The sequence below is a fragment of the Nuphar pumila genome, chromosome 11, assembly GCF_984573655.1.
Source record: "Nuphar pumila chromosome 11, dmNupPumi1.hap1.1, whole genome shotgun sequence".
NCBI classification, from domain to species: domain Eukaryota; kingdom Viridiplantae; phylum Streptophyta; class Magnoliopsida; order Nymphaeales; family Nymphaeaceae; genus Nuphar; species Nuphar pumila.
In genome coordinates this window covers 114144686-114216774 of record NC_143259.1, presented here as the reverse complement: position 1 = coordinate 114216774, position 72089 = coordinate 114144686, and the positions used below count along the sequence as shown (strand labels likewise).

At 37.9% G+C, this 72089-nt stretch overlaps 2 protein-coding genes and 1 pseudogene across 2 annotated transcripts; all 3 read right to left on the bottom strand.

The window, feature by feature from the left end:
* Positions 1 to 5865: 5865 nt before the first annotated feature.
* LOC149822935 (MDIS1-interacting receptor like kinase 2-like) lies at positions 5866 to 7033 on the bottom strand. The gene is made up of 3 exons (XM_089980413.1): positions 6610 to 7033; positions 6320 to 6472; positions 5866 to 6182 (listed from the first exon to the last, which is right to left on the bottom strand). Exons 1-3 carry the CDS (start codon positions 7031 to 7033, stop codon positions 5866 to 5868), a joined length of 894 nt encoding a protein of 297 aa, XP_089836539.1.
* Positions 7034 to 48330: 41297 nt separating this feature from the next.
* Positions 48331 to 51360, bottom strand: LOC149822934 (lysine-specific histone demethylase 1 homolog 2 pseudogene; annotated as a pseudogene).
* A 3122-nt stretch (positions 51361 to 54482) lies between these two features.
* LOC149822933 (oxidoreductase, zinc-binding dehydrogenase family protein) lies at positions 54483 to 71596 on the bottom strand. Its single transcript, XM_089980232.1, has 6 exons — positions 71280 to 71596; positions 70586 to 70765; positions 62941 to 63022; positions 62752 to 62859; positions 56208 to 56366; positions 54483 to 54961 (listed from the first exon to the last, which is right to left on the bottom strand). Exons 1-6 carry the CDS (start codon positions 71529 to 71531, stop codon positions 54765 to 54767), a joined length of 978 nt encoding a protein of 325 aa, XP_089836358.1. The 5' UTR covers positions 71532 to 71596; the 3' UTR covers positions 54483 to 54764.
* Between the last annotated feature and the right edge of the window lie 493 nt (positions 71597 to 72089).

The following is a 72089-nucleotide window of genomic DNA, read 5'->3' as shown; positions in this document are numbered from 1 at the left end:
TTGAGTTCATGTTATAAAAAGTACCTCTTCATAGATAGTTATAATGATTCAAATTAGGGCCTCTCAAACATAGGTTCCTCAACGTTAATTTAAAAAAATAAAAAATTATCAAAATAACCTCAAAACCATGTCAAAACTTTTTTTATAATAACTAAAGGTTTGTACATCCATTGACAATAATTGTTGTCATTTAAAAGTGTCACAAGTACATAAGCAAAAAAATAAAAAATATACAATAAACAATATTTTAAATATTGTGTAGTCTGGAAGTAATTGAGTCAAAAGTCCATGATTAATTCCTTCTATTGGTAGCAGTCATTCAACCTACAATTATAATCAAGAGAGAGAGAGTGAATCTACAATTCAATACGTTTTCATTTATAAATTAGACATGACTGTTATAACTATAATGAACTCTAAACTCCTAATCTTAGTTTGTTCTGCTAACTAAGCACACATGTTTATAGATTTTATCTCTTTTATTGTTTCTCTAACATGAGTCTCAAATAAATATTTGCATTCTACTCTAATCGGTTATTTCGAAAATAACTTTCTTGAGCGTAACAACTCATATAGACAACTCAAAGTCTACGGTATTGGCCAGACATATGAACTACTCATAACAACATAGTCCAAACTGGCCCAAAGTATAGACTCACAAATGATGCAACTGCTCACCAGTTGCAAGTTGATAGCCACAAAGTGTTCATTGGTAGCTAGCCGAAGAGCTCAAGAGGCTATACTTGCCCCGAAGGTACTCAAGGAGCTATACGTGCCCCTAATACATCGAGGAGTTATACCTACCCCCAAGGTTTTGTGGTTCATGTTATATCCTACATGTGTCTAGTAGACAATTTTTTAACCCCTAAGGGTCACTTAGTAATTTTTGAGTAAATCCTAAGGTATGAACGAGGAACATACCTTAAATAATGTCATAGACCATGTCTCACCTAGTAGAATTCTTTATCATGCACTGTATTGTTATCATATGCACATTATTTATTCAACTTTCATTTCTTAAAGTTAGTATCTTATACAATCATCAATGTATATCCAATAACTCTTTTTAACACATATACACATATCGTATATTTAAGGATAGCATTCTACTGCATAGTCAAGTCATCACATCATGGCACTTATAATGTCCCTCCCAAGGCATAAGCATGACATTCTTAGGACAGATCCTATATCGAAACTCTGAAACCCTACACTCATTTCTCAAATTGATACATCAATCTTTTATATACAGTAATGTCATGATTATTTTCAGACAGAATACATTCATAACTTAAATCATATAATAAATCAGGAAACATGTAACATGTATCATTATATTTAAGCATCATACAGAATATCAAAGATATGGATTCTTAAATATGCTAATCAGTTTTTCTATTTAAAATAAAATAAAACTAGCACACTTAAAACACTTGAAATCATATTGTAGGATGCCTAACCAACTAACATATATTTTGTTTAACTAAGAAGGTTTTTGCAAATGTTCATTTACTTGCAATGCTTAAATTCTAAATCTAAAAAATAACCTTAGTCTTCTCACAAGTTCTGATCTGAAATAGACAAAAATCCTATATCATTATTTAAATTCTCGCCTTTGAAAAAATTATAAAAATACCCGTAGGCTTTAATGCTAAACTTTGACTCTGTTTCTTAAAGTTTGTCATCATATCCCCTGCTAATGGATTATACCCAAAGAGAAGATTCCATGCATAATATTTGCATTTTATTAATCATTATTTGTGCATGATCCAGGTTAAAATCGCTCTAAAAACCCATTTTTATCGTTAGTTAGAAAAACTGCATCAAAATTGAATTTATTGAAAAATTGCGTATTTCGAAGCTTTCCCTGCATTTGCTTTAGTTTTTTTTAGTTTAAGATTTTTCTTAGTTATATTTTAATTAGATTAATTTTAATTAGCTAATGTTAATTAGTTTAGGAAGTTTGAATTTTGAGAAACATGTTTTCTAAAGCAAGGCCTTTGTTGGAAATTATTGAAAATTCTTGGACAGGTTTTGAAAAATTGGTTTAACCTAATTATAATATTATAAATAGGAGGTGAGAAAGGTAGAACACGTTTTTTCCCAGCAGCTCACACCCTCCTTGGTTCTCTCTCCTCTCTCTCTCTTCTCTCTCTCTTTCCCTCACTCTCTTAAAGTCGATTCCTTCTTTCTTTCTCTTCTAGCCTCTTTCATCATCGGCAATCTCGTCTTCTTCGTCGGGAGGTGCATCTGCAGCCTGGGATTAACCACCTTCTTCTCCCCAACCCGTCAATCGGAAACGAGCCACGAGGTGACCGTTTCTTTCTCTAGCCCTTTTTCATAGTTTAGGATCATGGCATGCATCATTATTTATTTTTTTCACATATTCATGGCATGTAGTGTAGCCTGAGTTTACTGCATTTAGTTTAGTATATCTGTTCAGCCATTTTATTGAAAAAGAAAAAAAAATCAGTAAAGTTAGTCATGTGCTATTATTCAGTTTCACAACAACGTCTATTGCATTCAGAAGTATGTAGTTTAAATTTCTTTTGTTCCTTGTTTTAGTTTAGTATTTGTTAGTTCAACAGTTACATTAATGCTCTTATAGATTATTTGATAGTTAGGGTGTTATTGATTTATTGTTTGACGCTATCAAAAGTATTGTAGCATATTGTTATTAGTCTTAACATTTTTCTGTTTTCGTGTATTTTATTAGTAGGTTCAGCAATAATTTGTTTCATTAGCTTCAGAGTTTTCTTTTAAATAGGTTCAACATCTTTTCCTTTTAGTGTCAGGTCAACGTCGTTTGTTAGTTTTTACACAGCATCAGTCTGTTTTTATTTTATTTTATTTGCAGCAATATTTGGTTTCAGGCGTCTTTAGCATAGAGCGTATGTAGCCTTTAAGTTCTTCTGTTTTTTTTTTTGACAGTTTCAGCATATAACATGTTAGTTTACTTGTTCATTAGACATTTTTTTTCTTAGTCGGTTTAGCCCATTGACTATTGAGTTTTAATGTATATCATTAGTGGTTTTTACATAGTGTCTTGGGTATGTATTTTTTTTTATAAGTCACGCATCTTCATTATAATGGCATCTTAGTTATTTAATAACATTCCATTAGTCATTAGCTAAGAGTTTTCATTGGTTGTTTACATTAGACGTTAGTTGTTTTGTTGGTTTATTTTAATAGTTTGTTTAATCATTAGTTGATTCTTGCTTTTTGCTTAAGCCCTTTATGTAGTTCATTAGACAACATAGTTATATAATGTGTTTTTTTGAGTCTCAGCAATTTGTTAGTTATTCTATCATTTATTAGTTAGTTTCTTGATTTCTTGTATTAGGCATTAGTTTGTTACATTAATTCTTGAATTCTAGTTAGTTAAATCTGTTTTGCTATTTGGTCTTTTAACGTAGGTGGTTATATTAGCTTGTTCATAGTTTAGTTTATGTTTAGTTTAGTTAATTTCATTCTTGTTTTTGCTGAATATTTTTAGGCATTAATCAGTAAATTCTTGTTAGTTTTCTTCGTACTGCTTTTGGTTTGTGTTTTGCTGGGAAGCATTGGAACGTGCGGTAGAGCTCTTTTCGTGCCCTAAAAGAGCCCTCTGAGGTCTCTAAAAGGTCCTCTCAAGGGACCCTCAGACCCTCAGAAAGACCCCTCAGGGAGCCCTCAGAAAAGCAAAAGTTCAAGAAAACACACATTACCTCCAGAAGGGATAGAAAGCCTCAAGCACCGAAGACTTGCTTTTCTTTTTAGATTAGGATTTTATTTCATTTAATTCAATTCATTTGGGTTTGTAATAAGGCACTTTAATTATTTGTTTAAGCACTATGCGTAGGATAGTACTCTTTAGATATTCATTAATTTATTTAATTATTTTTCTTTATTTTGGCAATAAAGAGTAGTGTAGTTGTGTGTTTGAATAAGAGTATTTCCCGTTCCCTGAGTTCGACCCAGACTCCACCACTCGTGCGAGCCGGTTTTTATATTTTTGGTGTCTGGCTTTCACTGGATTTTCATTAAAAATATTGTTTTAAAAAGGGTTTTCATAAAACTCACACCACCAAGGATCCAAAAATTACTTGAATTCAATATCGAGGTAAAAAGTTCTGCCAAATTTACTAATCGAGCATATCAAGGGCAAAATAGTTTTTTCACTCTTCGACCAATTCTAGGTTTATATAATTTTTTCCTGATTTGTTTTGTCTTTACACCACACCTAATTTGTATTCATTATAGTGCATATTTAGTTTAATTGAATCTTTTGATTGAATTCTAGATCCAGATCCACTTTTACTCTAAAGCGGAACATTTATGTTTTCAACTATAAAACCTGACTGAATCTTGGATCCAATAATTCCAAACCAAAATTTTTCATGATAGTTTGGTATATGTATGGTGTCAATGATGAAAATGACTTCGATTTGAAAAAAACTCGACTGGATTCAATTAGTTTTGGATCCTGTTTATGTACATGAGATCCTATGTGAGTTTGGATCCAAACCCGGATCTGACTTGTATTGAAAAACTTGAGATCTTTACCATCTCAATTTTTACCCCACTCCATGTACATGTCCATATCTGTTGATGCACATACATATATATTCATATATTCTTATATATATATATATATATATATATTCATTATTTATTATATAGTTTTTTTCTAAAATATGACCGACTCAATCTAGACCGATTTAGTTTGTCCCAAACATTGGCCCGACTTGATATGGATCAAGTCGGTCTACCAACAACAAACCTGACTCGGTCTGCCCCGATTATGGATCTGGCTCAGTCTGCCAAGAAAATGACTCGATTGGGTCTGTCTAAACTGAGTCGGTGTGCCAAAGATAAGTCAGACTTGACTCGATTTGTAGAAATAACCCAACCCCGAGTTGGTTTGTTCAAACCGACCGGCATGGTCGACTTAGTCTGTCGTTAAGCGCAGACTGAGTTTGCCCAACCCTCAGAGTCGTCTCTGTCTCCCTCCTTCTCTATTGTGCAGCTACCTCTAGCAATCTCACAGTTGTCGGCGATTGGGGCACCCCCCATCGTCCACCTGAACACGATGGCACTGCTGCGTTCTATCTTTTTTCTTTTTGAAATCTCAAGCCGTTGGCAAGCTAGTTATTGGTGGTGAGGGCAGAGGGACGAACCCCTCTACACCTCCCACTACGAACGGTAGGCAACAAGATTTGTCCCCTGCCCCTACCATTCTTTTTCCATCACCAGCAACCTGCCAATTGCCAGTTGTGAGGACAGAGGGAACCCCTTCTATGCCTCACCACCATTTTGAGCGGCATGTCCCTACGTCTCTGCAATCGTCGGCAATTGCACGATTGTCGGCCTCTTTTTTTTTCAAAAGGTTGGGGGAGGAGGTGTTTTCATGTCCAACGATGGCGTTCCTCGACACCGGTGCACCTCCTCTTCCATCTCAATCACTGCCTTTCTCTTTGAGTGTCCCCTCTTGGCCAAAATCGACCAGGGGAGAGAGGGGACCCATGGCTGCTCCTCATCCCCTTCCTTATTGAGGGAGGCCTTTCCCCCATCCCTTTCCCCACTTTCCATTCATGAGAGAGGGAGAGTGGTAACTGCCCTTTCCCTTGTAACTGCCCCAGGTGGGCTTAGCTCACTTGGGCAGTGTTACAGTAGTGTTGCACAATGTGCCTTAGATGAAGAGTTGCATATGAAACCCATTGCTTTTGCATAACCAATCTGCAGCATTATATTAGGTTGCTCAAATATAACTCAAAGATTGTGTACAATCAAAATACCTACCTGCCTATAGACCAATGGTCACTGTGCATCATATTATTGAAAGTGACTTTGTTGAAAGGCTTTGAAAGTGGGATTGTTTGCGTCTCAACAGAGATGTTGAGAAACAGCAGGCATTATAGGTCGCAACTCTGGATTTGTGTCTATGCACATAAGTGCAAGATTTGCAACAACAAGAACTTCGTCTGCTTCTTGGTCCACAGGCGGCCGAATGTGCTGGTCCGACATATCTCTGGGCTTAAGATCAAGCCTTTTCTCAGACAATAAAGATGACAGTAGCTCCCGCGGATGACTTCCCGGTAGGATTTTAAGAGCTAACACTCCAAAACTGTAGACATCACACTTCTCTGTCACTCTCATGGTGTATGCCAACTGTGCAAGGAAGTAGTCATTTTTAGCTAGTACTAGAAAATGAAACTGTAAGGTTTACTGAACTGATCACCTAGTATAAGGATTAAGGACAGTATAACTTGATTATTTTTCCTTAGGATTAATTAAGTTGAAGCAAATATCTTCTACATGTTGAAATTTTGTTGCATACCAGGTGCTATGTATCCATGGGTTCCTGCAAGCCTGGTCCAATTGGATGAATCTGGATTTAGTAGCCTTGCTGTTCCAAAGTCAGAAATGCAGGCATCAAAATTTGGATGTAGCAAGATGTTCTTGCTAGAGATGTCACGATGGACAGTGGGAACTGAATGATCATGGTGTATGTAAGATAAAACATTAGCAACACTATTGATGATGTTGATCCACTTTGTCCAGTCTAATCTTTCAGCCTGCTTCCTATATCATACTCATACACCAGGAATGTGCACTCAGGATGCTGACAGAATTCATAAAGCTTGTCTATGTACTGGTGACGAACTTCTGTCAATGCTTTGATCACATTTCTGAAGCCTAGATCAGTTAATGCATTGCCGTCCATCTGATCAAGCTTCTTTACGGCCACAATTTGGCCTGCAGGAAGTTCAACTCTGTAAACAGTACCATGCCCTCCTTTACCAACAATATACTTGTCACTGAAATTCTCTGTGGCATTGATGATGTGCTCATAAACAAGTCTACCAGCATGGTTACATACAGAAAAGAGTTTCCTGTGATTTTTTACAACAATGATGCCCTTTTCGTCATCCCTTTCTTGCACAACTTTATGACAAACAATGTAAATTCCAAAGATGATGCAAAGAAGCAAGACAGCTCCAGCAATTGGAGCAATGATGACCAACAAATTTATTTTTTTCTTCTGCTTCATGGCCCCTACGGAAGACTTGCATGGTTGTAAGCCTTGTCCAACTTCACATAAATCAGGTTTACCTGTAAATGACTGTGGTGGAGCATGCAAGAATGCAGGGTTGTTTGGAAGAGGGCCATACTTTTTTACAGGAAACATTCATTCAAGGAGGGTGAATGAATGTCTCCTACTAAGAGAAACCACTACCACCACCCACCATCCGGAAAACCATCATTCCCATGATGATTTACCACCATCCATCTCACCACGACCACTACTACCCACCATCACTCACCTCCCAAAAAACCGCATCAGAAAAGCTCCATCACTACCACCACCACCACCACCCCATTCCTCCTCTCTTATTTTTTTTTTTAAGATTTTCTATTTTATTTTTCTCATGCTACCCAAACAAGTGAAAATTTTTTATTTAAAAAAATTATCATATCAAAACTTCTCATAGGCAAAATTTTCTTTTCCTATGAGAGTTTTCTTGCTTCCAAACGTGCTCTATATGCAGTGGTGCCGCAAGATGACGACGATGATGATGACCCCTTTTCGCCATCATAGTGAAACCACATTCAACAATATGACGATGACCCCTTTCTGCAGCCTCATTTTGTTCGGGCGTGTGAGGGCAAGACACCCGATGACCAATACCATTGGATTCAAGAAATTTTGAGAGGCCTTAATACTCGTCTCTCAAATCTGAATAAAGAAACTTAATTTTAGAGCCCGTAACTAATTCAACATGGGCTTTGAATTTTTAAAAAACTTGAAATAAATCTGTTTTTTGCTTGAGTGAATATAACCAAAGTGTACTTAGAGTAGGAATCAACAAATAAAGCATAATAATGAAAACCTTCAATACTAGTGACCGGGGCCAGACCCCAAACATTAGAATAAATAATATCGAGCAAACCGTTTACTGGTGTTGCGGACTTGTCAAAGGGTAAATGATGGCTTTTTCCTACTTGACATGCCTCACGCACCTTATACTCAATGAAATCTTGAAAAGGAAAACCAAACTTATTTAAGGTTTTCACTACAATATCAAGTGCAGGATGTCTCATGCACTTGTACTAAAGTTCAATGGAGTTTTTTTCAGAAACACGTGCTGCTTATTTCCAGTGAGAGTCATTTTGTAGAGTCCTTATTCACTTTCCCCTTAAATAAGAGTTTTCCCTGTATTGACAACTTGGGTGAAATTCAAAAAACACATTGTTATCTTTAGTAAATGTCTGAACTGATAGAAGATTTTTTGAGATTTGAGGCATATGCAATATGTCATCCATCATGAATTTATCGAAAAGAGAGAAACTGATATGTTTGATACTCAAACCTGACCCGTCTCCGATTCTAATGTTGTCATCACCTTGATATTCTGAGTGAATCGAAAAATTATTCAAGTCATTTGTGACATGATGCGATGCGCCTGAATCTGGATACCAGTTGTTGTTGCCATTAGAATCATTGTGAGGAATCACATGTTAAGAATTAGGAGGAGACATTGGGTTGTTCTGAACATAAGACTGCAACCGATAACATGTCTGGGCTGAATGACCCAATTTTCATAAGTCTGGCATATAATGCATGATTTATCATTTTGGTGTCGACCACCTCTACCGCGAAAATGGCCTTGATTGCCATAGCCTCTTGGAGTAAATCCTCCACGATTTTGGTTTTTATATTTGGGTTTAAATTCCGTGTTCACGGATGCATTAATATGATCAAACTCAGTTTCATTGATGCCAATGCGATGTCTTTATTGAATAAGAAAAAGACTATAGAGTTCATTCAAAGAGATTTGATTTGGTCAGGTCTCTATAGATGTTTTAAAAGCATAAAAATCAGCGAGAAGGCCTTTCAATAGTTGCATAACTAGATCTTCTTCAAGGACCAATTTAGATGCAACGACCAACTGGTGAGATATGAACCTAGCCTGCTGAAAATACTCATCGATAGATTTGCTTCATTTCTTGAGGTCCTGAAGTTGACCTTTTAGTTGCATCACACACGATCTTGAATGAGCCACATATGACGTCTTGAGAGAGTTCCAAACTTCGAAGGAGGAACTTAACCCAATCACTTGATTGTGAACCAATTCACTTAATGAGGAGATCAACCAACTCATTAATAGTTGATCATGTTTTAGCCAAGCATTATATAAGAGATTTAATTTTGTTGATCCTTCGACATACCAAGGTTTACTACCATTGACATAGCCTATAAGATCATAGGCGACCAAGATGGGTTTGAATTGAGATTCCCATAATAAGTAGTTTTCGGATGTCAATTTGATAGATAAGAAATGGTGAAGATTAGTAGGAACCTGAAAAAAAACTAAACCGCTGGCGTTTGAGGAAGAATGTTGATTATTGGCTCCACTGGATTGAGAGGATGACATCGAACTTGAGGCCATGATCGCTGCGCTCGGATACCATAAAAGAAAATTCTTTTAACGTGGTTCAGTCGCAAGATGAGAACCTACATCCCCGGTGCCCTCTCTCTCTCTATTGTGTTTTTGAGAGAGGGTTTCCATTAATTTTTATAAGTCAGGATACACGTTTGATCCCTTGATTCAAGGGGTCGGTTAACAACTGATTTGCATGATAAAAAGAGCTATCATTTGCAGTTACATGTTTCAACAATTTTCTATTTGCGTCATCACCTTCTCTTCTTTTACCAGTGGTAAATGGCGTGAATGCTTGACCTGATCTGGAGTCCAGATCAGGTTCGTGATATCCGGCTAACAATGTGATTCATATGAATCAGATTCACATGAGGCTCGATAAAGCAACTCTAGTTTGAAAAGGCAAATGAGAGTTCAATTTGTAGAGAAATTAAGATAACAAAAATATGCGGAAGCAATATAGGATCTAACAAAGGCACAATCAAATCACAACACAAAGGGTTTACGCGGTTCGGTCAACACGACCTACATCCATGGGGCACGGAGAGAATAATCCACTATAATGAAAGTAGAGAGTACAATGTAGAGAGTACAAAGCCCAATAGCTTGCCCAAAGCTAAAGATAATAACAACAAAGAAATGACAGGAAGAAATGAATACAAGATTACCTCTCGGGTGCACAACCCGAGTCAAAGCCCACACCACAACCAACACCTCTCTCTGAGGATCAATGCGTGGTGACAAACCTTCTTCATTCCTTTACTTCTTTCTACTCTCTCTCTCTTACTCCTTCTCTCTCTGCACACTTCACACAACCACTCTACACTTCTCTTCTAGCACACAACCTCTACACCCCTATTTATAGATGGCATAGAGTCTTCTAGATATGAACCTCCTAGAAGTGAGCCTTCTAGACTCATTCCAGAAACCGAAGGGGTTTTAACCCTTCAACTTCCTGCATTAATGGGAGTTAAGTGACTATTCCACTTCCCCACATTATTAAATGAGGGGATAGGGCTAACCCTTCAACTTCTTCTACATTAATGACAAGTGGGTGGCTAATCCACTTCCCCATACCATTAATGAGGGATAGGGCTGGACCCAACAATCTCCCCCTCCAGTCCTAGGGGATACTTCAATTCAACTAATCAATTGAAGTTCATGCCGGCCAGTTGCCGACATGTATTTTGTTTCTCCATCGGTAAGGCCTTTGTCAGCATATCTGCACCATTATCATTTGTGGAGATCTTTGCAAGATGAAGCAAATTTTTCTCAAACACATCTCGGATCCAATGGTACCTGATATCTATATGCTTTGACTTTGAGTGAAAACTCGGGTTCTTGGCGAGATGAATGGCACTCTGACTGTCGCAGTACACCAAGTACTTGTCTTGCTCAAAACCCAAATCCATCAAGAATCTTTTTATCCACAACATCTCTTTGCAAGCTTCTGTAAGAGCAATGTACTCTGCCTCAGTAGTAGACAAAGCTATACACCTTTGCAATTTTGACTGCCATGACACAGCTCCCCCTGCAAAAGTGAGTACAAAACCAGATGTAGACTTCCTCGTATCAATATCTCCAGCCATATTTGCATCTGTGTAACCTGTCAAGACAGGTGATCCACCACCAAAGCTTAAACAAACTTTGGAGCTCCCTTTGAGATATCTAAAGATCCACTTTACTGCTGCCCAATGCTCTTTTCCTGGATTTGCAAGGAATCTACTAGCAACACCTACTGCATATGCGATGTCTGGTCTCGTACATACCATCGCGTACATCAAGCTTCCGACTGCTGAAGCATAAGGAATTTTCTTCATTTTCTCCTTCTCCTCGTCACTTGATAGACTCTGCTCCGAGTTCAGCTTAAAGTGACTTGCAAAAGGAGAACCAACTGGCTTTGCATTGTTCATATTGAACCTGTCCAACACCTTTTCGATGTATTTCTCCTGTGATAACCATATCTTCTTGGTTTTTCTATCACGAGAGATCTGCATGCCCAATATTTCCTTTGCTGGCCCCATGTCCTTCATTGCAAAGGTCTTACTCAGTTCCTTCTTAAGCTTGTCAATTATAGACATATCTTTTCCAAGGATAAGCATATCATCAACATATAACAAGAGAATAATAAAATTCTCACCGAACCATTTTATGTAAACACAATGATCTGCAGTCGATCTATTGTATCCATTTTTAGCCATAAATGAATCAAATTTCTTGTACCACTGTCTTGGAGCTTGCTTCAACCCATACAAGCTCTTTTTCAACCTGCATACAAGATTTTCTTTACCTTTGACTTTAAAGCCTTCTGGTTGCTCCATGTATATCTCCTCCTCCAAATCACCATGGAGGAAAGCAGTCTTCACATCTAGCTGCTCAATCTCCAAGTCCAGGCTAGCAGCAATACCTAGGGCAACACGAATAGAAGACATTTTAACAACAGGAGAGAAAATCTCATCAAAGTCAATACCTTGCTTTTGACCAAAGCCTTTCACAACCAATCTAGCTTTGTACTTTGGTTGAGAGCATTGTTCTTGAGTCTTCAACCTAAAAACCCACTTGTTCTTTAAGGCCTTTCTGCCTTCTGGTAGTTCCACCAAATCATAAGTGTGGTTCTTCTGCAATGCATCCATCTCATCGTGCATAGCTATTAGCCATTGCTCTTTCTGCTCACACTCTTGTGCTTCCTGGTAACTCTCTAGTTCACCTGCATCAGTAAGCATCACATACTCATGTGGAGAATACCTTCTGGAAGGTTGTGACTTTCTGGAAGATCTTCTCAATTGGGGTTCTGGAAGAGGTTGTTCTCTAACTTCTTCTTGCTCAACATGGCCTGCGGGTAAATCAACATCCGCCTCTGCATCATCTTCCTGCACTGTTCTTCCTTCAACTTGTGCCACTGGAGGAGTAACTGGATCTAAGTCGATAGATCCACCTGCAGAAGTCTGAATTGACACCTCTTTCTTGATATCTTCAAGTGTCTGGTCTTCAAAGAATACCACGTCTTTGGATCTGAATACCTTCTGCTTCTCTGGATCCCATAGCCTGTAGCCGAATTCGGCATCACCATATCCCAGAAAAATGCATTGTCTCGTCTTATCATCAAGCTTGAACCTCTCCTCCTTGGGGATATGTGCAAATGCCCTGCATCCAAATACCCTCAGGTGCTTGTAAGACACATCTTTTCCTGACCATACCTTATCTGCAACATCATTTGCTAAGGCATGAGCAGGAGACAAGTTGATCACATCAACTGTTGTCCTTAAGGCCTCGCCCCAGAATTTCTTTGGCAACTTGGATTGTGCAAGCATACACCTGATTCTTTCTGCAATTGTACGATTCATCCTTTCTGCAATTGCATTGTGTTGTGGGGTACCTGGAACTGTCAACTCATGGCGAATTCCATGAATTTTACAATATTCATGAAATGGACCTGTGTACTCGCCACCATTATCTGACCTGATGCATTTCAGTTGTTTTCCTGTTTCTCGCTCAACCATGGCACGGAATTGCTTGAATACATCAAGAACCTGATCCTTGGTTTTCAGAGGGTATGCCCAAACCTTCCTGGAAAAGTCATCTATAAAAGTAACAAAATAGAGTGCACCACTGAAAGTTTTCACATCAGTAAAACCATTAACAGTTTTTATTCTCAGAGGACCACAAACATCAGTATAAACTCGCTCCAGAATGTGAGATTTTCTATGAAAGGCATTTCTAACAAAGGATACTCTATGTTGCTTACCAGCTAAGCAATGAACACACGGGTTTAGACGTGTACCTTTTAACTCTGGGAGTTGCTCCCTCTTAGCAAGAATCTGCAAGCCCTTCTCACTCATGTGGCCTAATCGACTGTGCCACAAATCAATAGAAGAGTCCTCAGTTGTATTCAACTGTCCCTTGCATACCTTGCCTTGCATCTTGTAAAGAGTACAACATCTCTTTCCTCTGGCCTGAACCAATGACCCGCTGCTGAGTTTCCATTGTCCTTGGCTAAAAACACTGTTTCTGCCATCTTCATCAAGCTTTCCTACTGAAAGCAAATTCAACCTTAAGTCTGGAACATGTCTGACATCCTTGAGCACCAACATGTACCCAAGATTGGTCTGGAGATAAATATCTCCAATACCTACAATTTCTGACGTTCCTGTGTTTCCCATTCGGACAACACCAAAATTACCGGTCCTGTATGTACTGAAATATTCTCTCTGTGGTGTGGCATGGTACGAGGCTCCTGTGTCTATGACCCAATCTGTATCCTGACATACACAGATACATGGATCATTAGTAGTAGACAAAATCACAAGCTCACCTTCAACTGTGGCTGTGGTATCTTCTTTGGTTTCTGATGATTCTGTCTCTTTCCTTTTTTTCTGATTTTTCTTTGGCTCTTTGCACTGATTCTGGAAGTGCCCTTTCTTTCCACAATTGTAGCAAGTGATGTCCTTCCTTGACCTGGACTTGCTCCTATATCTGCGGTCATTTTTCCTGTCCTTTGACCGACCCCTGCCTTTGGATAAACTCGCCATCAATCCTTCACCAGAATCCTCATTCGGTGATGGTCTTCTCCTAATTTCATTGGAAATGAGCGTACCTGTGACCTCTTCCATATCCAATGTTTCTTTTCCATAAATTATGGTTGTCACAAGATGCTCATAAGATGGTGACAATGAGGTTAGTAACAACAAAGCTTTATCCTCATCTTCAAGTTTAACATCCAGACTAAACAGACCAGCAATAATCTTATTAAACACACTAAGATGGTCAAGAATGGGAGTACCTTCCTTCATACGAAGACTATAAAGTTGTTTCTTGAGGTGTAACTTGTTGGACAAGTTCTTGGTCATGTAGAGGCTCTCTAGCCGCAACCACAATCCCGCTGCTGTCCTCTCTTCCATCACGTTACACATAACTTCATCTGATAGACACAACTCAATCACACCAGCAGCCCTCAAGTCAAGATCATCCCATTCATCATCGGTCATGCTTTCTGGCTTATTCGCCTTCCCGACAAGAGCCTTGTGCAACCCTTACTGTGCAAGTAGAGCTTTCACCCTTCTTTGCCATAAGGAAAAGTTTCTTTTGCCATCAAACCTCTCCACCTCAAACTTAGAGCTAACTGATTTAGAAGACATGATTTTCCACGAACCAGCTCTGATACCACTTGTAGAGAAATTAAGATAACAAAAATATGCGGAAGCAATATAGGATCTAACAAAGGCACAATCAAATCACAACACAAGGGTTTACGTGGTTCGGTCAACACGACCTACATCCACGGGGCACGGAGAGAATAATCCACTATAATGAAAGTAGAGAGTACAATGTAGAGAGTACAATGCCCAATAGCTTGCCCAAATCTAAAGATAATAACAACAAAGAAATGACAGGAAGAAATGAATACAAGATTACCTCTCGGGTGCACAACCCGAGTCAAATCCCACACCACAACCAACACCTCTCTCTGAGGATCAATGCGTGGTGACGAACCTTCTTCCTTCCTTTACTTCTTTCTACTCTCTCTCTCTTACTCCTTCTCTCTCTGCACACTTCACACAACCACTCTACACTTCTCTTCTAGCACACAACCTCTACACCCCTATTTATAGATGGCATAGAGTCTTCTAGATATGAACCTCCTAGAAGTGAGCCTTCTAGACTCATTCCAGAAACCGAAGGGGTTTTAACCCTTCAACTTCCTGCATTAATGGAAGTTAGGTGGCTATTCCACTTCCCCACATTATTAAATGAGGGGATAGGGCTAACCCTTCAACTTCTTCTACATTAATGACAAGTGGGTGGCTAATCCACTTCCCCATACCATTAATGAGGGATAGGGCTGGACCCAACACAATTCTCACCACTTATGTTCACATGTCTTCTGCATGATGCAAGAGTTTCAATTGTTTGCATTTGATGGGTCTCACCACACTGTGCAGGCTTCACTTCTGTGTTAACGTTTTACACAAAATGTTTAGCCTGATCCATTGATCAAGAGGGACTTATTAGCTCCATAGTTCAAAACATCCAAAAATGTTTGCTGGACCTGGCATTGCCATTGTCCATGTTAGAATAGTCACTTTGCAAATTGTTGTCCTCCATGGATACAAAACTGTTTCACTACTTGATGGTTAAGTTGTTGCAGGCAATTTGAACTTTTACAACCATGTGAATTTTTCAACTCTCTCTTTCTCATACCGAGTTGGGACTACGCTCATTTCCGAACCTGGTCGAGTTTTGTGTTTGACATTCTTAAACTCTTTCCAGGATACAGACTATAGTGCAGAAATGGAATATAGTGGTAACACAAAGCTGGAGGGCGAAGACACCATCAAACAAAGAGCCATTGTGTGAAAGAAGACATGTTTACATGGCTACGGACCAACAGTTTACGGTGCATCATTCTGTTGTTGAATGCTCTTTCAAGTCTTCGAAATGGCGAGTGCTTGTAGCGCAGAGACCGGCAGGAGACGGGGTGCATTTTAGGGCATAACTCCAGGTTCTTGCATGTGTAAAAAAGAGTAAGTTTTGATTCAAAGACCACAACCTCTGCCTCTTTCATCCATTGGTATTGGAATGTGTTGGTCCAGGATATGCCAAAGCCTTGACTTGAGTTAATGTTGTCAACAAAGACTATATGAACACTCCTGGTCTGTCATACAAACTCCATTTTGATTCTCATTCTGTATCTCCTTACATACAAGTCATATTGGAAACTTCACAAAAATGGTCTTATCCCTGTATCTGCAGCCGTATCCATGTGACCTAGATCTAGGTTGCCTTCCCATCATCTCTTAATGGAGTGCCATTACTCCAAAACAGTACAAATCGCTACGCCCGCTCCCAGAGGAAAACAAGTCCTAATGAACAGTTTCCTAGTTCAAGTACAGTCAATTAGGATCCTTTTCCATTGTTAGCATTGGCAGCAATATTTATGCTGTTTAACCTCTTTGCCCAATCCAATTCTTTAGCCCCACTGTCATTGCTTGTCATCATACTCGGACAGCATGAACATGAACTGAATATGCAGACAAAATGCTGTGTTCCCTATAAATGCCTCAAGCAAGGAAATGCTGTTGTTTGGGAGAGGACCTTTCAGATCATTATATGATAAATCAATAGGAAACAAACTAACCTATGAGTTTGTAATGTGAGAGTTTGAGATTCTCCAATTCCCTTTGATTTCCACATCAATTTAGTAAATTCCGTGTCGGTGCATTCTGGCTAGATCTAGTAAAATCTGTAGATGTGCCAGATTTCCCATCTGAAATGGCATTGTTCCACTTCAGCTGTTGTTACTTAAGAAAACTTAAGTCCAACACAATCTCCAGACTGTTCAGGTATTTGTCCACTGAGGTTGTTTGATGATAAATCACGTCCAATCAGTTTGGCTAACCTGCCGATCTCAAGTGGTATACCATTACCACCTGAGATAACAATTTCTCATATTTGTCTTTGACAAGGATAGTGATTCCCCTGTTACGTAGCCGGCAGAAAGAATCTACTCGTGAATTTGTGCCACTATTTGAATCCCACCTTTGATATGGTTATTAGAAATATCCAAGACGGTTCTACAAAGCTTACACTTGCATATTTTCTACAAAGCTTCAGCAAAGTTAGATGAACCTACGAAATATGAAACAAAACTACATGCATACCACCATAATGTTGCTCATTTCTGCTGCATACTAAACGTGCCAACCGTTTCAAAGATTCTTCAGTGTCGTGAACATTCATGAAACTAAAGCTAGGTGCCTAATAGAACAAGTGCTAAATTGAAACAGTTTGACAGAAGAAGTGCGAAATTGAAACAGTTTGACCATACACATTACAGACTTACCTATGACAATAGTTACCAAAAGCTAGAAATTGCACTTCCCAAGAAGCGCGGAATGGAAGAGAGGAGGAATCATGATTCAGGTGCATAGAAATCCCGATTTTTATTCACAGGAATCGATTCACACGAGACAGAATTCCTCATTCTAAACTATAGCAATCACAATTCTATGGACATGGGAATCTTGATTTCTGAAAAAGGAATTCCCTCTGCAATCACAATTCTTAGGGGTGAAAATCTTAATTCCTGAGTAAAAGGAATTTCAATTATTGATGCATTCCAACTTCTGGAAATGGAAATCCTACAGTAAAAAACTTTAATAATGTGTTGAATAACAAATCTTTAATGGCACAATAAGACGATTGTTTCCCATTTGTGATCATTTTCTTTTGATAAATCAATTCAAAACTAGGGGACACATAGTTTATATTTTTCTCCATTAACAATCATTTGAAAAAATGAGTACAGTTTCTGCACAATGATAGTGACATAAGACACTATTTAGATTTTTAAATTCTTTTTTAATAAACTTCTAGTAATATGGGTATAATTTTTTTGAATGGCAGGCTGGGGTTATGCAGACCCCTACCAGATTCATTCAAACCTGAAAATATAAACAGTTATACATTGTGATCTATACATCTTCCCTATCAGGGAACCAATCTGGGGGTGATCCTTACATGACACGTGGAGTGTTAGCCCCCTTCACTAGTTTAGCAAGGATCCGAGCAATATAATTAGACTTATATTTAACTCTTTGTATGTGATTGTGAAAACTAGAGGGAGTTAGAGTTCCAAGGGAGACTTGGTGAATGCCCATTGATGAGGGGCCTAGCACAGGGGTCTGGTCAAACCTTCTGGACAAGCGCTTACGCTCAGCCTTTGCTTTGACTGCCCATCACATATGGAGGTTTTGATTTGCCAGTTTGAGTCCCAAGAGGCTTCTTGCCATTGCATCGACTTCCTTAATCTCTGTTCATGTGTGCTTTCTTACCGATCTAACTAGAAGGGTCAAAGCAACTTCCTATGGATGGGAGGGGTCTCTGTTCTGCCTTTGAAGCAAAGGGTGCACTCCGTCATTCATAGTGAGAGTTCAAATAGTGGTCTTATCTTCTTAATCAAAGAACATGGGTCAAATACTTGTTGATTGATTCATTTTTTACTGAAAAAGTGTCTTCTAGGGAAAGTTCAAGAGTTTAATAGAATGAATAAGTGAAATAAAAAGATGTGAATGATGAGTCTAAATAGCGTATTAATTAGTTGCTAAGCAACGGGGAACAAAACTTCTCTCAAACATTCGTCTTTGACTACTCAATCATCGGGATAACTAGTGGAATATGGCAGATGTTGCTGAAGTACATGCCATTTTGTTGGGGGCGATTGGCAATTCTGATTTTTTCAAAAGAATCTCAAGCTCAACCCTGCTTGGGATAGTATATCATCTGCATGGGAGTGATGCCACTACACACCTCCCATCATGAACTGTCTAAGCTAGCCCCTTAGAACCGAGAGATTTAGGTGCCTTGTTAGCCTCTACATCACCTGCAAGAATAGGTAATGAAAAATCAGGTCACCTTGTTGAATCCCTCTACTTCCCCATAAATGATGGCCGGCTTCCCGTTCATGATAACCGCGTAGGACGGGGTTCTAACACATTCTATAATTCTATCAATTCAAATTTTATTGAATTCAAAGAAGTCCAGCATTTTGCTGATTATGGTTGATGATTCGATCCAAAATACTCCTCACAATAATTTTTGTAATAATTTTATAGACGAAGTGAAACAAACCGATCGGCGATAGCGTGTTTGCACCCGCGACCTTTAGGATCAATGCTATGTTTGTACAATTAACCCTTTTCAATAACCTACTTATTTGAAAAAAAAAATTTAACAACCTTTGTTAAGTCCTGACCAACAATATGCCAATATTTTTTTATAGAAGCATCCAGGGAAGCCATCCAGACCCGGGCCACTGAATCCATCTAGTTCAAAGACTGTGTTTTTTACTTCCTCATCAGAAACCTTTTCCACTAACGTAGCATTCTCCTCCTCCTTTACCTTAGGATCTTTGACACCTTCGAGTTCTGAACAAGGTTGTTAAATGCGATGAGGCAAAGCGAGGCGTTGAACATGTTATGAAGCGAGGCGTTGAAGGGTAAGCTTCATGATCAAGAGAGTAGGTCTCAATTCCGGTGGCGGAGAGAAGAAGTCCCCCCGCCCCTCGCCGGAAACCTCGTCAGAGGGTATCAGCTCTGCTTTCCGACGGGTCTGTGACTCTGTGCAGGTTACGACAACGGTCGGAAGAACTCAGTCCGTTAAACTCGTTGGAAGCTTTTGCTTTTTTCCCGGCGAGTAAATCCAATTTCAGGCCACGAAGAGAAGAAATTCCACCGTAAATCTTGCCGGAATATCCTCCTCTGCTCATTGTGTAATTGTTTTCGATTTTAGCCACAGATCGGAGGAGGCATCGACGCTTCAGGTACTGAGTGTGCGCCTCAGTACCTTGAGCGTGCGCCTCGCCTGTGAGGCGTACGCTTCAAGTACTGAGGCGTAAGCCTCTCACAACACTGGTTCTGAAGATTATCTCAAGTTTTTTGGAAAAGTTGAGAGAAATACCTGATAGCCTTCTTGAGACCCTCTACATTGTGAATCATAGAGCCATCATAAGTAATCAAAGAGGTGATTTGATTTCTTTTGATCCTTTTGCATAGGGAATGGAATAAGGACGTGTTACGATCCCTGTCAAACCATTTGCATTGGGATTTTTTATGCCAAATCGATTTCTTCAATCTCTTGGAGGGCTTGAAGCTCATCTTGGAGTTGTAGTTCCTTCACTAGCCCTCCACAATCTCCATTCATTGTGAGCCGCTGATAATTTTCAAGCTCAACTACAATATCTTCGATATGATGCGGGATTTTAGCTGCCTCCAATTTAGAAGGACAAACATCGCACAACCATGGGCCGTGGTTTCTCTGCTCCTCTGAACCACTTGTTGGCAGTCCTCTCTTAGGGACTAACACTTATAGAACCTGAAGGACGACTTAGGTTTGGTGGGAAGAGACACTAAGACAAAGATCCCATTATGATTGAAAACAAGTTTTGGGATCAGTCTTCCTAAAGAATTCAGGAACGGATACACCCACATATCATTTACAAAACATCTGTCCAACTGGCCTACTTTAAATTTTATGACTTATTGTTTATTGTGTCAGGTTAGAGAGGCATTTGGGATACAAGGCTCTGACAAACCACAAAATTCAATCATAAAGTAAAACTACTGATCACTATCAACATGATCATAACAAGAACCCACCATTTCTGTCACACTACCGACAGCTATGTCACATAGGTACGGCACCTTAAAAAAACTTGAGTACAGGGGTGCGGGAGGGTATACATATATAAAGATACAAAAAGATAGATAAAAATTAGAAAGAATGCAGGGGTGCGGGAGGCTATGTCACCCACTACATCTCTCTCTATATAACCCCATCCCCACATCCATCTCTCATTCTCTCTCTCTTTCGATAACCCCACCCCACTGCCTCTCTCTCCCTCTCTTCCTAACCCTCACCTCCATGCCTCTCTCTTTCTCTCTCCAACCTCACCCCATCGCCTCTCTCCCTCTCTTCATAACCCCCACCCCACGTCTCTCTCTCTTCTTAACCCTCACTTCACTACCACCTCTCTCAGCGAGTAAGAGAAGAAGATGAAAAAGAAAAAGAAGAATGCAGCTACACCCCTCTTATTTTTACTTCTCTCTCTCTCTTTCTTCCTCTTCTTCTCATCCTCCATGCCTTTCACTGACATAAAAAATGGGTTGATTTTTTTTTTTTTAATTTTGAACAAAAATGACCTTGACTGCAGGTTGACCGCACCTGGTCAGGTCAACATGGGTGCGACAACCTATTAGTCGAGTCCCTGTGACATAGCCTGGCGGTATTCCAAACCCCTATGAGTATTCATGAAATGTCCTTGGTGTATGCCATAAGCTGATTCCATAGGTCAGTCATTTTTTATGCTTCATTGAACCCATATACCCCCGTAACAACCATAATGTCACACCCTTTTCAGCTAGGATTGTGATCAGTTGCTCTGATTTGAACATAACATCCATTTTCATCGACAACGGGTTCCATACACAGTTTGATTGTTGCGGTGTACCTGAAGAAGCCATTGAGAATCAACAACGGTGATGATTGGCGCTGGTGGCTGGAATAGGGTGAGATTCGCTCCTCAGTCGGATTGCAACCCTCTAATGAGCGCAGGCGCCTTCAGCAATCAGTGAGCAGGATCCTTTTCTCCTCTTTAGTTGAAAAAGCTCAGAGAAAATATGTTTCCTTAACCCTTCTCTATGTTTTTCTCTGCATACGAGTTTCTCATTGACAACCGTTTATATAGCAACAATAGGAGAAACGGTTAGCGTAACCGTTCCCTCTCTGAATTTCCTTATATTTATTAGAATGAACACTATAAGGAGAAAGTTACTATATTATGGGTAACTACCACACATCGTGGCTTATCCCAACATTCTCCCACTTGTGTCGACGATAAACCAATAAACTTTATAGGAATGACTTGATGAATAGATTGACCTTTACAAATCTATTCTAGAGATCCTTAGTTAAATCTCTAATCTTTATGAGATTAACAACAACCATAATGAAAATCAATAAACTGTATATGATCACTTTATTCATATGCATATGTCAAAATAAAGAGTTTAACAAGCCTATCCTCAATACATGTTTGGAATATAATCCCGGTGCTAGCCCTTTAGTAAGATGATCAACAATCATCTCTTTGGTACCAATATTAACAATATGCACTAAATGATTCTTTGTCCTTTCTTTAACAACAAAACACTTTAGCTCTATATGCTTGCAGGACGTAGTACGTTTGTTGTTGTTCGAAAAGGACACCGCAACTTCATTATCACAGTAGACCTTCAGTAGATTTTTAATGGAATCAATCACCTTTAACTGTGATATGAAGTTCTTCAACCATATGGCCTGCAAAGTAGTCTTGTATAATGCTATGAATTTTGCCTCCATAGTGTGAGCAACAGTGGTCGTCTGCTTCTCACTCCTCCAAGAGATCACCCCTCCCCCCCCCCCCCGCCCCCAGCAAGTAAGAAGACATACCCAGTAGTAGACTTTCTACTATCAAGGCATCCTCCTAAGTCCGCATCTGAGTAACCAACAACCTCGAGGTGATTAACCTTATGATACGTCAACATATAATCTTTTGTCCCTTGCAAATACCGCAAGACTTTCTTAGCAGCCTCCAATGAGATATGCCTTGGTTGCAGTGGAATCTACCAAGCATTCCTACTGCAAAGGAAATATCTGGACGTGAACAAGTCTGCGCGTATTGCAAGCTGCCAACAACTGATACATATGGATAAGCACTCATATGTGCTTTATCAATTTCGTTATGTGAATAATCCTTTAGGCTCAATTTGTCACCTTTTGATATGGGTGTTGTACCAGGAGAATAATTCTCTATCCTATATCGCTTTAATACCTTATTTATGTAGGATCTTTGGGAGAGGCCTAAAAAACCTTTTGCTCTGTCTTGACAGATCTCAATCCCAAGTACATAAGCAGCCTCACCCATATCTTTCATATCAAAATGTGATGCAAGAAACTGTTTTGTCTCTGAAAGTAACTTTATATCGTTGGTTGCCAGCAAAATGTCATCCACATATAATATCAATATAATGAACTTACTCCCACTTTCCTTAAGGTATATACATTGCTCAATAATATTTTCTGTAAACTCGAAAGTCACAATGACTTGGAAAAATTTAATATACCACTGTCAGGAGGTCTGTTTAAGTCCATATATTGATTTGTTAAGCTTGCAAACCAAACAATCATCTTTAGAGAAATCAAGAGGTTGTTCCATGTATACCTCTTCATTTAGATCTCCATTGAGGAACGTTGTTTTCACATCCATCTGATGTAGCTCTAAGTCTTAATGAGCTACGAGGGCCAAAATTATCCTCATTGACTCCTTAGTTGAGATAGAAGAAAATGTCTCATTATAGTCAATGCCCTCCATCTGGGTGAAACCTTTAGCAACCAATCTTGCCTTATGTCTCTCTATGTCACCTTTGGAGTCACTTTTAGTTTTAAAGACCCATTTACACCCTATGAGTTTCACTCCTTTAGATGACTCGACAAGATCCCACACTTGATTCTTACCCACAGAGTCCAACTCTTCTTTCATGGCCTTTATCCAGTGTGTAGATTGTTTGCTTTCAATAGCTTCCATAAAAATCAATGGGTCATTATCTATATCTATGACATCATCAGGCTCCTGAAGGTACACCATATAATCAGGATGTATGGCAGATTTTCTAACTCTTGTGGATCTCCAAACAGGTTATTCTTCAGGCTCAAATTGAACCTGTTCATCCTGTTCATGCTCTTCTGTATTGTCCACAATAGGTTCACTTTGGATTTATGCATCAACAACCGGGTGATCAACCATATCATCATTAGGGATAACAATGTAGTATCTTTCGGTATTTTCCTTAACAGGCGATGCGACTGGATCTTGTATTTCCTCAAAACCAAGGTTTTGAAGTGTACTTAATCCTATTAAACCATCTTCAAGAAATTTTTCCTTATATGTTTCAACAATCTATGGTGAATAAGATGGACAATAAAACGCGTATCTTTTTTATCTCTCTAGATAACCAATGAAATACCCACTGGTTGTGTTTGAATCAAAGGCTTTAATGTGGGGGTTATACAGCTTAGCCTCTGCAGGACATCTCCATATGTGCATATAAGACAATGATGGTTTTCTACCTTTCCATAACTCGTAGGGAGTTTTAGGTACATATTTCGTAAGAACCTTATTCAAAATATGCGCAACAGTCCATAAGGCTTCACCCCACAACTTCATGGGAAGTGTTGAATAATTTAACATGGACCTAACCATTTCTTTAAGCATGCAATTTCTCCTTTCAGCTACACCATTCTCATAGGCACTACCAGGCATGATATACTAAGGCACAATGCCTTCCTTTTTGAGAAATCATGCTAATGGTTCTTCCCTTTTCCCCATCTCAGTAAACCTACCATAATATTTGTCACCTCTATATGACCTGACTATCTTAATAACTTTATCAGTTTATTTCTCTACTTCTTTCTTAAATTCCTTAAACATTGGAAAAAATATCAATTTTTTCGAAAATCAAGTAGATATACATATACCATGAATAGTCATAAATAAAGGCGACAAAATATTTCTCGCCTGTGTAACAGGGGGTAAACGGTCCACATACATCCATATGGACTATCTTCAATATCTTACTACTATGTTTGACACTCTCTTTATATGTGTTTGTATGCTTAGCCTTTATGCAATGAACACACGGATCATTGTTTGTAAAATCTAGAGATTTCAAGATCCTTTCATTTATGAGTCTCTTTATTCTCTTTTCAGAGATATGACCCAACCTTCGATGCCAAAGCATGTAGGATTTAATATTAATCATGCTACATTTATTTATAACCAATGCCTATTCAGAAGTCAAAGACTCATGGGTTTAGATCTTCACATTCAATTTATACAAACTATCATAAACTGATGCAGAACCAATTTCAATAGAATTTCTATATATGAATAACTGAGAATTTTTAAATTTAAAGCAATATCTAAATTTATCCAATCTTGAAATTGAAATTAAGTTTCTACTATATGATGAAACATAAAAGATATCAAGAAGATCCAAATCTACACCTGTATCTAAAGTGATCCTGCAGGTCTCAACATCCTTTACATGCGAATGCATCTTGTTCCCCGAATAGATGCTCTTCTCATGCATTGTTGGTTCCTTTCTGTTCAAGAACGACTGTAGATAGTTGAAAATATGAACAATAGCACCAGAGTTAATCCACCAGTTATTTTCAGAAATTTGTAATAAATTACATAAATGAGAAACAAATGACAAATTACCTTTCTTTTCCAACAACTTCTTGTACTTTATGCAATCTGCCTTCTTGTGTCCCTTCTTCTTGCAAAAGAAGCACTTTATGGGAGCAGAGTCAGATTGCTTGCCTTGAGATATTTTATCCCCTATTGGCTTCTTCGTAGCATTTTTCTTCAATGTATTCTTATTCGGTCTTATCTTGGGTCCATAAGAAGTCATATATGTACTTTGCACCTTCTCTCATTTCAATCTCTCTTCCTCTTCAACACACTTGGATATAAGTTCATTGCATGTCTATTCATCATTATGTGTGTTGTAAGAGATTTTGAAAAGTCCATACTCCAAAGGTAAGGACGTCAGAATCAAATGCACTAGGAAAGAATCAGAAATGGTCAGCTTCATGTCATTCAGCTGAGACGCTATATTTCTCATTTCCAAAATGTGCTGACGAATATTACCCCTTCCAGAATATTTCACAGTTATAAGCTTGACATTAGGGTACTGTCTCTGGCCTTATTTGAACTCACAAATTATGCTTCAATAGCACTTAAAAATTCTCTCACTGTCCTGCATTGTGAGATAACACTGCGAATATTCTTAGCCACTTTAGATTGCAAAAGCAACAGGCTAAGCCTATTCGAGTGCTCTCACTTTTCAAAAGCAATCTTTTGATCAACAGTGCTTTGATCAGTCAGGGCAACAAGTTCATCTATCCTTAGGGACATATTTAAATGCATATACCCTAATGTAAAAAGAACAATTTCTTTCAATCACTAAAGTTAGATCCATCAAGAAAAGGTATAAAACTTGAGCCATCTAAAATCACAGAACTAGAAACTGCATGACAAAAGACACGTATCAAAAGAAAGCATATACGAGATAAGCTTGATGAAAAAAGCAATAAATAAAAGACCCTAAATATGCTTATTTTTAGGCAAGTATAGGGGGTCATCGAAGTTCTACTTTGGTAAGAGCTCCGATATGCGTAATCACTACGCCTACTGACCATAGTTGGTAAAACTGAGGCTCATGTGAAGCTAGACCATCAACACATGATACCTTTGGATACACATGTGCAATGTATCTCAACATATTTGCCTCATTTTACCCTACCTAAATTTCAAACACGATAAAACTACCTTTGGGTCATTTATCATTTCATGAATCTAAGTACAATAATAATATTGGCAATCCATATGATAGTATAAAATTTTGACAAGATACGTGCATTCAGTCACTTTAGTGATATGAATTCACTAAGTCATCTAGCTATCCTTGATGCCAATGTTATACATTCATTTATGAATGCATAATTACAAATAAAATGCATGAACAATAACAAAATTCAAGCTTAAATGGGTAAAACCCTAGGTCCTCAAGCAGGAACCGGTCTAAAAACACTCTTAACCGACTCAAAACAGCCCCGAACCGGTCATCCAAGGGTCCGAACCTAATGAACTGATCTCAAGTATGAACAAAAGTTCATAAAAAACCCTATAACCATATGCCAAAATCCCTTTAACTTCTAATATTTATGAAAACAGGATCTTGGCATCTCAGAACCGATGAGAAACTGGAAAGAACCGGTAAAAAATGGCTCTGAACCAGTCCCGAAAAGGCCCGAATTAGTCCCTGATCCGGTTCAGGCCAAATAGTGCCTAGACCCTTACTGGATCCGAGTCTGATCCAGTTATAACTTGATGCGGGTCTGACTAGGTTACCAACTGGATCCGTGTCTGACTCGGTAAATACTAGATTCGATTCTGACCCAGAATGAATCGGATCCGGGTCTGACCTAGAACTAACCGGATCTGGGTTAGACCCGGTATTAACCAGATCTAGGTCTGACCCGATAATTATTGGATCCGGGTCAGACCCGGTATTAACTAGATCCAGATCATACCCAGTTCTAACCAGATCCGGGTCAAACCCGATATTAACTGGATCCAGGTCAAACCCTGATTCAGTTAAAATCGGGTCTGACCCGGTTTTAACTGAATCTGGGTTCGACCCGGTTCCACCGATAAAAAAAAAAAAAACAGAAACCCTTAGGTTTCTGTTTACAAAAATTGATGAAACCGAAAAAGGGGGTTTCACCCATTCGACTTGCCGGCGACCAATGTCGCCTGCCGACAACCCACATTGCCTGTCGGCGACCTACGTCGCCAGCCAGCTCACGACAGAGAAAAGTCACAAGCCCCGATGACCTTCGACAACTTATTCACCCACCTTGCCTGACAAAAAAAGGGAAGCCGAAAAGGATGTTTTGCCGCCCTGGATGCCGCGTGACGCCGAACAGACGATGACAACAGTGAAGAAGTCGACGAAGGCCACCTCTTCGCGACGACACATCCACAACGTCCCTCAGACAACATCGAGAAGAAACCCCGTTGCCCGACAGTACAAGAAACAGGGAGAAGGGGTTTTAAAAACCCTTATGTTGCATGTTGCCGGACGGAATGTTGGCAATTCGGCAAAAGAAACCCCCATTCGGTGACAGTCCGCGGCTGCACCCGACGTCGATTGAAGCTCCTGAAGCCTAACAGCCAGAGGTAAAAACCCGATCAATTTTTTTTACTCTGTCGCCCCACAGTGACAGTCGCCGTCTACCAGTGACACCATGTCGCGCAACGATGACCTGTTGTCGACCAACGACAACCTGCTCTTGACTGCCAGCAATGTCGCCCTACGGTGACTCTGCTCTGCCAGAAAAACACTGTCGCCCCATGGCGACAGTCGCCCCATGGCGACAGTCGCCGAAAAACTGCCATCGCCCGTGCATCGAAGGCATGGTGTGGACCCATAACCCAATGTTGAGTGATCCTGATACCTGTGCACAACAAAACAAAGAAGGCGGTGTACCTGAAGAAGCCATTGAGAACTGACAATGGTGATGGTTGGTGTTGGTGGCTGGAATAGGGTGAGATTCGCTCCTCAACCGGATTTCAGCCCTCCAATGAGCGCAGGCTCCTTCAGCAATCGGTGAGCAGGATCCCTCTTCCCTCTTTAGTTGAAAAAGCTCAGAGAAGGTATGTTTCCTTAACCCTTCTCTATGTTTTTCTCTGCATACGGGTTTCTCATTGACACCCGTTTATATAACAACAGTAGGGAAAATGGTTCGCGTAACCGTTCCCTCTCTGAATTTCCTTATATTTATCAGAAGGAACACTATAAGAGAAAAATTACCACATTGTGGGCAACTGCCACAGATCGTGGCTTATCCCAACACTTAAAGCCTAAAAATTCATGCTCAATTTGTTGAACCATGTCCCCCGTCACCTTAGTTTCCAGTAAGAAGGCTAATTCGATCTTCTGATTACGTAAAACTTCAAAGATTTGCCGTCATGCCGAACGATGACCCAGACCTCTAATGTTCTAGGAAATCAACTTCATTGGAAACATAAAGTGGGTATGAAAATATAATCGAGGAGCCTAGACCTGACTCCTTCATCACCTCCTCATTTGACCTCTCCTTGTGCAAAGTTTTCATCGTAGATCTGCTGACCCCTCCACTTCCCTCTGATCTCCTTTTGAATCCGGATTCTGAAGTACACACCTAAACCCTTTACTGACTTCCCTCTGAGCTCCTTTTGAATCTGGATTCTGAAGTTCACACCTAAATCCTTTACTAATTGCTAGGCCTTTGCGCTCACGGGGAGTTCTCATGGGTGTGACTAACCTAGCGTTTTCCTTCCCTAGGGCTCAGGACCTATGTAACCCTATTGCTGGCTTGGATCAGGTCTGAGACACTAAAGATAGACGTGGTCCGTAATCCATGTGATAAATCTAGTTCTCATATACCGAGGTGAGAACCAGATTATCAAATCTCGACAGGGGGTGGTTCATCATCCCCAACCGAATTTGATAACTCAATTACACATAAATTAGAAAAGGATGGGTTTCGAAAAGCGAGATGTACCTGCTTAACAAGTGTTACCTATAGGGCTCCAACTATTATCTCAGCTTGCATGGCCTTAACAAATGTGCACACTTTTTCCGCCCTTGCCTTGGGGAAGTCCTGGTGCTTGAATTTGCGAGACACGATGTGTCTTCATTCACTGCATAAACATCCATTGAGATCTACTTCGTGAGTTTTGTGTTTTCTTTGCCTGATGATACAATATTGTGAATAATGTATAGAGAAGGAAGTCTTGTGAGGGGTGCTAAACTCGGGTCGTGCTTCGCCGAGGAGGTGCTCTTCTTGTTCGACCGATCTCCGATGACTTACAGGTGTTGGGATAAGCCACCGTGAGTGGCAGTTACCCACGTTGTGGATAACCTCCCGCAAGAGGTGTTCCTTTCGATATACATGCACACAATCAAAAGGAATAGTTACACAAAATGTTCCTTTTCTATGCCTTTAAAAGGGGTATCATGGGCGACCCCAAATATAGAGAAATACAAAAAATCAAAGGAAAAAATAGGAAAGAGAGAGGATCGTGATCCTTACCTTTCCATCTGACAATTTTTTCCATTCAGAGGGAACGATGATCCTGCTCCTGCTCACCGTCTGCGTTTAGTAGTCTGCGCTCATGGAGGGCAGCAGTCCGGCTGAGGAGTGAAGCTTTCCCCTGCTCCAACCACCACCTGCAGCTTCCCCTACTCCAACCACCGCCAACCATCGATCCCAGCTCTCTGACGATGGCCTCAGGTATACCCTGCAACTGCATGCTTGTTTTTTGCATTTGCTGTCTACTATTTTTGTGCACAGGCTGCCGATCCCAACATTGGGTTATGGGCTCATGCCTTAGCTGCTTCGCCTATGCCCATCAGACCATTTTTTTTTGGCGGGATCACTGACTAAAGGCTACCCGACAATCCTTTTTTTTTTCTTCCCCTTTTTTGTTGACCTTGACAGGGTCGATTTTTAAGGGCTGAAAGGGGGCAATGCCTTCGGATGGGTACAGGCCAACGATCTGTTGCCTTTCTCTCCGGTGATGCTAGCTATTCCTTCTTCCTTCTTTTCTCCGTTAGGGTGCTGCAGAGATGCCAGGGTGGTCGCCAGTGACTGTCGAGTCGCCGAACCTCTGCACCGGGCTAGTTGTGGTTGTTGTCACCCCATCGTCAAAAGCAGGTGACCATTGGGCCACTGACGGTGGTGGTTACCACCTCCTTACCGTCGGGGTCACTGGCGATCATCTGATTGCCGGACCGCTAGAGCCGGCGGCGACAATCTGTATTAGGGGAGAAAACAAGAAGAGGCAAAATAGGGTTTCTAAAAACCCTATTTCGCGATTTGGGTTCTTTTAAATTGATTCAGGTCAGGTCCAAGTTTGGATCAAAGAAAAAAAAATAGGTGGCACAAAATAAGAGACACCAAAAGGAACATAAAAATAAAATAATTTAACTAGCACTAATGAAATCCAAATGCATTAGCATAATACATTTGGCAAAATCCAACAAACAATATACAACAAAGAACAAGAAATAAAAAATAAATATTTTTTTAAAAATAAAAATATTCACATAATTACAAGAAAATCCCCTACAATCACTCATAGACACACATATCTAACTACTCGCCATTCTTTCAAAACACAAAATGAGGCATATGCCTTATATATAAAGAAGAGGAAGTACTAGCCGTTAGGATGGTCTAACAGCTAGTTTGACTAGTTATTAAACCATACTAATGGCTAGTCAAGGCCCATTGATTGGTCCAACAACTAGTTGGACCAGCCATAAAAAGTAGAAAAAATATAAAATAAAATTCAAAAAAAATTTTAAAAATGAAAAAATATCTCTAATATATTCTATAATTATACATTATGTATACTTCTTCTAACCTAATAGGTATACCTTATGTATACTTTGATTAAAATACAAGATACAAACAATAGGTATACCAAGGTTGTAAGTATCGAATTGTTACAACCAAAATAAAATAGGTTACAACCATAATAAAATAGTATACCAAAATAAGATAAGTATCATATCACATCATAAAAAATCATAATTTTAATAAAATTTTTAAAAATTTCAAAAAAATCATGAAAAATAAAAAAAAACTAGCAAAATTCTAAAAAAAACATGACACATGAAACAATGATAAAATGCACAAAATACAACCAAAAAATCACATATGAAGCATTTATGTCTCTAGGAGCTGCATAAGACATAATCAAACATCACCAATCTCACAAGAATAATGTAAAATATTAAATATATTGCAATTAAGAACATGCCACAAGACTCATACTTTCATATTATATAAACAAAAATATTATAGCAATAGTTGCACTTAATTTTCAATCAGTTTCAACTCATTACTTGAGTGCCCCATTGCCATGTCAAATAATCTAAAGTCATCTTTGTTTGAGTGCGGAGCCTAATTTTTACCTTGATATAAATTTTTAATTTTTGTGGATCCAACTTTGCAGTAAGTTAACAGAGGTTGTAGGGGGCAATGCCCCTCGAGGCAAAATTTCTTTTGGAGGGTAGATTTATAATTTTACTCATAATAAAGACTTTTTTACCTTAACCCACTTATTTGAGTGAAAAATAGTGAAAACACATTTTTATTTTAGCAAACCACAAAATCCCTCTCCTTTGTACAATGATTGCCCCCCAAATCGCTCTCATGAGTCCTAGGATGCGTGGAAACCTCTCTAATATCTTCTACACAAATGAGAGAGTCGTCCCTCAATAGTTTTTTAAAACCCAAAACTGGAAAATTATGATTTGACTAATTTTAAGTGTGTTGACCCTGTATCGTACGATACATACGATAAAACTATGGTACGTGTTCATATCATGATACAAGTGCGTATTGTATCAATATTTTTTTATAGTAACGATACATAGCATACTATATCATACGATATGGTACGATACATACAACATTGAGGTATACATCTAGTTTACCTAAAATACATAAGAAAAACACAAATACAATGCATGATGCCCATAAGTATAGTTAGGTATGGAAAAGAACACCAATATTACATATTTCTTAATAATAGCCAACAAAGTTGGTCCTCCTTTTGAATCTTCCTTGACCAAAATGATCAACATTACTGTTATTATTGGTAAACAAAACATCATGAGTGTTGTTAGAAGAGGCAGATTTTGCCTTCATTTTGTCTCCAAACATGGTTTGATACTATAATAACATAAGCCTAAGATTGACAAACAATGGATATGGAGGCTTGGTTGTTACACTTGTAACAAAATTCTCATAACCATTCCCCAATTTACTTAATGTAATAAACCTTATTGTGAACTGAAACAGGATATTGAATCAAATCTAACTTGCCACTCATGTCCTGTCCTTCAACCGCCTTTTTTTTGAAACATTCCCTTTTAAAAAAAAATAGTTAATAAGAGTCAATTTAATCTCCACCTTAGGAAAGGAGACTACTAAATGTGGTATGTGGTACACAATGAGGATTAAAAAAGAGCCCAAAAACAATAAAAGAGAAAAAAAGTGAAGAGAGATGAAATGGTTGAAGAAACAAGCAGCATAAACCTGCTACAGGAATCAACTAACATCGGTTAACTGTTGCTAATATCAGTAGTCACCGGCGGCTAGACTTTTTGATGTTGACAGTGACTGGCCAGGGGGAAGAAAGAAGAAAGGAAGAAAGGGGAAAATGTAAGGAGGAGAAGAAGAAGAAGAAAAAAAGAGAAAATAAAATAAGCAATAAAAAAGAAGAAAGAATAGAGAGAAGAGAAGAAGAAAAAGATACAACAAAGAAGGTGAAAAAGAAACGAAAAGATTAGAAATAGGTGATACAAGGCAGGATGCCAATAGACACAAGCCCTAAACATTAACGCCTCTACTACCATGTAAATCGAGCTTTGGCATCAGATTTAGCACAAGGAAGGAGAAGCTTGTATGTGACCTCTAAAGCACTTTCAATGGAGGGAGGCCAACTCCATTAGACTTTGTTTATATACAACTCCGAAAGGAAAAGTTACATAAGAGGGAAATGGAAAATACATAACTTATTACAAATATTGCCACAAATATAGTACATAATACATATCATCAAATAAAATATAAAAGTTACAACTGTACCACCAAGGTGAAGTCAAGAGATAAAATGACCAAACTGGATATAGCAACTGGATCAGACTTCCAACACAATAAATTTGTTTGTCAATTTTTTATTAAAAAATATTTCTTTACAATAATAATCTTTCTTGAAAAGCCCCAAATCCTTCATTTTAATAACATCATATTTCTCCATTCCGAATACACAGAGAAAAGGAAAAAGAAAGAAGAATCTCACAGGAAAAGATAAAATCCCACTAAAAAGATCATATACAATGTCACTTACATTTGAAAAATAGAAGTTACAGAATTTAAAATTTTAAAAAAATTGAACAGTCAAAGTGAATCATCCAGTCCCTTGTGAAAATATATAGGAGAAAAAAAATATGAGGCTTCATTTTAAGTGGCAAATTATGCACACCATACCACCATATACACCAAAAGAAAAAAGCAGACAGATATAACAGCATTACAAGAAAAACTAGGGAGAATGGTCACATGCCATAAGTCCCAACTATTCAACAAAATGTCATTCTACTTTGTACATGACCAAAAACAACCAAACAAGGGGTCTAAGCAAGAAGCAGAGTTTTTTGAAGTGACATAAGCATAAGGGATTCATCTAGCTTGAAGATGTAATGAAATGGTGGTCTTCCATAAATGCACTTGAATCCACCAAAAGAATGTCTATAAAGACACTTCAAGCAAACACATAAAAGGGTATAAAAGGAAGAACACAACAATAAATAAATAAATCTTTATTGATAATAAAAATGCTTAAGAAGCATTCAAAAGGTATTTATACAATGGAGGGGTTCACCCCTATTTATACAAAGAGAATGGGGTTGGGAGAGCTCACTTTGAGCTCTCCCCAAAAAGTCGTTGGACTTTAGTTCAAGTCCAACGGCTCTTAATGTAGCCGTTGGACTAGAGTCCAAACTCTTAGTCAAGTTCTAAGTAGAACTTGACTAAGTTTCATATCTAGTTCAATGTGAACTAGATATAAAAAGGAGAAAAATAAATTAAAGAAAAATAAAAACATAATATATATATATATAATGTTATATATACACTTTACATTTTAACACTCCACCTCAAACTTATGGTACAATGAGCGAAAGTTTGTCTAAGAGAAAGTGAAATCTGAAAGCAGCGAGAGGCTTGATGAAGCAGTATGCTAATTGATACTTTGATGTGACATATAACAGATCAATAGTTCCATGTAGATATTCCACTCTGACGTAGTGACAATCCATTTCAATATGTTTGGTGCGTTCATAAAATGTTCGGTTACTTGCAATATAGATCACACTCTTTTTGTCACAGCACATACGTGAAGCTTGTGTTGCTTCAACTCCAATGTTGACAAGCAGACATCTGAGCCAAACTACTTTCATGGTCGTGGTTGCTATGACTCGGTATTCAGCTTCTGTAGATGAGAGAAAGACCTTCTGTTGCTTTTTGCATCTCCACAAGATTAACGATTTACCTAAAAAAACACAAAAACCAGTAGTTAAGTGTCTGTTATTGGGATCACCTCTTCAATCAACATCAATATATGTAATTAGATCAAGTGAAGAGGTAGAAGACATGAAAAGTCTTCATGAAAGAGAGAACTTAATATATCTAACAATACGCAGAACAACTCCCATGTGAACTGTGGTGGGAGCATGTTGGAACTGACTGATTGTGTATACAACGTGTGTTGTGTTTGGTCTTATAATGAAAAGATAGGAAAGTAATTCGATAAGTTGTCTGCAAATGGTAGGATCCTCAAGAGGTTCTCCATCATCAATTCTCATCTTAACATTAACAACTTCTAGAGTATCAACTTTTTTATCATCTGTAATTCCAGACCTAAAAACAATATAAAAAACAAACTTAGATTGAGATATTAAATACCCACGATGAGGATAAACAACTTTAATTCCTAAAAAATATCTTAATAAACATAAATCAATCATTTCAAAATGAGTTTTAAGAAGTTTTTTGATATTTTCAACTTCCTGTTTATCGCCTCCGGTGATGATCATGTCATCTACACAGAGAAGAAGCACAATAATTCATGCATTAGAATTCTTAATAAACAAAGCAGTGTCAGTCAAACAGATTGAAAACCAATATTAAGCATAACCTAACTAAACCTGCCATATTTTGCCTTTGGTGCTTATTTAAGATCATAATCTTTTCTAAACGAAGAACTTTACCCTTGGAATACTAATACCACGTGGGGCTTTCATGTACACTTCTTCAACTAACTTATCATTTAGAAATGCATTTTTGACATCCATCTGAAATATGAACCATTTTCTAATGAAAGTTAAGGCAATTAAGGTTCTAACAATGGTCATACGAGCAACTGGGGCAAAGGTTTCTTCATAATCGATGCCATATGCTTGGGCATAGCCTTTGGCCACTAATCAGACTTTATATCTATTAAGAGTTTCATCACTATTGGTTTTAACTTTGTACACTCATCTGAGTGTATTAATGCAATAACTGCCTTGTATGTGGGTGAAAAGGATTCGTATGACAAAATTTTCAGGAGACCTCAAAACTCAGGATAACCTTATGATAGGTACTTCAGAATATTTTTCTAGTGCACATGGAAGATTTGACTCTCTTCATCTAGAATATTATAAACCAACATCCCTATGGATTTGCTCTTCATTGTCATCATTGTGTTCGAGATCGATCACACTTTGATCATTGTCAAAGTCACATTCAAGATCATATTCAATACATTTTGAGGTCAAATCTATTAAAAAAGAGTATTTAGTGACTTCCTTAGGTGTTTTAAAATCAAAGAAGCTTTCTTTTTTAAGGAAAGATACATTTCTTGATATATATAGTTGTTTATTTTGAAAGTTAAAACACCTATAGCCTTTTTTATTATTGGCATAACCTAAAAAGGCACAAGAAATCGCATGCGAAAAGAGTTTGTCATTTCTGTTAGTGAAAACAAAGAACTTGCATCCAAACACTCTCAATCTATAGAAAGATTCACAAGTTTTTTAATTGGAGTTATATTTTTCAAAGATGAAGATGACATTCGATTAATAAGATAAGTAACAATTAGGACAACTTCTGCCCAAAATTCTTTTGGAACATGATTTGCTATTAATAAAGTCCTAGTTGTTTCCATGATATGTCTATGTTTACGTTCGTCCAGTCTATTTTGCTGTGGTGTGTATGGACAAGACCTTTGATGCGTAATGCCATGTAAACTAAGATAGTTTTTTAATTCTTTGGACATAAATTCTCCTCCTGAATCTGTGCGAAAAATGGACATATTATTTTGAAATTTGTTTTTAACCATGTTATAAAACATTTGAAAGTATGAAAAGACTTCTGATTTATGTTTAAGGAAGTAAATCCAAGTATGCCTAGAAAAATCATCAACAAAAATGATATAATAAGCAAATTCACCTTTCGAAATAATTGGTGCATGACCCCAAACATCTGAATGTATTAATTCAAGTGGTATGTAAGAAATAAAGGTTCTATCACGAAATGGTAATCTTTTCATTTCGCTAAGAATATAATCTTTACAAGTAAAATTTTTAGAATTAAAAAAAATTCCAAGACTAGGAAATTGTTGGATTTTGGCTATATAAGGATGACCAAGTCTTTTGTGCTACAAATCCAACTCTATTTTTTGAATATAACAGAAAGCATTTTTAGACAATTCCAAAAAGTCCATGTAATAGAGTCCTCATTCTCTATGGCCCTTCCCAATTAGCTTTCCTTACTGTCAATCCTGTACTCAACAACCATGAGAGGAAACTGGGACATTACATCCATAATCAATTATTTGAGAAACAAATAAAAGATTTAAATTCAGCTTAAGAATATATCTAACTTCTAGAATAAAATTTTTCTTAGATTTATGGATTTTTTCAAAATTTCCTATTCTTTTTGTTTTAAGAGAGGTTCCATCAGCTGTAAAAACTTGACATACTTGACTTATTTTTTAAACATCTGGATAAGCTATTGTCATTTGGGGTCATATGAAAAGAAGCACTAGAGTCAAAAAGCCAAGAAAAGTTACCTGAATCGAAGAAGGATGAAATAGTTGCTCCAGTTGAGGCTTCAGATAAGGAAGAAACTCCTTTAATAAGAGGTTAGAGAATCTCCATTAATTGAGCCATAGAAACTGGTGCATCTTGATCTTTGGGTTTTGATCCAACAATTGCGGCTCTCTTTTCTGTTAGCTCTTTAAGTTTAGGACACTGAGGTCTATAGTGTCTTGGTTCATAACAATGGTGACATGATTTTTCTTTTGTCAAAGTCACCATTTGGTCTATTAAAATGAGGTGGCCTATAAGAGCGTACATGATTACCCGGTTTAGACACAACTAGAACAAAATCATCTGCTAGTTTTGAAGTATTTTTTTAATTCTATTTTACTCCATAGTTAGTTCCTCTATAGTATCAATGATAGAGAGAACATTTCCTCGATAAAGAAGAGCTGATTTAGTTGACTTAAATTCCGGTCTTAAACCGTTTATAAATTGATAAAAATGTTCCATATCAAGTTTTTTTTGACGAAAATCAATGTCTTCGGGACAATGTCATTTTGGCTTTAAAAGAGCCAATTCCTCCTAAAGTTTGGATAACTCATTGTAATATTCTCGAATGGTTTTATCCTTTTGAGTCATTGTCTGAACTTTGTGTTGTAAATTGCACACATGTGCAATATCTTTGAGGGAATACATATTTTTAAGATATTCTTACGCCTTATCAGCATGTTTGAACTTGGCAAGACTAGAGCATTTTTTAATGTCTACGTTATTAATTAGCCATGACATAATTTTTGCATACCCTATCCTTCATTCTTTCCATTTCTTTTTATAGATGGCTAATGCCTTGCTCTTCTCCTCTTCCATTAGAGAAACTGCTTTATCACCCTCTATTTTAGGGAAAGATAGTTTAGGTTCTGAATCAGAACCATCCATTATACCCCATAGCCCTTTTCCCCGAATGTGGTGCTTTATAATCGAAGCTCACATTACATAATTAGTATCATGTAGCTTCATGGGTATAATGGTGATTTTATCATTGTCATCCATCTTTTACAAGGGTGAGAACAAATTAAATGAGAGAAGAGAAAGAGAAAAGAGGAGAAAAGAGAATAAGAGAGAGGATGAAATACAAACTTTTGTAGTAAAAGAGGTTCTTCAATAACTTTTGTTGAGATTAAGAGGTTTTAAGTTTAAGGTTTCTTAAAAGTAGGTTATTTGATATTTCTTGTTTAATGAGGGACTTGTATGTAAATTTTTTATATTGGCCTCTCTTTATTTAACATAGAGATTAACCCTAATCAAGGTTAACGAGTTTTCTCATCTCATTGTCGTCTCTCTCTCGGTTCCTGTGCATCTCATCGAAACTTCTACATGGTATCAGAGTGGTAGATCTCGGGAGCGTGATCTATCTACACCAACAAAAGGCAAAAAAAAAAGGTTGGAAACATGTGTGCACATTTATTTATTTTTGCATAGATCTGGTGTCTGACTAAGGTCATGACCCAGATCTATCATCAGATCTAAGGGACACAGTGACTGCGTGTCATCAAGATCAGGATATGGTAGAGTTGAATGGTGCGCAGAAGAAACAAAAGTTTTTTTGTGGAAGTAAAGAAAACCTATATTGATAAGCAACAGTTTTGGATCTGGATGTGAAAGTTGTTCTCTTGCCGTAAATCCTGTGTTGTGGAGTTTTTTTTTGGCTTTCGTGATTTCTGTGTCTGAGAGCAGCTGTCGTGATCCCTGATGTTTTTTTTTTGTGTGCTCATATTATCTTTGGTCGTGAATCTGGATGCCGAGTTCGACGTGGTTCTGTTCTTCTCAGATCTTATTTCCTGCACTGTTTTTTTTTTCATATTATCTGTGGTCGTGAACCTGGATGTCAAGTTCGAAGTGGTTCATTTTTTTTTCTTCAGATCTCATTGCCTGATCTGATCTGATCTCTGTTTTGGGTTAAATAACCCTGTGTAGTTGTGAAAGAGGTTGTCGTATGAGGGCGAAATACATTGTTCTTCTTTGTTGACGTGATTTTATCCCTGATGTGGGTTGAACAACTTTGGGTGGTCGCAGAAATTGACTGACACAAGATTATGAAATATGTTGCTCCTGTGTTAGTTGGCTTATAGTTGATGAACATTAAATTTTTTTAATCATAAGTGATTAAGAGAGTGAATCTGTTTTTTTTTACAGCAGTAATAACATCAAATATCTCTCATTCCCTGTTAAGTATTATTCATTATGGGTGATGTTTCAAAATTTGATTCCAAAAATGAGAATATTGGGGAATATAAGGCATTTGCAAATCCCTTTGTGTATGGTTCTTTTGTGAGATTGAATGAAACAAACTATGCCAGGTGGTCCAGAACGTTTATGATGTCGGTATCTGGACATCGTAAAAAACATATTTTGTTGGAAACTAAACCAAATGAAAAGGTGAGAAAATATATTACTTGGGACGAAGATAATGACATTGTTATGTCATGGATCATGAATAGTGTCAAACCTCATATTGCAGATGGTCTAATTTACTATAATACAACCAAACAAATGTGGGACAATCTTTAAGATACATACTCACAAGAGACTAATGTGAGTCATATCTTGCAAGTCGAACAAGAAATATATAATTTACAGCAGGGAGATCAGACCTTGGCCCAGTACTATGCCTCCGTCAAAGCTGCGTTTGAAAGACTCAATGCTCACAGACCTCTTTGTTGTTCGAAACACAAGGATCATCAAGAACAGACTATGGTTGCTCGGGTTTCTCACTGGTTTATCTTCAGAATTCTCTATTGTAAAAGTCCAAATACTGTCTGGATCCGATGTACCTACTCTTGCTGATGCATACAATCGTCTGAGTAGACTTGCGATCTCTCTTCTACAATCTCATCCTGTGTCCTAGTCATCTGCTCTCGCTGTCTCATCTGGTTATGGGCGTGGAAATATTAAGAATATCAAAGGACGAGGTCGTGGCAGAGGTATAGGAGGCAGAGGAAAACTTCAATGTACATTTTGTGGAAAATCAGGACATTTAGAAGATCGCTGCTGGGATAAGCATGGCCGACCTACTTTTTCTTCATCAAAGTCAAATGCTCCAAAAGCAAATGTTACTACACTAGAGGTAACAAATGCACATGATAATACCTCTGCAAGTGACAGTATCACCCTCAGTCGAGCAGAATATGATGAGCTGATAGCTTTTCGCCCTTCGAGCTCCTCCTCTCCTGTAGCTGGTGTTGTCTACTCAACAAGGAATGATAGTAAGTGGATTATTGACTCTGGAGCATCCAAACATTTGTGTGGAAATTCATTTTTCTTTTCAAATCTAAAGGATATTAATGTTCATCGAGGAGTCTCATTAGCCGATGGGAGTTCCTCATCAGCTGTTGGTCAAAGAAATGTTTCTATATCCTCCTCTTTACAGTTGAAAAATGTTCTGCATGCTCTAAATTTTCCTCAAAGTTTACTCTCTGTTAGTTGTCTTACCAAAAAACTAAACTGTAGAGTGATATTTGATCTGATGGGTTGTCATTTTCAGGATTTATTGATGAGGAAGAAGATTGGTGGAGGCTATGAAGAAAATAGAGTCTACTACCTACATCATCCAGTGGGTAATGTTTATGTTGCAGTGGACCACTACTCCAGTCCTGTTCAGTGGCATCGTCGTCTTGGTCATCCTTCATTGTTAAAGCTTCGTTATGTCTTTCCTCAAATTCCTTATACTACATCATTGTAGTGTGAAGCATGTCTGTAATAACCCAAAATTTTGAGTAATTTTATGCATTTTGGGTCCAAGATCCATTACCAGATCCAACAGAATATATATTAAATGATTTGGGTAATTGGGGTTGGACCCAAATAGATCAAAGTTGTGGATCCACCATCCATTTCAGACCCGGATCCACGTTCCTTGTGGATCCAGCATCAGAGAATCAACCCAGATCCACTTGGATCACTCAGTTTGGACTGAACCGGATCCACGTTAGAGTGGATCTGGTACAGCGGCACCGCGGGTCGCGAGACCCGTACCCGTACCCAGACCCGTTTTGAGTTTTTATTAAAACTCGAGTTTCAGAATCGTGCTTAGGGCACGATTCTTACTCAAGAGATGGATATGGCAAATCGGGGGAGGGGAGGGGTTACAGTAGGTAACAGACTCTCTCGGTTCATCAATGATGGGGGATCGCTACGATAAAGGGGAGGGGAATATAGAGGAGGCTGGACTCTCGTGTTTCTCGCCTCTCAAATTCCTTCTCTCATCTCTCTCCTCTCATCCCTCTTCTCTTGGCGATTTCGGAGTTGGCAGCAAGAAGCACGTCGGTGGAGTCACCATTGTTGGAGGTACCTCGACCACCTGTTGTCGCAATCGTCGAAGTTCTTCTCACAGCAGGCATTGATAATGATTGAAGTAGGATTCTGTCTCTGAGGTGGTTGGGTGTGGACTGAATCGTGTTGGGGTTGGGTCGGTCAAGAGAAATCTCAGTTATTATCACATGTACGAGATTCCAATTCTTTCTTGGGTGTATGAGGATCCAACACCGTGGCTTGGGGTTGTCGGTAAGGCTAACGATAGCCTTGGGTAGGGCAGATGTTTACGTGCCTAATCTTAAAACATAAATCCCCAAATCAAATCGATTTGAGGGTTTTCTTTTTAAACCACAAATCCCCAAATCGAATCAAATCGATTTGGGGGTTTTCTTGATAGACTGTAAATCCCCAGATCAAATCGATTCGGCAATAGCTACTCACCTCGTTTGGGGAGAGGGGTTTATCTTGTTAAATTCTTGTTTCTGATCTTGCATCCATTTCTTTTAATCGTACATAAGCATGTTTAAGTTCTTTACTGTTCGCCGTATGTATCTAATTCCATTTGGTGAACACATCATATTATGTTAGAGCCCTATTTTTGGATCTTGCATCTGTTTCTTTTAAATTGTACATAAGCATATTAAGTTCTTTACTGTTAGCCGAATGTGTCAGTTACATTCTGACAAACAAGAGCATCCTTATGATAATTCTTGACAGCCGATTGTGTCAGTTGATGTAAATTGTACGTAAAAACTGCTCCAGTTCATGGATGAAATGAGGATATGCACATGTCTGAGTAGTTATAAGATTCCATCTTATTTTCTGTATGAATGATTACAGATCGTGTATTGTCTGATACAGTGGTATTAGAATTTTTATCGATATTTCCTAAAATTATCTGTACTTAACTACACCTTATACTAGACAGTCAAATGCATGTGGTACTACATTTCTTTTGATTTCAAAATTCGGTTAAAGAGGGTATGCTGTTTAATATGAATTTGCACATGGATCTGATGCTACTGCCTATTGTGAGAATACTCGGTGATCATGAGAAACTGCATAGTAACTTGATGTCAGTATGGTTGGTCATTTCGTGGGCATTCGAACACATGATGGGCTGCATACCAACTTGATATTTAACACATTTCTAGAACAGATTAATGGCTATTCAAGTAGATATTAGCTGGGCACAAAGAAATGGATATATATAATTTGTCAGAAAATGCATGATTTGAAACTATTTGTATGCACTCTATATTATGCCCATTTGTTTATGTTTAGGTTTTTATGTAATTTGATGTATGTTGTTTCTTTATTGTGTTTGCTTCTCTTAAATGTACTGCTCTATATTCTCTAGCCAATTCATGTTTACTCAGGTAAACAACGTGTGCGGTTCAATGTGTTGTACCCTTTTGTGGGTTGGACTTTATAGAGTTCTTGAAGTTGTATTTTTCTCTGGTCCTGTGATTGATTTACCTGAATTACCACGTGTTTTAAACTGCACTGCTTCTCGTCAGAAAGTGTACAATTTGAATTGTTTGTATGCAGCAGGTTAAATGTATTTAAGAAATGAGGTTGCTAGCTGGGTTCCAAACGTACGATGGTATTTAGTGTTATATGGATACGAGCTTTGCCTAAGAGGGCAATATAGGACTGGATTACCCAATGCGGGTACTTAGACTATTAGCTTATGCTATGGCAATCGAATGATGAAAACTTAAGTGTAAATATTGTGTGCTTGACTGGTTTAAAGGCATTAAAACAATTTAAGTGGGTTTATGAAATCAATACTATAAATGATGGAGACTGGTTTATAAACCTTGGTAAAATTACTAAGGTTGTGATCAACTGCTAAGGTAGTAAGAGGAAGTGGGGAAATGCCCTAAACTTCGAAACAATAACTAAACAATGAAACAAGTTTCTGAGGCTTACCTTGAAGAGGGTAGGTGGTACAAAACTTCGAGGACTTGTGTTGTGTTACGAGCGCGAAGCAGTTCGTGGGTCCCCGTCCTCGGAGTTAGGGACCAGAACTACCTATGTGTCCTAGGTGGTAGTTCCACATCTTCTGTAGAAGTTAGTGATGCATCATGTCTTGAGTTGAGCCCTTGGGAGATTCTCTCGGCTGTTGGTCACTCCCTTGGGGATTCAGTCTCCGTTAGAATGTTCAGGTTAATAAATTACCTGGAATAATATACCCCCGAACGTTCTCTTCTGAGATGGTCACCTGTGCCCATGTGTACCCACGGGATAAGATAATTAAACATCATTTAGACGAGTTAGGTTCACAACTAGTGGAGACACTAGAGAGACATATGTAAGTTGTACTTAAGATGCTTCATATTATCAATTTGTAAATTAGTAAAAATCTTAACTTGGTGGATACGAGGTAATTAAATTGTTATCTGAAAGTGTACATATTATTTCATTGACTGTGGCATACCTCACCTGCTTATCAACGCTGCATATTTGTTATTGCTAAATAACTGTTCATTGACATATTAATGTGGCATAGTTGTTATAGTTATACAACTGCTTATCCATGTTGCATATTTGTTATTGTTAAATAACTGCTCATTTGCATATTAATGTGGCATAGTTGTTATGGTTATATAACTGCTTACCTGCTCATGTATATGAATTTAGATCTGTGTTACATAATGCTTACCTGTCTTGATATACATTAAAAATCAACCATGACACTCATACCACACATTCGATTCACGATATACTTGCACTATCAGTACAGAATTCCTGCTTAGACGTGGTAGTCTAATTCCTATAATTTTTACCATTTTCAGGTAAACGAGTACATTTATGAGCGGTTACGGGATGAGGCATCAAATCGTGATTGTTGATTTACTGTTCCAGTGATTCCTTGGGATATGGTAATTTAAAATGTTCATTGCATAATGTAATGAAATACCTGTGTTGAGTTTTCTCTCATATGTGATGTTCCAAAATGCTTAACCCTACATTGATTATTCTTTCCGCTGTTATTGTAAAAAAAAATTCACAAAAATCTGAGTTAAAATTTCAGGGCGTTATAATGTCAGTTGAGCAAGCATCATCGAAGTTCGTTTCCTTCGAGTCAGAGTCAGTCCAGTCATAAAGTTTTTGAACTTCTTCATGCAGATGTATGGGGTCCTAGTAAGATTCCTACTAGGACTCAGTGTCGATATTATCTTGTTATTGTTGATGACTTTTCTAAGTTGTCGTGGGTGTTCTTAATAAAAAAAAGATCTGAAGTTCCAAGTATTATCAAATCCTTAATTTTTGAAATAAAAACTCAGTTTGAATCTGTTGTCAAGATTGTTCGCACTGATAATGCTCTTGAGTTTAAATCAAAAGCCCTGTTATAATTTTACCAAGATCATGGCATTCAACCCCAAACTACCTGTGCCTATTCATCTCAGCAAAATGGTGTGGCTGAGCAAAAACACAGGCACCTACTTGATGTTGCACAGACCCTTATGATACAATCCAATGTTCCTGCGGTATATTGGGGTGATGCGATTACCACTGCTTGTTATATGATCAACCGTATGCCTTAATCTTCTATGGGAGATCAAATTCCACTATATATCCTAAAACCTAATGCCCCACTCTTCTCTTTCTCACCTAAAATATTTGGATGTGTTTGCTTTGTACACAAACTTGGCCCTGACCGTGATAAACTAGTTGCTCAAGCTATAAAATGCATATTTATAGGTTATCCAAAAAATAAAAAAGGATATCGATGTTATGATCCAATTTCTCGTCGAGAGTATGTCAGTGTAGATGTATCTTTCTTGGAATCCATTCCATATCACTCTAGTACTGGTTCCCAGATGCAAGTTGATCCAGCTGAGTCTTTTCCATTGCCTATACCTCCTTTTCCTTTGGAGTCTGTACCCTCATTACCGAACCAAACTTCATCCTCTTCACGATTTAATAATCCTCCATTAGTATATGTGTGTAGAGCTCCACCTCCTCTGGTGCCTTCGTCTTCTTCTTCTCCTGAGGTAAGTACTACTGACAGCAATGATCTTTATGATGATGATAACATGCCAATCGCTCTACGAAAGGGGACTAAACAATGTACCTTATATCCTATATCTCATTTTGTGTCCGATGTCAGAATTGAAAATAAGATGAAAACCTTTATTTCAGCCTCATTTGCTGAAACTATTCCTCTGAACTATCAACAGGCAGAGCTAGATAACAGGTGGAAGCTGGCTATGCAAGAAGAAATGTATGCTTTATTGTCTCAGCATACATGGGATCTAGTTGACTCCCCAGTGGATGCTGACATTGTTGGATGCAAATGGGTATATACAATAAAGTACAAATCAGATGGTTCTATTGAAAAGTACAAGGTCAGATTAGTAGCAAAAGAGTATACTCAGACTTATGAGGTCAAATTAGTAGCAAAAGAGTATACTCAGACTTATGGTATTGACTTCTTTGAAACCTTTTTTCCTGTTGCACGGATGAGCACCATTCGTCTTGTCCTCTCAGTAGCTGTTCATCATGATTGGAGTTTGTGTCAATTAGATATGAACAATGCATTTCTATATGGGGATCTATCTGAGACAGTTTACATGCAACAACCTCCTGGATTCGAGGTTGAGAGGGAGTGTCAGAACGTGTGTAGATTGAGAAAGGCGATATATGGCTTGAAACAAAGTCCGCGTGTATGGTTTCAAAAGTTGTTTAAAGTGATGTCGAGTTTTGACTTTAATAGGTCAGCGGCAGACCATACATTATTTATTAAGAAAACCAACTCAGGCATAGTTGTTATGGTGGTATATGTGGATGACATCATTCTTACAGGAGATGATGTGAAAGATATTAAAGCCACAAAGGCTCATCTTCAAAAACACTTTGTTACAAAAGACCTTGGCTCACTTAGATATTTTCTGGGTATAGAAGTTGCCAGGAGTCGTGAAGGGATGATTTTGTCCCAACGGAAGTATGTTCTTTACTTATTAAAGGAAACTTGAATGCTGGGAGCTAAACCAGCTAATATCCCCATGGACCATAAAGTTCAGTTGTTTGAAGAAGGGTCGAAACCCGTTGACAACAAAAGTTATCGCTCACTAGTAGGGAAGCTACTATATGTAACTGTGACCAAGCCTGATATTGCTTTAGCAGTAAGCAAAGTTAACCAATTTATGGACAAACCAACTGAGGTACACTGGAATGCAGCTATAATGATTCTCAGGTATTTAAAATCCTCTCCTAAAAAAGGGTTATTATTCAAGAAAGGTGGAACTCTGAAGATAGTGGCTTACTCTGATGCTGATTATGCAGGATCTGTAGTGGATAGAAAGTCTACCACATAAATCTATATGTTTTTGGGAGATAACCTAATTCCATGGAGAAGTAAGAAGCAAAATGTGGTTACTAGGTCTAGTGCAGAATTAGAATATAGGGCTATGGCCCAAACAACTGCTGAATTAATGTGGGTTCGTACGGTTCTGAATGATCTTCAGGTGAAAGTTTCATCTCCTATGACCATGATGTGTGATAACAAGGCTGCCACATATATAGCGAACAATCCTGTCTTTCATGAGAGAGTAAAGCATATTGAGGTTGATTGCCACTATGTAAGAGATATGGTTCAAGCTGGTCATATCACTACCAAATATCTAAAGTCTGAGGGCCAAGTTGCAGATATATTTACAAAGCCTCTTTCTAGACCAAATTTCTCAAAATGCTGTGACAAGCTGAGCATGATCGATATCTATGCTCCAGCTTGAGGGCGAGTGTTGAGATTAAGAGATTTTAAGTTAAAGGTTTCTTAAAAGTAGGTTATTTGATATTTCTTGTTTAATGAGGGACTTGTATGTAATTTTTTTATATTGGCCTCTCTCTATTTAACATAGAGATTAGCCCTAATCAAGGTTAACGAGTTTTCTCATCTCACTACTCTCTCTCTCTCTCTCTCTCTCTCGGTTCTTGTGCATCTCATCGAAACTTCTACAACCTTCTTTCTTCAACGAATCTTCTTGAGCCAAGAACAAGGTGATTAAACACCTTTCACAAGTGAGGCATGGAAAACGAGACGAAAGCTCTTCAAGATCTACCATCTCCACGGCTTTGATACCATGTAATGAAATGATGGTCTTCCACAAATGCACTTGAATCCACCAAAAGAATGTCTATAAAGACACTTCAAGCAAACCCATAAAAGGGTATAAAAAGAACACAACAATAAATAAATAAATCCTTATTGATAATAAAAATGCTTAAAAAGCATTCGAAAAATGTTTATACAATGGAGGGGTTCACCCCTATTTATACAAAGAGAATGAGGTTGGGAGAGCTCACTTTGAAGAAAAAATAAAACCATAATATATATATATGTTACATTACACTTTACATTTTAACATAAGACTATCCCTGTCTAAAAGGAAAAGTTTATGCAACATTAATATGTTACTTACATCTACTTGAGTCTCATATTGGCCCATGCCTCTTACAAGGAGATTTTTGTCTGCATATTCCAGTTAATGTGTTATGCACTAATACATACAGTGAGTTCCAAGGAAATTAACAAACTTTTTACATCTTGTTTTCCCTACTTGTTTGATATGCCAAGCAGTCATCCTCTTATATAATGCTCAGCTTGATACTCCTAAAGCTAAAAATCTCACATGCAGTCCATTGCATGCAGCAAGTCATTAAGTGTGTGATTTCTATAAGCCCATAAGTGAACCTCTATTCTGGGAGAAAGACAAACATTATGCTCTTGCAGCTAAGAGAACCAATTAAACAAATGGAAAGTATAAAAAATTAAAGCAGCTGACTAAGTTCAACATGAGACATTATACATAGAATTAGCACGTGTAACACAGTATGCCAAGAGAAGAAACTATAAAAAAGTATGACGGCATAGAAAGCATCAACAGATCCAGTAATCATTGAACTAGCAGCATACTGAGAAGGAAAGGTTGAAGCGGGTAGCTACAAAGAAGAAAACCTAAATTCAGTTGAACACCCATACAAACAACTACAGCTTCTGGAGGTTGTACTTTTAATTCTGTCCAAAAAAGTTAACCTTGACGATGTCCTCTTTTAAGATGAAAACTACACACAGCATACAATCATTTAAATCATCATGGCATGAGGTGCTTTTGAAAGAATGATAGAATTCCACCAAAATAGATGGACTAATCCAGCCTAATTCTGGTCAAGAATTCCTTTTTTCAAACTATCAAGTAGCACAATTTTCTTTTGATCCGGTAAGGCAATAAGGACTTGACTTCCTTTGGCTCCTTTTGATCAAATTAGGTACAGATCTTAAGTTGTCTTCTTTGTGGCATGGTAACTAGTCAAAACATATCTACCACTAACTAGCTGCCAAGAATATTCAATGAAGGATGCTCGAAAACATGATCCAAGAATTTTTTTTCTAGTAGCTGTCATGTTTTTGCAGAAGAAAAGCGGTTTCGTCCACGGCATTTCCGCGCACCAGAAATGCTGGCAACTAAGCAGTTTCCTAGCTCTCCTAAGCCTCTACTTCCCATTAGCCTCAACCCATTATTCCTGTAGAGATAAATCAGCTTACTTTCATCACCTCCATTTACCAAGTTAAGCTCATATGCCCTTTCTCGAGATACAACAGCATATAGGTGTAATTGTAGGTGAGATGAGTGTTGATTTCTAGCATTTACACCATGCCTTGAGTTGTTAGTGCCACAAACCTCACTCTTAGCTTCTCCAAAAGAAATTCTCATAAGCCCCACTGAGTTGGGGTCATCTGTTGTAGGATCAAATACAAAGGAGAACTTTCCAAACACTAAATCAGGATTTTTAAACAGATCAATAAGAGCATCCTCTGACTGTTCTGAACTTCTTGCAACAGATTTCCCTATATCAGTCTGCCTACTTCTAGCAGCAAGAAGAATGTGTGAAGCCTCCCGTAGTCCACTCAGAAAAGCACCATGCATGGTGGCAGGATATTGCCTGTTTGTAGCTTCACCAGCAAAGAAAAGACGACCATCCCCCACATTTTCAGCAAGAATATCATAATCATCACCAGATGACCCAACTCTGACATGCGAGTATGAACCACATGACAGAGGATCGCTTCCCCATCTAGTACATATTGTTTGAATGGGGTTCGGCACATCAACACCTCTAGGTTTATAGATACCTGCAATTGTGATAAAAAAATATTCTTAAGGCAAGAGGAAACAATAGGATTCCTTTTACTAAAAATAGAAAAGTATATGAGAAACATAAAGATTATATAAGAGAAAATAATTGTATTAGGACACCCGCTCAACAGACACACCTCTGAGGACAGTCAAAACCCTGTGAAGTGAATGGGTTGGTTCTGTGCTTTCAAAACTTATTGCAGCTTCACCTGCCACCAAAGCTATAAGAACTGGGCTACCAGCAACCATGTGATAGCTATAGAACAGGAAAAATTCACCTCTCCTTGAACTATCCTCATTGATCCAACCAAATGTGTCAAGCTCATCCCCCCAGAAGACATGGGGAAATATCATGGCAACTTTGTTGAGCAAACCAAAACCCAACCTGTCTATTGCATCAAGTTTCCTTTTAGGCAACTCTGGAAAGAATGTTATGGACTGCCGCTTGAGGACACCAAGTGGCACAGTGCAGAGCACCATATCAGCTTGAAACACTTGACCTCCAGCTACCACTTCCACACCCCTACTCCCATATCTGATTGTATCCACAGTCTTCCCATAGAAAATAGGCACATCATCGCACATTGCATTGATCAAGCGACCATTGCCCCCTGCAAGCAAGCAATGATCTCCACCCATTTCATATGGATCATCCTGATCCCAGAATGCAAGTGACAATTGTGACAAGAGTCCAGCATTTGCATACTCCAAATTTGCCAGATGCCAATCAAGAAGCTGTTTTTCGTCCACATCCTGTGCCACGCAGTAGACCTGCCTGAATGTTTCCAGAGCAGTGCCCAGGGAAATCCCTGCTGCAGATTCTACCCCTATGGTCTGTCTTAATTGTGTAGCTTTGTCCAACAATTTGTTAAAGATGAACTCCACCTTCGAATCAGTTTCCTCGTCCACTGGCGAACCATCTGGTCTATACAGAGGGCATTTATCCCTCACCTTGTGAAGAGGAAGAGACAATTGCCTTGCCAAAACTCCAAGCGGGTTTGCATGGATTCCAGTGATAACACTACCACCAAGTTCAGCTGATCCAAATTTACCTCTGCGGCCGATTTTCTTTGTATAAACTCTACCGCCAGGCCTCTTCCTTCCTTCAAGAACAACCACTTTAAACCCAAAGGCCAACAACTGTCTTGCTGCAGCTAATCCAGCAAGACCACTGCCTACAACAATCACACTCCCCATGGTAGCTTCCTTGGGAATTTCTGCCCTGATAGAAGGAGGAACTCCAAAATTGATGTACCCATGAGACAAAAGGAACTCGTAAGCCGTCGCAACCATCAGTTCATATTCATTGCTCACTGACTCCATAATTTGCCCCTTGTACAGCCACTTGCGCACATTATCCCTCCACATACACAGTATATGATTCCTAACCACAATGTAGTCATTCTGCTCCTTCCCTCCCAATTCACTAACCACACCAGCTCTGATCTCCTCCTCAAGCAGTGCATCGATTGGGAACCCCAACGACAAGGCAATCATCGCCTCTATTTCAGTCTCCTTTTCCAAATCCGCCATCGTCCGGTTTCGCCTCCGTGGAACACTGCCAAGATGGCTCTCCATTAATTCATCCATCTTGTTCTCATCATAGTTTTTAATCCCTGCATTCCTTCTCAGTGATCTCCTATTGCTACTGTTTGACCCAGTATCCTCCATCTTATCACCACCAAATTAACAGAAGATGCAACTAACACCTACCCATTGACTAAAATGGAGTTGGGTTACAGAGATTTGTTAAAGTTTGTCAGCATACTGGCAATATATGAATGGAAATCACATATATGAACATAGAAGTGAAAATATGAGTGGATATGCTTGATAACAAACAAGAAATAGAGAGAATTTGAGGTTTGGTAGTAGCTACCTTTGGTGGTGCATTCCAAAGGGCTCAACTCTTGCTGCGTCTAGGCTTCTAACCTTGGTGGGGTGGTTCGTTCCTCCTTTTCGAATTGTAATGGCTACGAGGAAACAGAGTTTAGTTTTGTGGGTGGTGGTCTTGTGGAGAGAGAGAGAGAGAGAGAGAGAGAGAGAGAGAGAGAGAGAGAGAGAGAGAGAGAGAATGGCCGTCTTGAAACGGTGAAAGGACTAAAAGGGACAAGGACAAGCCAGAATCTTAGCCAAGCGGGAGCTGGAAGGACGGTACGTCATGATCGTTATTACGGTTTGGAAAAACGAAAAGGATTGCAAGTGAGAGAAGAAAACCCTATTTTTAAACCCTAGTCTTGGTTACCGTCACTACGGCCAAATCTCTCTCTCTCTCTCTCAAGTTTATGCAACTAGTTTCGGTTTAAGGGGTTTTACTATGGTGATCTCTCGTTCTCTCTCTCTCATCCTGGATCATTCTCTCTCATCAACAACGAGCTCTATCTTTAGTAGTATAATATCCCCGTGTTGGTATAAGACCGGGCTCTAAGATTGTTAAATAGGTTTGGGCGTTAAAAGTTTTTAACTTCAATCACAAAACTCATCATACATATATAACCACATTGAAAAAGTATTTTTTTTATGTTTACACGGAGAAACCACCCCCAGGTATCAAAGACCTAGCCGCACTGGTTTTGCTTGCAGTACTTACATCTCTGTCTTAGCAGTGTGAAAGTTGCCACAATTAGGCTTGCGCAAGGGGTGACACGCATGAGATTTGAACATAAACCACCTGCCTAGCAGCGTAGGTCTCATCCCACTACACCAAATCCCTTTGGGGCAAAAGTTTTTTTTTTACTAAAATTAAGACCAAGCTGAAAAAAGTGGCTAGAACAAATCAGTACATGGGAGAAAAGAGAGAGAGGAGGCTAAGAAAAGAGATGGGAATTTTAGTTATAGTTGCCATGGATAAAAAAAGTGACCATGCAAAAAAGGATTAAGCAATTTTGGGCAAAAAAAGTTGAGAAAATGAGAGAAGAGGAGCTCCTTATAATACCAAAATGTCATGTAACAAAGTATAGAGAAGGTTGGGTATTCATGACAATAAATTATTGCTCGTAGCTTTTTTTCAAATTAATGGAAAGATTCTTGAAGGAATTTTAAGTTTCTTTTGCTTTTGTTGTATAAAATTGTAGTATATGTATATGGTGAGTAGATTATGTTTGATTATTTACTTTATGCATGATATTATTTTTCTAAAAGACTCTTAAAGTTGCCATTTCTAAAATTAACATTCAAAGCATCCATCGAACCCATCCATCCAGTGCTATTTGGGATGGATGGGTCTCATTTTTAACAGTTCCCAACTATTAATTGAACTGTGATGAAGTGAGAGTTTGGGCTTTTATGGTCATAAATTTTCCTATAACCCATCCAGACAGTATATGTTAAATCGTTTTACCTGTACTGGAACACGAAACATAAATTAGCCGTTGTTCTAAATTTCAATGATTTAAAGTCGATGTTTCTATCAGTCTGTTGCTTAGTGGATGCTTCTTTTTCCTTTATATTAAGGTTAATGTGATGTGTACAATGGAATACACTATAAAGCGGTTCATGTAGTTCTCGTTTTTTTAATTTTGTGAACTTAATGTTCGACGTCCTGGTTTAAGAGACGTTATAAGAAAAACACATTAATTGACACTTTCCATTGTCTAATTTTTGAACACAACTGCTTCTCATTCAATTCTCTTATAATGATGCCTATAAACCTTGTACTACATAAATACACTCATGTAGTGCCTGAGGTCTGGAAATACAAGCTGTAATGAAATGGTGGTCTTCCACAAATACACTTGAATCCACCAAAAGAGTGTCTAAAAGACACTTCAAGCAAAACCCATAAAAGAGTATAAAAAGAACACAACAATAAAATGATTTTTTTTATTAATAATCAAAATGCTTAAGAAGCATTTAGTGACTTTACAAGAGGGGGTTCACCCCTATTTATACAAGAGGAAATGAGAGGGGAGAGCTCACTTTGAGCTCTCCCAAAAAGATCTTATTATAGCCATTGGACTAGAGTCCAACGGCTATAGTCTAGTCAAGTTCTAACTAGAACTTGACTATATTATGTATTTAGTTCAATGTCAACTGGATGTATACAAATAAAAAAATAGGATATATATATATATATATATATATATATATATATATATATATATATATATATATATATATATATATATATATATTAACACAAGCAACCTGCACCGGGTGAGATAATGCAAAAATCAAGGGATTGAAGACGCATAATGTCAGATAATGAGTTCTATTTCGTATTTCTTACAGATGTCTATGAGGGCTGAAACTCTGGTTTTTTTTTTCATTGTGGGAGGAATGATTTTTTATTTTTTTGACGAGGAAGAAAAGAATTCATTAAGAAAATAAGTGGCAGATAAAAGAAGAGGTGACGAGGGGTCACCAACAGTGAAGGGGAGTTACATATATCATCACCAACAGTTCATTGTGGGAGTCATGTTAACAGATGAACCTGAAAAAAAAGAAAGTCATCTTTATTCTTGTAACAGTATCTTACCAAGAGCTACATTCAAAGTCTACTGCTGATGATCTAGGGTGATTTTTGTAACATAATTTATATAGGACGTTGGCGTGCACACGGCTGGTGTCTTGCCGCTGGGAGGTTTTCTTAGGATGTAGGAGAAAGATGGGAGCTTCATGATTGTTAAAATAATCAGTAACCCATCTTCCATGACTCCCTTTTACATTTTCTTGCTTCCTCATCAAGCCTCTATGAGAAGCCTTGAAGTTTATTCTTCAAATCAGATGGAACATCAAAAAGTTCTCCATTTCTGAACCTAAGCCCGTAACGTTTTTAAAATGCAAGAGTAATATGAGACTTAATAGAATCCCAATTTCAAGTTCTCGTTATCACATATTGCCAGGTATATAAAATGAAGCACAAGTTTGCAGTGAGTCAACAAAAGAGGTGGAGGAGACTTTCAAGAGAGGATTTCCATAACTTACAAGAGGCAGCTATCAAAACCTCTTTTTTAAACACAGCTGGACTGATATAGTTTTCCACAATGAAACATTAAAGTAGCATGAAGAGATCATGAGACATATGAAACTCCTCCCATCTATTTATGAACCTTATCTTATTTCTGTGCCTCAACTCAAGGAACCAGAAGGATCTTTCCAATATGTGTGCTGCTTTCCAAGATCATATGGGCCTCTGCTGCTTCAGACAATGGAAGCACCTTGTAAACGACAGGCTTCACCTTGCCGGCCTCAATAGCAGGCCAAACATTCTTCTCAACCTCACTTACAATTACAGATTTGTTTTCAACAGTTCTGTTTCTTAGTCCAGCACCTGCATTTGTGAATTGCTTCAAACATAAGCACACCAATGGAAAATTCTATTTGAATTCTGAATGGAGAAAACTAACTACTATTTGATTGTTGGAAATTTCAATGTAAATTTCTGAATTGGATCAGAGATCATATACCCACAGAAAGATGAGTTAATGGCACACAGACCAAACAAATTTAGTAAATGTTTGATTTTTATAAGCTACATCCACCATAGAGACAACGCCTTGATATACAGGACAAAGACTTCTTAAAGTACCATTTTGAGAAACCGACATTTATGTTTTCAATGAAAATTAATAAATTCATAAAATATTTTGAGTCATTTTTTGAAAGGATTTCATATATTCAAGAAGTAGAAGTGAAGGATTTTTTTTTTCACCAGAAATATAGTTCAATACAGTTGGCAGAGTTTCCCCAACAGACTTATAGCAATGATGTCATTAAAGATCCTCCAGAATAATGTACATTTTCATCTTCAAACAAAACTCATTATAAAAAACTGTTATTCCAAACATTTTGGTTCATGCCTTAAATTGATTGGTCCCATTACAGATATTTTTAATTTCCTAAAGATTCATCAATCATCTTAAAGAATTATTGAGAACGAGAAAGCACTAGGAAAGGTTATTCATTTTATAAATTTAAATGATCACCTTAGTGCTCTTAACTTGAAAAGGTACCTTAGTGGTTGGTGGACTTGATAGTTTCATGGCTGTCAGTGGAGGTTGTCAGGTTTTACCAAAGTTCTTTTGTTGTTAACGAGTATTTAATGCCAGAAACAATTATTTACAATTTTGATCGATTATAGTGATTCAACAAAAGTGGTGGCTGAAATGATTGACAGATATTTTCTTAAAGATTGACAGTACAATTGTACCCACTTTCTGGATGGGAGTGGGCTTGATACCAAAACATGGTTTTGGCTAGGTTTTAGTCACACAAAACAAGCCTACTTTATGCCATGCACAGTAGCAAGATGATAACTGGAGCCGGAGCCAGAGCTGTGCTGAGAGCATCACCAGAGGCTTACCCATTGAAGTGTTAGTATCCTACTAAAACCAGCTCAAAAAAGGTTTTTGTTGTGCAATTAGAATCAGGAAGTTGCACTGGGTCAACTGAAACCAGATGCATTAGCTCAAGGGACTGGACCATGTTGGTGGAATCGTTGACAATGTTGCCTTTCTCAAAGAATTGCAATGTTAATAAATCTTTTAAAGCATTTGGTATGGTGTTTGAAAGGATACCTTGTACCGTGAGGCGTCTTGCTATGAAACAAGTAACATTGCATTCAGCAATAGGACCACCCTGCGTGCCAATAATGAAAAGCCTTCCATCTGTGTTCAAGCTGTCCAGATTCCGCTGAAAGTAAGAACCACCCACATTGTCCAGTATGAAATCAACACCTGCATAAAATTCAAAGGAAAAATCAACGATCTAGCAATGGGTAGAGAAAGTCTACTCCACTATGAAATACACTTTTTTTTATCTGGTTCTCTACAAGTCCATGACCAAGAACATCCAACTGCTGTTTATCTCAAACAATAGCATTGTCCAATGCAGAAAATGGTTTTACACAAGTTGTAAGACACATACGACGACCGAAGCTCCCAACCTATTGTAAAAGTATCTTCAACGAGATACTATGATCAAGACCTTAATATTCTTGATAATAAACACATGCACACATGCACAATAAAAACTCTTTAGAACACTTGTGCACAAAAGCACAACCCACTAAATCACACAAATGCACACCGGCATAAAAATATAACAAATTTGTATTGAAGAAATTGGAGAGCATAAGCTCCAAAAGAATGAATTACAAAGGAGAAATGAAGACCCCTATATATAACACAAAAAAGGGGGGGCTTGAAGAGGCCCCAATGTGATCGTTGGAGCCCCTCCGACCGTTGGAGGGGCCCAACGATCATATTAGGTCCCTCCCAAGGCAATAAAAAAAAAAAAGTAAAAGAAAAGTAAAAAAAGAAAAAGGAAAAAAGTAAAAAAGTAAAAAAGTAAAAAGGAATTACATGTACATTCCAAAGAGAATATGCAAAAAAATGAAAAAGACTCAAATACCCCTATGGCTGATATATATTTTATATATAATTAGATAGATACATATACATATATATGAAATATATATGTATATGTATCTTTCTTTATATATATAAAATATATATGGGCATTACAAGGATAATAGATTACAATTTAACACCCCCCCTCAAACTTAGGCCATGATGACCGAAAGTTTGCCAAGAAAAAAGTTGAATCGCGAAGAACACAGAGCTTTGGTGAAGAAATCTGCCAACTGATATTCTGAAGTTACATACGGAAGATCTACGACTCTTTTGAGATATGCTTCTCGAACATACTGACAGTCCATCTCAATGTGTTTAGTTCGCTCATGAAATGTATGATTTTTGACAATATAAATTGCACTCTTGTTATCACAACATAGCTTGGTGGACCCTTCAACATTGATCCCCATATCTTCTAATAATTGATGAATCCATACAATTTCCATGGTAGTAGTTGCCATGACTCGATATTCAGCTTCAATAGAAGATAAAGACACTTTTTGTTGCTTCTTGCACCTCCATGAGATCAACGAGTCTCCTAAAAACACACAAAAACCAGTGGTGGAGTGACGGTTATTTGGGTCACCTCCCCAGTCAGAGTCAGTATAAGCAATTAATTTCAATTCAGATGATGAGGATAAGAATACTCCCTTGTTTAGTGTACCCTTTATGTATCTCACAATCCGCAAGATGACACTCATGTGGACTGATGTTGGTGTATGTTGAAACTGACTTGCAGTATGAGCTGCATGAGAAATATCTGGTCTAGTAATACTCAAATACATCAATGATCTCACAAGCTGACTGTAGGGGGTGGGATCGGAGTGAGGAATGCCATCATCAATTTTCATTTTAGCTCCTACAAACTTTATCATCCGTAATACCTGACCTGTCAATAACCTCAGATGCAAGCTTATTTTGAGACAAAAAATACCCTCCATGAAAATATGCCACTTCAATACCCCAAAAATAAGTTAGAAATCCCAAATCAGACATTTCAAATCTATCCTTTAAAATTGATTTTATGCTTTTAACCCCTTTAGTATCACTTCCGGTCATTAGCATATCATCTATATACAAAAGCAGAATGACAATTCCTGCATTGGTTTTTCTAACGAACAAAGCAGTGTTAGTGAAACAGGATGAAAAACCATTTTCTAACATTATGGAGTTAAACCTATCATACCAAGCCTTGGGGGCTTGTTTTAAACCATAAAGTGCTTTTCGAAGTCGAAGCACTTTCCCTTTGGGAATCTCCATTCCTGGTGGAGCATCCATATATACTTCTTCATTTAAATCGTCATTTAGGAAGACATTTTTAACATCCATTTGATAAATGTTTCATTTGTTAATTGAGGCAACAGTGATGAGGCATCGAACAATGACTATTTGGGCCACAGGGGCTTTATATCTGTCAAGAGATCCATCGCTCTTAGTTTTTACCTTAAATACACATCTGCACCCTATTGCTTTCTTACCCTTAGGAAGAACTTGAAATTCCCAAGTTTTTGTCTTGTTGAGAGCTGAAAGCTCACATTCCATTGCACTCAGCCACTCATTATTCTTTTTGGCTTCTTCGAAGTTCCTGGGTTATACATAGGAATGAATGACACTAAGACAGGCTCTATGTTTAGGAGTAAAGGAATCATATGAGATGAACCTAGAGGGCATCTTTCTATTTCTCTCAGTTCTTCGTAGATTTTCATCATTTTTTGAATTGGAACCACTAGGTTCACTGTATCTTTCAATGGCACTCCTAAAATTGTTTCTGTCTCTATGAGTATATGTTATAGGGTCTCTCGATGTTCCTTCATCACTATGTTGGGTGATAGAAGGAAGGGAGGGAAAATCTTCTTCGTTTTCTTTATCATTGGCCTCATTAGGAGTGAGTTCATCATCACTATCATCATGATGAGCTAATAATTCAAATAAAAAGGAGTAATTCATATTTCTTTAAAAGGTTCACTTCTTTCAAAACCATTAACATTTTCCAAAAAACTCACATTTCTGAAAACATATAATTTATCATTCTTTATATCATAACAACGAAACCCTTTTTGGGTTTCAGAATATCCAATATCCAAGAAAGGCGCAGGCAATGGCTTTCGGTGAAAGCTTGTCATTCTTGTCAGTAAGAACAAAGCATTTGCAACCGAAAATTCTCAACCGACTATAGTCGGGTTCTTTGGTATACAACATTTTAAAAGGCGAGATATTGTTCAAATTTTTCGAAGGTAGCCGATTTATTAGATAGACAGATGCTAAAGCAGCTTCAGCCCAAAAACCTTTTAGAATATTTTGAGAAATAAGTAGACTTCGAGTGGTCTCTATTATGTATCTATACTTTCTTTCGGCTAATCCATTTTGTTGAGAGGTTTTCGAACAAGATCTTTGGTGAAGAATACCATGACTTTCAAGATAATTTTTGAATTCACTTGAAAGGTATTCTCCATTAGAGTCAGTTCTAAAAATTTTTAGATCTCCAATGAATTTATTTTTAATCATTATATGATAGGTTTTAAAAGTCGAAAAAACTTCATATTTGTGTTTAAGAAAATAAATCCAACAATATCTCGTGTAGTCGTAAACAAAAATGACATAATATGCAAAACCTCCTTTTGATAAGACAGGTGTCGGTCCCCATACATCCGAATGGACAATTTCAAAAGGTCTTGTTGTAAACATAGATATTTGACAAAAAAGTATTTTTTTTATTTTCCCAAGTATACAATCGTTACAATTGAAATCACTTTTACATATACTTTTAACAAAAGATAAATGAATTTTTTGTACATTATTCGGATGTACAAGTCTCTTGTGCCACACATTAATATCCTTTTGTTGGACAACATTACAAAAATGATTCTTTGGAATTTGAAGAGAATCGACGTAGTAAAGATCGCCCTTCCTAGAGCCTTCCCCAATCAACCTCTCGGATCGACGATCTTGTATATAACATTTGTCAGATAAAAACTTTATATTATACCCATGGTTCGAGAGTCGAGAAACCGAAAGTAAATTTAAGTTTAATTTAGGTATAAATCTAACTTTTAGAATAAAAAAACCTTGTTTTTCAAAATTTCCAATTCCTTTTACTTCAAAAGATGTTCCATCCGCAGTTGAAACAAAGGATGGACAACGATTATCTGAGTAAATCAAAAAAGGAACTCATACTTGGGGTCATATGAAATGAAGCACTCGAATCTAAAAGCCATGATGTCTTACCAAGGAGAAGAAGAGGTTGACATGGCGGCTTCGAAAATAGCCCCTTTGAGAAGAGGTTGAAGATCATCCACAATTTGTTGCAATGAGAGAGCTCCATTTGAAGATGATGAGCACTCTTCCTTTTGAGGTTGGGATGTGGTAGCCATGGCTAACAACTTCTTCCATTTTGGACATATTGGCTTGATGTGCCCCGGTTCCTTACAAAAGCGGCACACGAGTTTGCTATAATCCCTCTTTCTTCCTTGACCACAAGAACCTTGGTTTTGATTCTTGAAATGAGGAGGCCTGTAGGTCCTTAGATTGTTCCCCGGTCTTGAAACAACATTAACACCTTCATTTTCTTCATTATTGGAAGGTGTTGCTAGAACACTTGGGTTATTCTTACTTATACCCATATCTATGTCACAGGGATTCGGCCAGACAGGTGCCGCACCCGCGTCGACGCGACGTGGATGCGAACGCGACGCGGATGCGAATGCAACGCGATACGGGTGCGGCACCCGGTGCTGTCAACCCGACCCTAGGTGCGATCAACGCACCGAGGGTCATTTTGGTCCATTTTTTGGATTTAAAAAAAAAAAAAAATTTGCCCTATGAAATGGGCTGCAAAATTTTAAAAAAAAAGTCTTGGGGTGGGGGTGGGGTTGCTGCCCCCAATAACCCCCTGCCAGGGGCGCCCCCCCTGACCCCCGCTCGCTGACCGCGCAGCAGGACCCGCGAACCCCTCTTATATATATATATATATATAATTTTTTTTTAAAATTTTTTTTTTTGCCGCACCCCCACACCCAAGGTTTTTGAAAGTGTCGCACCCGCACTCATGTGACATAGGCCCATACGTGTCTCTTCCCCACTTAGTTTAGTAATTACATTTTTAAGAGAGGGAGAAGTGAAGGCGGATAAAAAAGACGATCAAATTTGTTCAAATTCGGGCCTAAGCCCATTCAAAAAATTGAAGAAACGATCTTCTTCTAATTGCTTGTGCCTAAGCTCAATAGCCTCTCCGCTCCATTTGGGTTCAAGCATGGCAAGCTCATCCCAAATGGAAGACAACTCCGCGAAATACTCTCTAATAGTCATTTCTTTTTGTTGAAGGGTCAAGGCCCTTTTTTGAAGATAGTATTTGTGGGACAAATCCCTTGAAGTATACATTTTTCCAAGGTATTCCCACGCTTGAGAAGCTTTCTTGAACTTTACAATGTTGGCATTGATTCTTGTCTTTACGGACGAGAAAATCCATGAGAGGATTTTGAAGTTCCGCATCTCCTATTCTTCATGTTTTTTGCTATAATCTTCAAGAGCCTTGGCTCTTTCTTTTCCTTTAAGAATTTTTATTTCTCCTCTCCATTAAAGTGATCTTAGGCTCCGGTTCGGGAATCGAGCCTTGGACATAGCTTCAAAGCCCTTTTCCTTTAATATGCGCCTCCATATTTTTGGCCCAAACGTGATAGTTAAAGCCATTAAGTTTAAAGCCGAGAGAGAAATGAGAGTCTTTTTCACCCATTGAAGAGGAGAAATGCGGAAAAAAGATATGTACCTCAAGAGATTTTTAGATCTTTCTTGGTGGAAAAATCTTCTAAAGTATTGGATAAACGAAAAGATCCACCCCAATCACCAAATATTTGAAGGCACATTTTTCGAGGCATGGGAAAATATGAAAATCCACATGATCTTTCTTTCTCCAGCCTCGCTCTGATACCATGTAAAAGTATCTTCAACAAGATACTATGATCAAGACCTTAATATTCTTGATAATAAACACATGCACAATAAGAACTCTTTAGAACACTTGTGCACAAAAGTACAACCCACTAAATCTCACAAATGCACACCGGCATAAAAATATAACAAATTTGTATTGAAGAAATTGGAGAGCATAAGCTCCAAAGAATGAATTACAAAGGGAAGAAGACCCTTATATATAACACAAAAGGGGGGCCTTGGAGAGGCCCCAATGTGATCGTTGGAGCCCCTCCAACGGAACGGAGGGGCCCAACGATCACATTGGGTCCCTCCCAAGGCAATCCAAAAAAAAAAGAATAAAAGAAAAGTAAAAAAAGAAAAAGTAAAAAAGTAAAAAAAGGAATTACATGAACATTCCAAAGAGAATATGCGCAAAAATGAAAAAGACTAAAATACCCCTATGGCTGATATATATTTTATATATAATTAGATAGATACATATACATATATATGAAATATATATGTATATGTATCTTTCTTTATATATATAAAATATATATGGGCATTACAAGGATAATAGATTACAATTTAACACCTATGTCACACGTTGTCCCCATATTGTATCCTCTTGTATAGTGGTCATATTGAAAACTTCATAAAAATAGCTGTATCCCTGTATCTACGGCCATATACATGTAATATAGCCCCCAACACGTTTTAAGCATGTCTTTGGGCCTCACCAGGTGCATCCCTGATATAAACAATTTTATAAAGCATTTCTTCATGTAATGGAACCAACCTTTCCCTTCTGTTTCTTCCTTAACGCGTGCAACAAAATCTTCAGTTTTGTAGTTTATGCACACATCTGCCCCCAGATCCTTGCAAAATCTGAGCTTCTCGTCATTTCCTGAATAAAGTTTTTTAATATCACAAACATGTCACATCACATTCAAGGTTTAATTAACAATGCAAAGTCCTGATCAGTCACCTGCAGTGACAAAAACTCTTGCCCCAATATGTTTAGCTATTTGAATGGCAAATGTTCCAATTCCGCTTGACCCTCCATGAACCTGTGACAAAAATAGCTGACCATCTTAGTTCAAAAGCTAATCTTAGTTCTTCCCCTTTCAATGCTGGTACTTCCAGGTGCCAGAATTGAGTGATTCTGGTTGTCAACGCACACCCCTCTATTAAAAACCACAAACGCTGCACCAGTCACACCTGTATTATATCCGACATCTATGTTGGGATGGCATGACTACTAAATCAAAACCATAAGCTGCATTTTCTTTATCAGAAATTCATATCGTTGTATGATACAAATTGAGAAAAACAAATAGTGATTGGACGTTTTACAAGGAGGTATTTGCAATATGTAGGAAAAAAATGAAGAGATGCATTGACAATAAAGTAACGAAGCAATATCAGTGAACAAAAATCAACATTGATGCACAAAAGAAATGGCTTAAAGTCAAAACATTAGATTTTTATTCAGGGAAAACAAACCAGTAAGTTTGCCAGACACATATCCCAGACAATTTTCATGAAAAGAAAAAAAACCTATGACCACACATTCCAATTAGGCTTTTATGCAATAGAAAACTACCCGTGCTAGAACCCAGTCAATTGAAACTTAAAAAATCGCCTTAAAAAGTCAGAAATCTTGTAGATTCCATAACATGACAAAGCTACAAAGAGAAAATAAGTTTTCAGGTGTCAAACAAAAGCTTTAATGTTTTGACAGATTGCACATAAATGTCGCAAACAGGAGTTTGTTGTTAATGTGCCAACAGTTTAGTAATTCAATTGGCATTTGGGTGGTTCAACCTAATTAATCAGAATTCAAGGGAAAAGTCAGAGAAAAATTGGACTGCAATCAACTCAGGACGTGCACCATGGTTTTGATTTTTAGCTGGGTTGTGGAGAAAATGAACTTATGACACTAGTACTAACTACTAACAGCACACTACATTCATGACAGAATCACCACGCTTTTGGTGTATTGTAGAACAAGCATATACTCTACAAACTTGGTATTCCTAACAAAGTCAACTCACCTCTATTAAATCAAAGACTAGAAACCCCATCTTTATGTGAAAATGTCTACAATGAGACTATGTGCACAAAGGCACAATATTCTTGATGTGATACGTGGCACAAATGAGCACTCACGCAAGTGCACAAAGGCACTGATACAAATGCACGGAGATAAAAAATAGAATCTCTTATTGAACTACAAAGGAGAGCTTTACAAAAGCTTATTTTACAATGAAGGGGAAGTCCCATATTTATAAGAAACTAGAGAGAGCCATTGGAGGGGCTCCCACATGTGTACGTTGGAGCCCCTCCAACGGTCATCTTATTGACCGTTGGAGAGGCCCAACGTTCACATGAGGTGGGCCCCTCCATGGCTAAAAGCCAAAAGAACTAAAAAATAAAAAAAGGAAAATAAAGAAAAGAAAAAGGAAAACTTACATATTCAAGAATAAGAATATGCATAAAATAAAAGGAAAAGACAGATTTACCCTTATCGGGTATTAATATATATATATATATATATGTATCTCTCTCTATATATAAATATATATAGGAGATACATTTTAACACCTCCCCTCAAACTTAGGGCGTAATGATCGAAAGTTTGCCAAGGAGGAAGTTGAATTTGAGAGAACATAGCGCTATGGTGAAGAAGTCCGCCAATTGATATTCAGATGTTATATAAGGAAGATCTATAACTTTTTTCAGATATTCTTCTCTAACATAATGACAGTCCATCTCAATATACTTTGTACGCTCATAAAATGTGTGATTTTTGGCAATATAGATTGCACTTTTATTATCATAACACAACTTCGTGGGCCCTTGAACATGTACTCCCATATCTTCCAACAACTGCTGAATCCAAACAATTTCCATAGTAGTAGTTGTGATGACTCGATATTCTGCTTCAGTAGATGATAATGATACTTTTTGTTGCTTCTTGCATCTCTAAGAAATTAATGAGTCTCCTAAAAACACACAAAAGCTAGTGGTAGAATGACGGTTATTTGGGTCACCTCCCCAATCAGAGTCAGTATAAGCTATTAAATTTAATTAAAAAAAAGAATATAGAAATACTTCCTTATTCAATGATCCCTTTATATATCTGATGATCCGGAGAACTGCACTCATATTAACTGATGTAGCTGCATGTTGAAATTAGCTTGCAATATGAACATGTGAAATATCAGGTCTAGTGATACTAAGATACATTAGAGATCCAACAAGTTGCCTGTAAGGGGTGTGATCTTTTAAAAGAATCCCATCATCGATTTTCATCTTTGTACCAACTACCTCAGGAGTTTCACAAATTTTATCATATGTAATTCTTGACCTGTCAATAATCTTAAATGCAAGTTTAGTTTGAGATAAAAAATAACCTCTATGATAGTAGACAACTTTAATGCCTAAGAAATACGTTAGGAATCCTAAGTCGGACATTTTAAATTTATCTTTTAATATAAATTTTATGCTCTTAATTCCCTTAGTATCATCACCTGTTATTAGCATATCATCAACATATAACAATAAAATTATTATCCCTGCATTGGATTTTCTGACAAACAAAGTTGTGTTAGCGAAACATGATGAAAAACCATTTTCCAACATTATATTATTAAATCATCATACCAAACCTTGGGAGCTTGTTTCAAACCATAAAGAGCTTTTCGTATACGAAGTAATTTATCCTTAGGAATCTCCGTACCTGGGGAGCATCCATATAGACTTCTTCATTAAGATCACCATTCAAAAAGACATTTTTAACATCCATTTGATAAATGTTTTATTTTTTAATTAAGACAATAGTAATGGGACATTTAACAGTAACCATACGCGCAACAGAGACGGATGTCTCATCATAGTCGATTCCATATTCTTGACTATATCCTTTGACAACCAGACAGGCTTTATACCTTTCAAGAGATCCATCATTCTTGGTCTTGACCTTAAAAATCCATCTACATCCTATAGTTTTCTTACCACTAGGAAGATTTTGAAGTTCCCATGTTTTAGCTTTTTTAAGAGCTCTAAGTTCATTATCCATGGCTTCTTTCCATTCGACACTCTTCTTGGCTTCTTAAAAAATTTTAGGTTCCACATGTGAGTGAATGACACTAAGACAAGCTCTATATTTAGGAAAAAAAGAATCATAGGATATAAACCTAGAGGGAACTCTTCTAGTTCTTTCAGTTCTTTGAGGGTTTTCATTATGTGAAGAAGTAGATTCACTCGGTTCACTATATTTCTCAATTGTACTTCTAAAAATGCTTTTATCTCTATGAGTATAAGTGATAGGATCACCAGATGTCATTTCTTCAATATGATGATTGGTTGATGGATGAGAAGAGTTGTCATTTTCTTCTAGTTCATTATCACTATTATACGCAATTTCATCATCACTAGAAATATCATCATTCCTAAACAATAAGTCAAACAAGAAAGAGTAGTCCACATTTTCTTTGTGAGATTCACATTTTTTGAAACTACTAACATTTTTCAAAAAAGTCACATTCCTAAAAACATATAATTTGTCATTTTTAATATCATAGCATTGAAACCCTTTTTGAGTTTTGAAATATCCAAGAAATGCACAAGGAATGACTTTTGGTAAAAGTTTGTCATTTTTATCCGTTACAACAAAACATTTACATCCAAAAATTCTCAACCTATTATAGTCGGGTTCCTTTTGATATAACATTTTAAAATGTGAATTTTTATTTAAATTTTTTGATGAAAATCGATTTATGAGATAAACGAATGCAAGAGCTGCCTCGGCCCAAAATCTTTTTGGAATATTTTGAGAGATAAGTAATGTTCTAGTGGTTTCAATAATGTTCCTATGTTTTCTTTCGGCTAACCCATTTTGTTGTGGTGTTTTAGGACAAGATTTTTGATGAACAATTCTATAATTTTCAAGATAACTTTTAAATTCATTTGAAAGATATTTACCTCTGGAATCGGTCCTAAGAATCTTTAAGTTTCCATTAAATTGTTTTTTAATCATCATGTGATATGCTTTAAATGATGCAAAAACCTTATGTTTATATTTAAGAAAGTATATCCAACAATATCTAGAGTAATCATCAACAAAAATAACATAATATGCAAAACCCTCCTTTTAATACAACGGGTGTCGGTCCCCATACGTCTGAATGAACAAGTTCAAAAGATTTGGTTGTAAACATAAATCTTTGATCAAAAGGCAAACTTCTCATTTTTCCAAGGATACAATCATTACAAGTGAGATTGCTTTTACAAAGATTTTTGACAAAATGTAAATAAGATAGTTTGGTGACATTGGGATGCTCAAGTCTTTTGTGCTAAACATTTATATCCTTATGTTGGGCAACATTACAAAAAGAGTTCTTTGGTATTTGAAGAGAGTCCACGTAGTATAGATCTCCCTTCCTAGAGCCTTCCCTAATCAACTTCCCGGACTGATGATCCTGTATGAAAATTTTATGTTATATCCATGGTCCGAGAGTTAAGAGATGAAAAGCAAATTTAAATTTAATTTTGGTATAAATCTAATTTTAGAAATAAAAAACTTTATTTTTCAAAGTTTCTAATTCCTTTAATTACAAGAGAAGTGCTATCTGCGGTTGAAACAAAAGATGGAGATATATTTTTTGAATATTCGAAAAAAGAAAAAATATTTAGAGATATATGAAATGAGGCACCTAAATCTAAAATCCAAGAAGTCATATCGGGATGAGAGAATGTTGACATGGCGGCCCCGAAGATAAATCCTTTGAGAAGATGTTGTAAAGCTCCCGCGATTTGACTTAGAAAAAGAACTCCATTTTCGAAGGTGGATGGACCCTCTTCCTTATACGGTTGAAATGTGATGGACATAGCCACCATCTTCTTCTATTTTGGGCACACCGGTTTGATATATTCGGGTTCTTTACAAAAATGACATATAATTTTGCTATAGCCTCTTCCTTGATATCTTCCATTTTGACCCTCATTTTCTCTTGTTCCTTGATTTTGATATTTAAAATGAGGAGGTTTGTATGCTTTCAAGTTGTTCCCCGGTCTAGAAACCAGAGTTACCGGAAGCGCCTAGGTAAAAGGGGAAGCGCGCTTCCCCGAAGGGTGCTTCGGAAGCGCGAAACGTCGCGCTTCCGAAGCGTGAGGGGAAGCGTCCCCCTTTTATGGGAAGCGTGTTTCCCTTTTATGGGAAACACGCTTCCCATTTATGGGAAGCGCGCTTCCCCCACGCTTCCCCCTCGCTTCCCCTATTTTTTCATTTTTTTCGCTTCCCCCTCGCTTTCGGTTCACTTCCTAGGTCGCTTCCGGTTCGCTTCCGAGACGGTTCAAAATTTTCTTCTAAGTGGTCCCATGCTTCCCCGCTTCCTAAATTTTTGAAAGTGCCTCGCTTCCCGCTCCCACTTCCTGTATCGTTTCCCGCTCCCGCTTCCTCGACTGGTAACTCTGCTAGAAACAGCATAAACTCCTTCATTTTCTTCTTGATTTAAAGGTGTTGTAAAAACACTCGAATTGGTCTTGCTCATGCCTATACGAGTTTCCTCTCCACTTAATTTAGTAAGAACATCTTCAAGTGGTGGAGAAGTGAAGGAGGATAGAAGAGAGGACCGTATTTGTTCAAACTCAGGTCTAAGCTCATTCAAAAAATTGAAAAATCAATCTTCTTTTAGTTGCTTGTCTCGAAGCTCAATGACTTCGCCACTCCATTTTGGTTCAAGCATAGCAAGCTCATCCCAAATAGAGGATAATTCGACGAAATATTTTCTAATAGTCAATTAGCCCTTTATTGAAGATAATATTTGTTGGACAAGTCCCTTGAAGTGTATATCCTTTCAAGGTATTCCCATACTTGAGATACCTTCTTAAACTTCAAAATATTTGCACTGATTCGGGTTTTAACCGAAGAGAAAATCCATGAAAGGATTTTATAATTCTTCATTTCTCATTCCTCATGTTTCTTGTTGTACTCTTCAAAAGCCTTTTCTCTTTCTTCCCCATCAAGAACCTTAATCTCACATTTTTCAATAGTAATGATTTTAGGTTAGGATTCAGAGATAGTGCCTTTCCCTTTAATATGAGCTTCCATATTTCTGGCCCAAACATGATAATTTGACTCATTGAGCTTAAAGCCAAGAGAAAAGTGGGAATCTTTTTCCCCCATGGAGAAATTTATAAGAGAAAAAGAAAACCTTAAGAACAGAGACTCTTACCACAAAGGGTCTTTTAAGCTCACTTGAAGAGATGTATTGCACTTAGAAGTGGATTGCAAGAGCTTTCCATGCCAAAAATGAAAGATTGAGAAAGTGCATGCTTTTCAAGGCAACCACCGGAGCATGGCCAAATACAAGCTATTCTTTCATCGACATTGCTCTGATACCATGTGAAAATCTCTACAATGAGACTATATGCACAAAGGCACAATATTCTTGATGTGATACGTGTGCACAAAGGCACAAATGAGCACTCACGCAAGTGTACAAAGGCACTGATACAAATGCACAAAGATAAAAAATAGAATCACTTATTGAACCACAAAGGAGAGCTTTACAAAAGCTTATTTTACAATGAAGGGGAAGTCCCCTATTTATAAGAAACTAGAGAGCCATTAGAGGGTCTCCCACATGTGAACGTTGGAGCCCCTCCAACGGTCATCTTATTGACCGTTGAAGGGGCCCAACGTTCACATGAGGTGGGCCCCTCCATGGCTAAAAGCCAAACGAACTAAAAAAATAAAAAAAAGAAAATAAAGAAAAGAAAAAGGAAAAAGGAAAACTTACATACATATTCAAGAATAAAAATATGCGTAAAATAGAAAAAGAAAAAGACAGATTTACCCTTATCGGGTATTAATATATATTTATATATATATGAGTAGATAGATACATATATATATATATATATATAATATATATGTATATGTATCTCTCTCTCTCTCTCTATATATATATAAATATATATAGGAGATACATTTTAACACTTTCCTCATTCATTTTGTTTTCACTCAATGCTGGCAAATTATTTGGCCAAAACATGAATACTTTCCTCTGGCCAAGCAATCAGGTATTGATCTTATCTAAGCATGCCTGATATTGTAGTTCTAATTGGAGTGGGTCCAAATTGCACGACCACTCTACAAAATGTAGAGCTTACCTGAGAAAGGAGCATGTTGGCAGGACATAGACGTAGGAAAGAGCATCACATAGAGCACATACGCAAAAAAACAAGACCATGAGCAATAGCAGATCAAAAATGAAATGAAAAAGCATGAAAATCAAAATGAAACAGAAAACAACTCCGCATAAATTGTTATCATTTGTTCAAAGTACAAGATGAAGTTTAAGAACCATCAATTACATTGTCACAAGGATATAGCCGTAGGATACATACTTCCAGCAATCAATGTGGTATGTTCCTTTTGAATCAACATAACAGGACCAATGTATGAAGAGAAAACAACGTATCCTTGTGGTATGACCATGAAGAGCTTGACAACCACAACAACTAATTTAACCCTTGTACGCAGACTTCCTGTTTACCGTTAAACATAGATGGAACTACAATTATAGATATTCGCAACAAGAGCATAAGTCGTAAACAATTACCAGAAAATTCTCCCCTGAAGATAAGTGGCTCATCATAAAAACAGTTGACCATACAGTACAAGCAACCTCAGGAAAGCTGGCTGCATCTCTTAAAGAAACACCTTGCGGAATGGGAAGAACCTGACCAGCTGGGACTGCAACCTTTTCTGCGTATCCTCCTCCACTAAGAATGGCACAGACCTGCAAAAGATCATCATCATCATCATCGAGTCGGATAAAGGCAAAATTTCGCCATTGCTGGGGATCCAACCCGGGTCTCCCGCCTGCATGTCAGGCGGGAACACTCATCACTATACTACAACGACTTGATACCACAACTAACAACTTCAAGCTATCAGACCGACCATGAACTGTGCAATATGATACATCACAACCCACGTTATCATCATTTTCTCAGTGTCTTCTCATGAGACATGATATATCAATCACATTTCAGCACATCATGTATTATCTGTGAAGTGGGTGATGGATGCGTTTCCTAGAATACTAGAATCAAGAGTTCAACCATAGAAATTTCACTAACATAACAATCCATTGAAACCGCACTTTTTCTCATCTCACATACTGAACCAAACCCAGAAACCGCCATATTTCGATATACCCAAATTGGGGAAACCACAAATAGCAGAAAAAACACCACGAATTTGTGCAGAATTGAGCTGTTTTTCAGTAGGAATGGAGATGGGGAGTTCACCTGATCGCCGACGGCCCACCGGGTCACGTTCTTCCCGACGGCCTCGATGATTCCGGAGCACTCAAGGCCAGGGTAAGGGGAGGCTCCCTTGGGTGGAGGGTAGCGGCCCAGCCTCTGCAGGGTGTCCGCCCGGTTCAAGGCCGTCGCGGCCACCTTGATCAGAACTTCATCGTCTCCGATTTTGGGGTCCTCCACTTCCTGAATCTCAAGAACTTCCGGGCCTCCCGGCTTCGTGATCACCACCGCCCTCATTTCTCCGGCGCCGGAAATTTTGAGAGAGAGAGAGAGAGAGAGAGTTTGGGTCAAATGGGCAGGCGGCCACCCTTGGAATTTATACGTGAAATATTTGAATGAATCCATGGTAAATTTAAAGAAAAAGGCGTTCCAGTCAGCTACGGCAACGTTGGTAGAATGGAGGATCTTTTCGAGGTTGAAAACGGGTCGGGTATGAGCCGGGACAGCTTGATCTGAAGCTGGATACGGATTCTGAGTCATGGTTCCCGTTTCAGATCCATATCCGATCATGACCTTAAAGTTTTGGTATAGTTTTGGATCTGGTTATGATATGGGACCTGTGGCACTGGACCCACTGAAAACATGTAAAATGATTTTCTAGTGTTGTTGTTTAAATGGGTTGGTAAGACCCAGTTCTTACCCCGATATGGACATATTTGTTTATCCAGATCCGATCCAGACCTGAGTCAAGCAGATAATAACTGCTCCAAATTTGACCCTGATTTGGATATATGCCATCCGAAACCAATAATATGAGTCAGTTCTGGATCCAACCTGGGTCAGAGCTCCAACCCG

Bases quoted from the DNA above. Each gene is read 5' to 3' on its own strand.
- LOC149822933 (XM_089980232.1), bottom strand. From the start codon at position 71,531: ATGAGGGCGGTGGTGATCACGAAGCCGGGAGGCCCGGAAGTTCTTGAG. The intron at 70,766-71,279 runs GTGAACTCCCCA...GATCTTTTGCAG, and splicing joins GGTGGGCCGTCGGCGATCAG to GTCTGTGCCATTCTTAGTGG. The intron at 62,860-62,940 runs GTGACTGATCAG...AACTTTATTCAG, and splicing joins AAGAGTTTTTGTCACTGCAG to GAAATGACGAGAAGCTCAGA.
- LOC149822935 (XM_089980413.1), bottom strand. From the start codon at position 7,033: ATGAAGCAGAAGAAAAAAATAAATTTGTTGGTCATCATTGCTCCAATT. The intron at 6,473-6,609 runs GTCAGCATCCTG...ATGATCATTCAG, and splicing joins AGACAAGCTTTATGAATTCT to TTCCCACTGTCCATCGTGAC. The intron at 6,183-6,319 runs GTATGCAACAAA...TTCATTTTCTAG, and splicing joins CCATGGATACATAGCACCTG to TACTAGCTAAAAATGACTAC.